Source organism: Passer domesticus, unplaced genomic scaffold (genome assembly GCF_036417665.1).
Source record: "Passer domesticus isolate bPasDom1 unplaced genomic scaffold, bPasDom1.hap1 HAP1_SCAFFOLD_51, whole genome shotgun sequence".
NCBI classification, from domain to species: Eukaryota; Metazoa; Chordata; class Aves; order Passeriformes; family Passeridae; genus Passer; species Passer domesticus.
In genome coordinates this window covers 434,861-498,995 of record NW_026990161.1, presented here as the reverse complement: position 1 = coordinate 498,995, position 64,135 = coordinate 434,861, and the positions used below count along the sequence as shown (strand labels likewise).

Genomic DNA, 64,135 nt, shown 5'->3' with positions numbered 1-64,135 from the left:
TTGACTGCAGTCCTTAGGACCTTCTCCACTTTCAAAGAACCTCTTCCTTTGATCACTGATTCGGCAGATGTCTATGACCTAGTGCAGCGGGCCGGAAATTCCATTTTCAAAGACATTTCTAACCCCAACTAGAGCATTTGCTTTCCCCTTTCATTTCTCTTCTGTCCCACAGACAACACCCACACTATATCATGCACACAAGGTCTCATACCACCCTTCCTGCATTTATAGTAGGCAATGCTAGAGCAGATGCCTCAGCAATGCTTCTCCAAACCTCCCTACGGAATCTTTCTGACCAGGCTAGGATCCGCCACCACTTCTACCATCAAAACATTCCTGCACCGCTCAGCATCTTTAAAATTACCCAAGATCAGGCAAGATTCATGGCAGCCACCTGCCCAAATTGTCAGCAACGTGCCTTTGCTTCTGTCAGAGCTGCACTCAATCCAAGAGGACTAAAGACTCTCCAGATCGGGCAATCACACATCACACACCAAGCCCCTTTTGGGAGACTAAAATACATCCCCGTCTCAATCCACACCGACAACGCTGCGATTTCTGCCCCTGCCCATGCTGCTGAAAAATCAAAAGATGCTATAAAACGTTCCTTTTTAGCCTTTTCCACCTCCCCTGTTCCACAGGAAATTAAACATGGTCCTGCTTATACCTCCCACTGATTCCAACCATTTTCTGACCAGTGGGCTACAAAACATGTCACAGCCATACCACACTCTGCCACAGGACAGTCCATCGTCCAGAGGGCCCACTCTTCCATCCAAAGGATCCTTGATCAACAGAGACAGGGAGTCCACATAGTATCTCCCATTGAGAGCCTGGCCAAGGCCCTTGATGTGCTCAACTTTTTCAACAACTCCCCCAGTCATCAGGCATTTTATATTTAATTGGCAGCCCAATAAAAAGAAAAGCCACCTGTGTTGATCAAAGACCCTGAATCCAAACAAATTATGGGCCTTTCCCATTCATTACTTGGGAGGGAGGATATGCTTGTGTCTCTACAGCAGCAGGCCCAAGACGCATCCCAGCAAAAAACATAAAACTCTTCTGCCAATGGCCAGGCAAACACCACAGCCACCATCAGAAAAACAGAACAAAAGCCTAAGAGAGACAGCAGCAGCCTGCAAAAGAAGAAGAAGGACAGAAGAAGATCTCCTAAGCAGTGTGGACCACACAGACCAACACCAAGAGAGCTCAGACACCACTAACTGCGATATCCCGCTTAACAATTGGAAAAACTGTATTCTAGCCTTGATATTTGATTCTTCTAATAAGCTGACTTCAAACCCTTGCCTTACAGAAGAGAAAGTTTAGTGGGACCAGAATTTCAGTTTCACATTGCAATCTCCCTATCTCTTTACTTTCAGGCCACCCAAGCCTCCACCCACTAGTAAATTAGCTAAAGTCAAAGGATGCTGTCTTTTGTTGCCACTGCAGCAGGAAGCTGGATGCTCCTAACTATGCCGCATGCCTTCGCATGGGTGGTTCCACAGCCAAGCCACAATTTCTTGCCCATGGCCACGCATGTCAACCTCTTCTCACATAGGGACTCAGTATACCAGAGCGGCCAGCTGCTCACAGATCAAATCAATAAGATCCAGACAAAAGGCAACAACGACTGGCTCACTGGACTGTTGAAAGACTGGGGCATGAAAGGCTGGCTTTCATCTTTACGTCCAACAATATGAAGTCTAATAAGTCTAAGTGCCGTGTTCTGCATTTTGGCCACAAAAATCCCCTACAGCGTTACAGGCTGGGGACGGTGTGGCTGGATAGTGTTCAGGCAGAAAGGGACCTGGGGGTGCTGGTTGACAGCCGATTGGATATGAGCCAGCAATGTGCCTTGGTGGCCAAGAAGGCCAACGGCATCCTGGCCTGCATTAGGACTTGTGTGAGCAGCAGGAGCAGGGAGGTCATTCTCCCCCTGTACTCGGCACTGGTGAGGCCACATCTTGAGTACTGTGTCCAGTTCTGGGCCCCTCAATTTAGGAAGGATATTGAGATACTTGAGCGTGTCCAGAGGAGAGCAACAAGGCTGGTGAGGGGCTTGGAAAACAAGCCCTACGAGGAACATTTGAGGGAGCTGGGGTTGTTTAGCCTGGAGAAGAGGAGGCTTAGAGGTGACCTTATTGCTCTCTACAACTTCCTGAAGGGAGGTTGTAGACAGGTGGGGGTCGGTCTCTTCCACCGGGCAGCAACTGACAGAACAAGGGGACACAGTCTCAAGCTACGTCAGGGAAGGTATAGGTTAGATATTAGGAAAAAAATTTTCACTGAAAGAATAATAAAGCACTGGAACTGTCTTCCCAGGGAGGTGGTGGAATCACCATCACTGGATGTGTTTAAAAAAAGACTGGACATGCCACTTGGTGCTATAGTCTAGTTGAGATGTTAGGGCATAGGTTGGACTTGATGATCTTAGGGGTCTCTTCCAAACTCATGATTCTGTGATTCTGTGATTTAGTCAAGACTGTTTTGTGGGCTTTGTTTCTTGTATTCATTGTCTTGGTTATTCTATCCAGTTTTGCTCAACGCTTGCAAAAGTCCATGGCAGAAGCCTTCATTCTTGAAAACAAAAAGGGGGCACTTGTGGAGGCCCAGGGGCCTCTCATTGCAACTGTAATACCTTAGGGCAAAGGGGACCAAGGTGAAACAGAGAAACCCCTCTGAATGCAAGGCTCTCACCCATGGCCACTTGCAGCCTCTTGCAATCCGCAGGTTTTGTTGCTATCACCCACTTCAACTGCCATTTTTTCCTTAGATCTACTCTCCAGACAATGTTCTCCTCTCTCTTCTCCCCTGCTGGTCCTGGCTTCACCCCTTCTCCCCCCCGAATGAAACCCTCAGACCCCAGCCTCATTTTCTCTCCGGCCCTGGACCCTCTTCATGGCAATGCACAGCGTTTGGAGTTCCACACAAAGACCCATCTCTGGCCTCATTCATCAGCACTTGAAGCAAGTGTGCTCCGGCCTCTGGGAGTGCAGCTCGCTCACACGGGCTCACTGTGGACACGCCGCAATCACACAGTCATTGAGTGCACCAGAGAACCTGGCCTCTAATAAAAGGCATGAATGCCACAGCCCACCCAACCCAATGCCTTGCATGACTCTACTTTTTCCTTCTCCTCTCATCTCTCATGTCACTTTCCCCATTTCCTCTCTCTGCCAGCTTGGCTTCTCTCTCTCCTGGCTGCAGCTTCAGCCACATGTGTGACACTGCAGGAACAGCCTGACCCACAGGGAAGTGGGAGAGGACTCTTTGTCAGCAACTGAAGTCACAGAACAAGGGGGAATGGGATGAAACTGCAAGAGCTGGAATCCATTCCATGATGGCAAGAAGTTCTTTCCTGTCAGGGTGCTTGTCCCTGACACAGGGACCAGCGCAGAGAGGCTGTGCATGCCCCATGCCCATCAACATCCAAGGCCAGCTTGGACAGGGGCCGCAGCAACCTGCTGTGCTGGGAGGCTGCTCAGCTTGCAACCAGATGATCCTTAGGGTCCCTTCCAGGCCAAACCATTCAAGGATTTCATCATTCCACCATGCCCATCTCCCAGTGTGGAGCGGCCCTGAAACTTCTGTGACATCACAGCTCCCACAGCGTTCCAGGTGGAACGTCCAGCACCTGGAAACCACCACAGCAGACACTCTGCCTGCTGCCAGCGCTCAGTTGGCGCTCGCTCTGCGCTCTGCCCGTCAGCACTCAGCTGTTGCTGCTGCTGCCTGGGCTTTTCCTGCTGCCTGCTCTGGAGCACCAACCCCAGCAGGATGAGCACTGCTGCGCCAGTGGAGGTACTGTGCCATTCCAGGGAGGAGGCAGCCTGCTTGAGCAGGATGCAGCCATGTGGGAATGGATGGTGTGGGACAGGAACCCCACTGTGAGATTGTGCTGTCTCTTGCAGACTAACAGAGACACTGTGGTGGCGATGGAAGTGGACATGGTGCTGAATGAGGAAGAAATGATGGAGGTGGACGTGGAAGACCAGGTTGAGGAGATGGAAGTTGATGAGGAGGATGACATCGAGGCGATGGAAGTGGATGAGAAGGATGAGGAGGAGCCCATGGTCCTTGGATGAAGATGGAGCCCCACAAGTAAGACAGGCAGATGCTCCCCATGCCCTGCCCACAGACACAGTGGCTGCCCTGGCGCCAGGCTGGGGCTGGGCTGGATGGCCCCGCTCAGGGACACGCTGCCCGCAGGGGGCCTGGATTGTGCTGCCACAAGCACCAGCCCTGGCCTGCCCTGCACTTGCCTGGGGCCACACCAGCCCTGCCAGCCCTGTCCCAGCTCCTGGGGCCCAGCTGGGCCCAGTGCTGGCAGCTGACTCCAGCTTTGCTTCTTTCTTCCTTCCAGGACTGATGCAGATGATGGCTGTAGATATTACGGCGGTGTAGATATGTTTGAAAAGTTAGGATATTTTTGTAAATATGTTCTTAGGTTAGTAGTTCTTTGTAAATATGTTTTGAAGATTGTTACTCCATAGGATCCCATGGAAATATGTGCAGTAGATTGTTGTTGTTGTTGTTATGAGGATTGTTGTAATGAAATGTGTTCTGTAAATCCTCGTGTTTGCCGATGTTCAGCAAATAAATAATGATTCTTTATAAAACTTCACTTCTCTTTCTCATTCCTTTGGGCACTGTCAGAACCCCGGACCTCCCCCTGACCATCCTAAATGATTCCAGCCCCAGCCAGGGGGCTTTAAATCCCTGGCAGGGGGTTCAGAGACCCTGGCATGTAGCCAAAGACCCCTGGGCCTTTGAATTTAACCCATAAAGCATGTTACCACCTTTATGTCAAGAATTAAAAGTCACAACAATTTAGATAGTCTAGTAATAGTAATCACAAAGTGAACGGAAAACATTTAGAGCACTGTAGACAGAGGTTTTGAACCTTGTACGAAAGAGTTTGGTATTATCTACATAGATAGAAAAATTTGGGTGTACCCAGTCCTTCCTCTTTCTTCTCGCTAGCATCCATATGAAAGACGATATTACCATTCACATATTGGTTTCAAGTAGAAAGTCACTATCTAACTTAAGTAATAGCTATTAAAACATTCTTGTAAACATAGTATAGTCAGGTTTTAATATAAAAGATAACACCAACCCAAGAGGCAAAAAGAGTACCTTAAGCTGACCTGCTGAACAAACCTCAGCAGGCCAGCAAAAAATGTTTTAGACAAAATATAAAAATCAACCTTAAGAGAGTGAAGCACATACTTCTCAACTCTTCCTTCGACAGCTAAGTTAGAGAAAAAGAGACTTCTAACGTACCTCGAAATCCCCTCAACCAAAGAAAACCCAAGAGGCACAGGCAGCGTTTGCACAGTTGGGATTTCCACTTGCTCCGGGATCCCGGGGCTGGAGCTCCCTGGGGCTGCTGCCACGGCCACCCCGCGGCTGGGGCTCCCTGTGCACAGGGGGTCCCACTGACACCACTGCTGCCGCTGGCCACTGCTGCTGCTCCTGGGCTGGGGCACAGCCGCGTCCCCAAGAGCTGAGCTCTCACCAGCACAGAGGGGGCTCTCACTGCACTGGCCCCTGCAGCCATGCCACCAAAGCAAGGCAGGAAACTTTCAGCCACCCTTCCTGCTGCAGCCACAGCCACTCCTGGCTCCAGAGCCGCCATCAGCCCACAGGGATGCAAAATCCACCTGCCCGCTCTCAAGGCCTTGACAGCCTTGGCAACTGTGGCACCTGCATCTGGGCTGCTGCAGGGGCTGATGTTTAAGGCTTGCAGCCTCCAAAGGCTCCGGGCTCTGCTTCCCACCCTGCTCTGCACTGCCCTGGGCCCGCATTGCTCAAGAGACAAAAGCCAAGCCAGGGGATCCACACCCTGCCCAAATTGCTGAATTGACTGCAGTCCTTAGGACCTTCTCCACTTTCAAAGAACCTCTTCCTTTGATCACTGATTCGGCAGATGTCTATGGCCTAGTGCAGCAGGCCGAAAATTCCATTTTCAAAGACATTTCTAACCCCAACTAGAGCATTTGCTTTCCCCTTTCATTTCTCTTCTGTCCCACAGACAACACCCACACTATATCATGCACACAAGGTCTCATACCACCCTTCCTGCATTTATAGTAGGCAATGCTAGAGCAGATGCCTCAGCAATGCTTCTCCAAACCTCCCTACGGAATCTTTCTGACCAGGCTAGGATCCGCCACCACTTCTACCATCAAAACATTCCTGCACCGCTCAGCATCTTTAAAATTACCCAAGATCAGGCAAGATTCATGGCAGCCACCTGCCCAAATTGTCAGCAACGTGCCTTTGCTTCTGTCAGAGCTGCACTCAATCCAAGAGGACTAAAGACTCTCCAGATCGGGCAATCACACATCACACACCAAGCCCCTTTTGGGAGACTAAAATACATCCCCGTCTCAATCCACACCGACAACGCTGCGATTTCTGCCCCTGCCCATGCTGCTGAAAAATCAAAAGATGCTATAAAACGTTACTTTTTAGCCTTTTCCACCTCCCCTGTTCCACAGGAAATTAAAACTGATCATGGTCCTGCTTATACCTCCCACTGATTCCAACCATTTTCTGACCAGCGGGCTACAAAACATGTCACAGCCATACCACACTCTGCCACAGGACAGTCCATCGTCCAGAGGGCCCACTCTTCCATCCAAAGGATCCTTGATCAACAGAGACAGGGAGTCCACATATTATCTCCCATTGAGAGCCTGGCCAAGGCCCTTGATGTGCTCAACTTTTTGAACAACTCCCCCAGTCATCAGGCATTTTATATTTAATTGGCAGCCCAATAAAAAGAAAAGCCACCTGTGTTGATCAAAGACCCTGAATCCAAACAAATTATGGGCCCTTTCCCATTCATTACTTGGGAGGGAGGATATGCTTGTGTCTCTACAGCAGCAGGCCCAAGACGCATCCCAGCAAAAAACATAAAACCCTTCTGCCAATGGCCAGGCAAACACCACAGCCACCATCAGAAAAACAGAACAAAAGCCTAAGAGAGACAGCAGCAGCCTGCAAAAGAAGAAGAAGGACAGAAGAAGATCTCCTAAGCAGTGTGGACCGCACACACCAACACCAAGAGAGCTCAGACACCACTAACTGCGATATCCCGCTTAACAATTGGAAAAACTGTATTCTAGCCTTGATATTTGATTCTTCTAATAAGCTGACTTCAAACCCTTGCCTTACCGAAGAGAAAGTTTAGTGGGACCAGAATTTCAGTTTCACATTGCAATCTCCCTATCTCTTTACTTTCAGGCCACCCAAGCCTCCACCCACTAGTAAATTAGCTAAAGTCAAAGGATGCTGTCTTTTGTTGCCACTGCAGCAGGAAGCTGGATGCTCCTAACTATGCCGCATGCCTTCGCATGGGTGGTTCCACAGCCAAGCCACAATTTCTTGCCCATGGCCACGCATGTCAACCTCTTCTCACATAGGGACTCAGTATACCAGAGCGGCCAGCTGCTCACAGATCAAATCAATAAGATCCAGACAAAAGGCAACAACGACTGGCTCACTGGACTGTTGAAAGACTGGGGCATGAAAGGCTGGCTTTCATCTTTACGTCCAACAATATGAAGTCTAATAAGTCTAAGTGCCGTGTTCTGCATTTTGGCCACAAAAATCCCCTACAGCGTTACAGGCTGGGGACGGTGTGGCTGGATAGTGTTCAGGCAGAAAGGGACCTGGGGGTGCTGGTTGACAGCCGATTGGATATGAGCCAGCAATGTGCCTTGGTGGCCAAGAAGGCCAACGGCATCCTGGCCTGCATTAGGACTTGTGTGAGCAGCAGGAGCAGGGAGGTCATTCTCCCCCTGTACTCGGCACTGGTGAGGCCACATCTTGAGTACTGTGTCCAGTTCTGGGCCCCTCAATTTAGGAAGGATATTGAGATACTTGAGCGTGTCCAGAGGAGAGCAACGAGGCTGGTGAGGGGCTTGGAAAACAAGCCCTACGAGGAACATTTGAGGGAGCTGGGGTTGTTTAGCCTGGAGAAGAGGAGGCTTAGAGGTGACCTTATTGCTCTCTACAGCTTCCTGAAGGGAGGTTGTAGACAGGTGGGGGTCGGTCTCTTTCACCGGGCAGCAACTGACAGAACAAGGGGACACAGTCTCAAGCTACGTCAGGGAAGGTATAGGTTAGATATTAGGAAAAAAATTTTCACTGAAAGAATAATAAAGCACTGGAACTGTCTTCCCAGGGAGGTGGTGGAATCACCATCACTGGATGTGTTTAAAAAAAGACTGGACATGCCACTTGGTGCTATAGTCTAGTTGAGATGTTAGGGCATAGGTTGGACTTGATGATCTTAGGGGTCTCTTCCAAACTCATGATTCTGTGATTCTGTGATTTAGTCAAGACTGTTTTGTGGGCTTTGTTTCTTGTATTCATTGTCTTGGTTATTCTATCCAGTTTTGCTCAACGCTTGCAAAAGTCCATGGCAGAAGCCTTCATTCTTGAAAACAAAAAGGGGGCACTTGTGGAGGCCCAGGGGCCTCTCATTGCAACTGTAATACCTTAGGGCAAAGGGGACCAAGGTGAAACAGAGAAACCCCTCTGAATGCAAGGCTCTCACCCATGGCCACTTGCAGCCTCTTGCAATCCGCAGGTTTTGTTGCTATCACCCACTTCAACTGCCATTTTTTCCTTAGATCTACTCTCCAGACAATGTTCTCCTCTCTCTTCTCCCCTGCTGGTCCTGGCTTCACCCCTTCTCCCCCCCGAATGAAACCCTCAGACCCCAGCCTCATTTTCTCTCTGGCCCTGGACCCTCTTCATGGCAATGCACAGCGTTTGGGGTTCCACACAAAGACCCATCTCTGGCCTCATTCATCAGCACTTGAAGCAAGTGTGCTCCGGCCTCTGCGAGTGCAGCTCGCTCACACGGGCTCACTGTGGACACGCCGCAATCACACAGTCATTGAGTGCACCAGAGAACCTGGCCTCTAATAAAAGGCATGAATGCCACAAATCACCCAACCCAATGCCTTGCATGTCTCTACTTTTTCCTTCTCCTCTCATCTCTCATGTCACTTTCCCCATTTCCTCTCTCTGCCAGCTTGGCTTCTCTCTCTCCTGGCTGCAGCTTCAGCCACATGTGTGACACTGCAGGAACAGCCTGACCCACAGGGAAGTGGGAGAGGACTCTTTGTCAGCAACTGAAGTCACAGAACAAGGGGGAATGGGATGAAACTGCAAGAGCTGGAATCCATTCCATGATGGCAAGAAGTTCTTTCCTGTCAGGGTGCTTGTCCCTGACACAGGGACCAGCGCAGAGAGGCTGTGCATACCCCATGCCCACCAACATCCAAGGCCAGCTTGGACAGGGGCCGCAGCAACCTGCTGTGCTGCGAGGCTGCTCAGCTTGCAACCAGATGATCCTTAGGGTCCCTTCCAGGCCAAACCATTCAAGGATTTCATCATTCCACCATGCCCACCTCCCAGTGTGGAGCGGCCCTGAAACTTCTGTGACATCACAGCTCCCACAGCGTTCCAGGTGGAACGTCCAGCACCTGGAAACCACCACAGCAGACACTCTGCCTGCTGCCAGCGCTCAGTTGGCGCTCGCTCTGCGCTCTGCCCGTCAGCACTCAGCTGTTGCTGCTGCTGCCTGGCCTTTTCCTGCTGCCTGCTCTGGAGCACCAACCCCAGCAGGATGAGCACTGCTGCGCCAGTGGAGGTACTGTGCCATTCCAGGGAGGAGGCAGCCTGCTTGAGCAGGCTGCAGCCATGTGGGAATGGATGGTGTGGGACAGGAACCCCACTGTGACATTGTGCTGTCTCTTGCAGACTAACAGAGACACTGTGGTGGTGATGGAAGTGGACATGGTGCTGAATGAGGAAGAAATGATGGAGGTGGACGTGGAAGACCAGGTTGAGGAGATGGAAGTTGATGAGGAGGATGACATCGAGGCGATGGAAGTGGATGAGAAGGATGAGGAGGAGCCCATGGTCCTTGGATGAAGATGGAGCCCCACAAGTAAGACAGGCAGATGCTCCCCATGCCCTGCCCACAGACACAGTGGCTGCCCTGGCGCCAGGCTGGGGCTGGGCTGGATGGCCCCGCTCAGGGACACGCTGCCCGCAGGGGGCCTGGATTGTGCTGCCACAAGCACCAGCCCTGGCCTGCCCTGCACTTGCCTGGGGCCACACCAGCCCTGCCAGCCCTGTCCCAGCTCCTGGGGCCCAGCTGGGCCCAGTGCTGGCAGCTGACTCCAGCTTTGCTTCTTTCTTCCTTCCAGGACTGATGCAGATGATGGCTGTAGATATTACGGCGGTGTAGATATGTTTGAAAAGTTAGGATATTTTTGTAAATATGTTCTTAGGTTAGTAGTTCTTTGTAAATATGTTTTGAAGATTGTTACTCCATAGGATCCCATGGAAATATGTGCAGTAGATTGTTGTTGTTGTTGTTATGAGGATTGTTGTAATGAAATGTGTTCTGTAAATCCTCGTGTTTGCCGATGTTCAGCAAATAAATAATGATTCTTTATAAAACTTCACTTCTCTTTCTCATTCCTTTGGGCACTGTCAGAACCCCGGACCTCCCCCTGACCATCCTAAATGATTCCAGCCCCAGCCAGGGGGCTTTAAATCCCTGGCAGGGGGTTCAGAGACCCTGGCATGTAGCCAAAGACCCCTGGGCCTTTGAATTTAACCCATAAAGCATGTTACCACCTTTATGTCAAGAATTAAAAGTCACAACAATTTAGATAGTCTAGTAATAGTAATCACAAAGTGAACGGAAAACATTTAGAGCACTGTAGACAGAGGTTTTGAACCTTGTACGAAAGAGTTTGGTATTATCTACATAGATAGAAAAATTTGGGTGTACCCAGTCCTTCCTCTTTCTTCTCGCTAGCATCCATATGAAAGACGATATTACCATTCACATATTGGTTTCAAGTAGAAAGTCACTATCTAACTTAAGTAATAGCTATTAAAACATTCTTGTAAACATAGTATAGTCAGGTTTTAATATAAAAGATAACACCAACCCAAGAGGCAAAAAGAGTACCTTAAGCTGACCTGCTGAACAAACCTCAGCAGGCCAGCAAAAAAATGTTTTAGACAAAATATAAAAATCAACCTTAAGAGAGTGAAGCACATACTTCTCAACTCTTCCTTCGACAGCTAAGTTAGAGAAAAAGAGACTTCTAACGTACCTCGAAATCCCCTCAACCAAAGAAAACCCAAGAGGCACAGGCAGCGTTTGCACAGTTGGGATTTCCACTTGTTCCGGGATCCCGGGGCTGGAGCTCCCTGGGGCTGCTGCCACGGCCACCCCGCGGCTGGGGCTCCCTGTGCACAGGGGGTCCCACTGACACCACTGCTGCCGCTGGCCACTGCTGCTGCTCCTGGGCTGGGGCACAGCCGCGTCCCCAAGAGCTGAGCTCTCACCAGCACAGAGGGGGCTCTCACTGCACTGGCCCCTGCAGCCATGCCACCAAAGCAAGGCAGGAAACTTTCAGCCACCCTTCCTGCTGCAGCCACAGCCACTCCTGGCTCCAGAGCCGCCATCAGCCCACAGGGATGCAAAATCCACCTGCCCGCTCTCAAGGCCTTGACAGCCTTGGCAACTGTGGCACCTGCATCTGGGCTGCTGCAGGGGCTGATGTTTAAGGCTTGCAGCCTCCAAAGGCTCCGGGCTCTGCTTCCCGGCCTGCTCTGCACTGCCCTGGCTCCGCATTGCTCAAGAGACAAAAGCCAAGCCAGGGCATCCTCACCCTGCCCAAATTGCTGAATTGACTGCAGTCCTTAGGACCTTCTCCACTTTCAAAGAACCTCTTCCTTTGATCACTGATTCGGCAGATGTCTATGGCCTAGTGCAGCAGGCCGAAAATTCCATTTTCAAAGACATTTCTAACCCCAACTAGAGCATTTGCTTTCCCCTTTCATTTCTCTTCTGTCCCACAGACAACACCCACACTATATCATGCACACAAGGTCTCATACCACCCTTCCTGCATTTATAGTAGGCAATGCTAGAGCAGATGCCTCAGCAATGCTTCTCCAAACCTCCCTACGGAATCTTTCTGACCAGGCTAGGATCCGCCACCACTTCTACCATCAAAACATTCCTGCACCGCTCAGCATCTTTAAAATTACCCAAGATCAGGCAAGATTCATGGCAGCCACCTGCCCAAATTGTCAGCAACGTGCCTTTGCTTCTGTCAGAGCTGCACTCAATCCAAGAGGACTAAAGACTCTCCAGATCGGGCAATCACACATCACACACCAAGCCCCTTTTGGGAGACTAAAATACATCCCCGTCTCAATCCACACCGACAACGCTGCGATTTCTGCCCCTGCCCATGCTGCTGAAAAATCAAAAGATGCTATAAAACGTTACTTTTTAGCCTTTTCCACCTCCCCTGTTCCACAGGAAATTAAAACTGATCATGGTCCTGCTTATACCTCCCACTGATTCCAACCATTTTCTGACCAGCGGGCTACAAAACATGTCACAGCCATACCACACTCTGCCACAGGACAGTCCATCGTCCAGAGGGCCCACTCTTCCATCCAAAGGATCCTTGATCAACAGAGACAGGGAGTCCACATATTATCTCCCATTGAGAGCCTGGCCAAGGCCCTTGATGTGCTCAACTTTTTCAACAACTCCCCCAGTCATCAGGCATTTTATATTTAATTGGCAGCCCAATAAAAAGAAAAGCCACCTGTGTTGATCAAAGACCCTGAATCCAAACAAATTATGGGCCCTTTCCCATTCATTACTTGGGAGGGAGGATATGCTTGTGTCTCTACAGCAGCAGGCCCAAGACGCATCCCAGCAAAAAACATAAAACTCTTCTGCCAATGGCCAGGCAAACACCACAGCCACCATCAGAAAAACAGAACAAAAGCCTAAGAGAGACAGCAGCAGCCTGCAAAAGAAGAAGAAGGACAGAAGAAGATCTCCTAAGCAGTGTGGACCGCACACACCAACACCAAGAGAGCTCAGACACCACTAACTGCGATATCCCGCTTAACAATTGGAAAAACTGTATTCTAGCCTTGATATTTGATTCTTCTAATAAGCTGACTTCAAACCCTTGCCTTACAGAAGAGAAAGTTTAGTGGGACCAGAATTTCAGTTTCACATTGCAATCTCCCTATCTCTTTACTTTCAGGCCACCCAAGCCTCCACCCACTAGTAAATTAGCTAAAGTCAAAGGATGCTGTCCTTTCTTGCCACTGCAGCAGGAAGCTGGATGCTCCTAACTATGCCGCATGCCTTCGCATGGGTGGTTCCACAGCCAAGCCACAATTTCTTGCCCATGGCCACGCATGTCAACCTCTTCTCACATAGGGACTCAGTATACCAGAGCGGCCAGCTGCTCACAGATCAAATCAATAAGATCCAGACAAAAGGCAACAACGACTGGCTCACTGGACTGTTGAAAGACTGGGGCATGAAAGGCTGGCTTTCATCTTTACGTCCAACAATATGAAGTCTAATAAGTCTAAGTGCCGTGTTCTGCATTTTGGCCACAAAAATCCCCTACAGCGTTACAGGCTGGGGACGGTGTGGCTGGATAGTGTTCAGGCAGAAAGGGACCTGGGGGTGCTGGTTGACAGCCGATTGGATATGAGCCAGCAATGTGCCTTGGTGGCCAAGAAGGCCAACGGCATCCTGGCCTGCATTAGGACTTGTGTGAGCAGCAGGAGCAGGGAGGTCATTCTCCCCCTGTACTCGGCACTGGTGAGGCCACATCTTGAGTACTGTGTCCAGTTCTGGGCCCCTCAATTTAGGAAGGATATTGAGATACTTGAGCGTGTCCAGAGGAGAGCAACGAGGCTGGTGAGGGGCTTGGAAAACAAGCCCTACGAGGAACATTTGAGGGAGCTGGGGTTGTTTAGCCTGGAGAAGAGGAGGCTTAGAGGTGACCTTATTGCTCTCTACAGCTTCCTGAAGGGAGGTTGTAGACAGGTGGGGGTCGGTCTCTTCCACCGGGCAGCAACTGACAGAACAAGGGGACACAGTCTCAAGCTACGTCAGGGAAGGTATAGGTTAGATATTAGGAAAAAAATTTTCACTGAAAGAATAATAAAGCACTGGAACTGTCTTCCCAGGGAGGTGGTGGAATCACCATCACTGGATGTGTTTAAAAAAAGACTGGACATGCCACTTGGTGCTATAGTCTAGTTGAGATGTTAGGGCATAGGTTGGACTTGATGATCTTAGGGGTCTCTTCCAAACTCATGATTCTGTGATTCTGTGATTTAGTCAAGACTGTTTTGTGGGCTTTGTTTCTTGTATTCATTGTCTTGGTTATTCTATCCAGTTTTGCTCAACGCTTGCAAAAGTCCATGGCAGAAGCCTTCATTCTTGAAAACAAAAAGGGGGCACTTGTGGAGGCCCAGGGGCCTCTCATTGCAACTGTAATACCTTAGGGCAAAGGGGACCAAGGTGAAACAGAGAAACCCCTCTGAATGCAAGGCTCTCACCCATGGCCACTTGCAGCCTCTTGCAATCCGCAGGTTTTGTTGCTATCACCCACTTCAACTGCCATTTTTTCCTTAGATCTACTCTCCAGACAATGTTCTCCTCTCTCTTCTCCCCTGCTGGTCCTGGCTTCACCCCTTCTCCCCCCCGAATGAAACCCTCAGACCCCAGCCTCATTTTCTCTCCGTCCCTGGACCCTCTTCATGGCAATGCACAGCGTTTGGAGTTCCACACAAAGACCCATCTCTGGCCTCATTCATCAGCACTTGAAGCAAGTGTGCTCCGGCCTCTGGGAGTGCAGCTCGCTCACACGGGCTCACTGTGGACACGCCGCAATCACACAGTCATTGAGTGCACCAGAGAACCTGGCCTCTAATAAAAGGCATGAATGCCACAAATCACCCAACCCAATGCCTTGCATGTCTCTACTTTTTCCTTCTCCTCTCATCTCTCATGTCACTTTCCCCATTTCCTCTCTCTGCCAGCTTGGCTTCTCTCTCTCCTGGCTGCAGCTTCAGCCACATGTGTGACACTGCAGGAACAGCCTGACCCACAGGGAAGTGGGAGAGGACTCTTTGTCAGCAACTGAAGTCACAGAACAAGGGGGAATGGGATGAAACTGCAAGAGCTGGAATCCATTCCATGATGGCAAGAAGTTCTTTCCTGTCAGGGTGCTTGTCCCTGACACAGGGACCAGCGCAGAGAGGCTGTGCATACCCCATGCCCACCAACATCCAAGGCCAGCTTGGACAGGGGCCGCAGCAACCTGCTGTGCTGCGAGGCTGCTCAGCTTGCAACCAGATGATCCTTAGGGTCCCTTCCAGGCCAAACCATTCAAGGATTTCATCATTCCACCATGCCCACCTCCCAGTGTGGAGCGGCCCTGAAACTTCTGTGACATCACAGCTCCCACAGCGTTCCAGGTGGAACGTCCAGCACCTGGAAACCACCACAGCAGACACTCTGCCTGCTGCCAGCGCTCAGTTGGCGCTCGCTCTGCGCTCTGCCCGTCAGCACTCAGCTGTTGCTGCTGCTGCCTGGCCTTTTCCTGCTGCCTGCTCTGGAGCACCAACCCCAGCAGGATGAGCACTGCTGCGCCAGTGGAGGTACTGTGCCATTCCAGGGAGGAGGCAGCCTGCTTGAGCAGGCTGCAGCCATGTGGGAATGGATGGTGTGGGACAGGAACCCCACTGTGAGATTGTGCTGTCTCTTGCAGACTAACAGAGACACTGTGGTGGCGATGGAAGTGGACATGGTGCTGAATGAGGAAGAAATGATGGAGGTGGACGTGGAAGACCAGGTTGAGGAGATGGAAGTTGATGAGGAGGATGACATCGAGGCGATGGAAGTGGATGAGAAGGATGAGGAGGAGCCCATGGTCCTTGGATGAAGATGGAGCCCCACAAGTAAGACAGGCAGATGCTCCCCATGCCCTGCCCACAGACACAGTGGCTGCCCTGGCGCCAGGCTGGGGCTGGGCTGGATGGCCCCGCTCAGGGACACGCTGCCCGCAGGGGGCCTGGATTGTGCTGCCACAAGCACCAGCCCTGGCCTGCCCTGCACTTGCCTGGGGCCACACCAGCCCTGCCAGCCCTGTCCCAGCTCCTGGGGCCCAGCTGGGCCCAGTGCTGGCAGCTGACTCCAGCTTTGCTTCTTTCTTCCTTCCAGGACTGATGCAGATGATGGCTGTAGATATTACGGCGGTGTAGATATGTTTGAAAAGTTAGGATATTTTTGTAAATATGTTCTTAGGTTAGTAGTTCTTTGTAAATATGTTTTGAAGATTGTTACTCCATAGGATCCCATGGAAATATGTGCAGTAGATTGTTGTTGTTGTTGTTATGAGGATTGTTGTAATGAAATGTGTTCTGTAAATCCTCGTGTTTGCCGATGTTCAGCAAATAAATAATGATTCTTTATAAAACTTCACTTCTCTTTCTCATTCCTTTGGGCACTGTCAGAACCCCGGACCTCCCCCTGACCATCCTAAATGATTCCAGCCCCAGCCAGGGGGCTTTAAATCCCTGGCAGGGGGTTCAGAGACCCTGGCATGTAGCCAAAGACCCCTGGGCCTTTGAATTTAACCCATAAAGCATGTTACCACCTTTATGTCAAGAATTAAAAGTCACAACAATTTAGATAGTCTAGTAATAGTAATCACAAAGTGAACGGAAAACATTTAGAGCACTGTAGACAGAGGTTTTGAACCTTGTACGAAAGAGTTTGGTATTATCTACATAGATAGAAAAATTTGGGTGTACCCAGTCCTTCCTCTTTCTTCTCGCTAGCATCCATATGAAAGACGATATTACCATTCACATATTGGTTTCAAGTAGAAAGTCACTATCTAACTTAAGTAATAGCTATTAAAACATTCTTGTAAACATAGTATAGTCAGGTTTTAATATAAAAGATAACACCAACCCAAGAGGCAAAAAGAGTACCTTAAGCTGACCTGCTGAACAAACCTCAGCAGGCCAGCAAAAAAATGTTTTAGACAAAATATAAAAATCAACCTTAAGAGAGTGAAGCACATACTTCTCAACTCTTCCTTCGACAGCTAAGTTAGAGAAAAAGAGACTTCTAATGTACCTCGAAATCCCCTCAACCAAAGAAAACCCAGGACGCACAGGCAGCGTTTGCACAGTTGGGATTTCCACTTGCTCCGGGATCCCGGGGCTGGAGCTCCCTGGGGCTGCTGCCACGGCCACCCCGCGGCTGGGGGTCCCTGTGCACAGGGGGTCCCACTGACACCACTGCTGCCGCTGGCCACTGCTGCTGCTCCTGGGCTGGGGCACAGCCGCGTCCCCAAGAGCTGAGCTCTCACCAGCACAGAGGGGGCTCTCACTGCACTGGCCCCTGCAGCCATGCCACCAAAGCAAGGCAGGAAACTTTCAGCCACCCTTCCTGCTGCAGCCACAGCCACTCCTGGCTCCAGAGCCGCCATCAGCCCACAGGGATGCAAAATCCACCTGCCCGCTCTCAAGGCCTTGACAGCCTTGGCAACTGTGGCACCTGCATCTGGGCTGCTGCAGGGGCTGATGTTTAAGGCTTGCAGCCTCCAAAGGCTCCGGGCTCTGCTTCCCGGCCTGCTCTGCACTGCCCTGGGCCCGCATTGCTCAAGAGACAAAAGCCAAGCCAGGGCATCCTCACCCTGCCCAAATTGCTGAATTGACTGCAGTCCTTAGGACCTTCTCCACTTTCAAAGAACCTCTTCCTTTGATCACTGATTCGGCAGATGTCTATGGCCTAGTGCAGCAGGCCGAAAATTCCATTTTCAAAGACATTTCTAACCCCAACTAGAGCATTTGCTTTCCCCTTTCATTTCTCTTCTGTCCCACAGACAACACCCACACTATATCATGCACACAAGGTCTCATACCACCCTTCCTGCATTTATAGTAGGCAATGCTAGAGCAGATGCCTCAGCAATGCTTCTCCAAACCTCCCTACGGAATCTTTCTGACCAGGCTAGGATCCGCCACCACTTCTACCATCAAAACATTCCTGCACCGCTCAGCATCTTTAAAATTACCCAAGATCAGGCAAGATTCATGGCAGCCACCTGCCCAAATTGTCAGCAACGTGCCTTTGCTTCTGTCAGAGCTGCACTCAATCCAAGAGGACTAAAGACTCTCCAGATCGGGCAATCACACATCACACACCAAGCCCCTTTTGGGAGACTAAAATACATCCCCGTCTCAATCCACACCGACAACGCTGCGATTTCTGCCCCTGCCCATGCTGCTGAAAAATCAAAAGATGCTATAAAACGTTACTTTTTAGCCTTTTCCACCTCCCCTGTTCCACAGGAAATTAAAACTGATCATGGTCCTGCTTATACCTCCCACTGATTCCAACCATTTTCTGACCAGCGGGCTACAAAACATGTCACAGCCATACCACACTCTGCCACAGGACAGTCCATCGTCCAGAGGGCCCACTCTTCCATCCAAAGGATCCTTGATCAACAGAGACAGGGAGTCCACATATTATCTCCCATTGAGAGCCTGGCCAAGGCCCTTGATGTGCTCAACTTTTTCAACAACTCCCCCAGTCATCAGGCATTTTATATTTAATTGGCAGCCCAATAAAAAGAAAAGCCACCTGTGTTGATCAAAGACCCTGAATCCAAACAAATTATGGGCCCTTTCCCATTCATTACTTGGGAGGGAGGATATGCTTGTGTCTCTACAGCAGCAGGCCCAAGACGCATCCCAGCAAAAAACATAAAACTCTTCTGCCAATGGCCAGGCAAACACCACAGCCACCATCAGAAAAACAGAACAAAAGCCTAAGAGAGACAGCAGCAGCCTGCAAAAGAAGAAGAAGGACAGAAGAAGATCTCCTAAGCAGTGTGGACCGCACACACCAACACCAAGAGAGCTCAGACACCACTAACTGCGATATCCCGCTTAACAATTGGAAAAACTGTATTCTAGCCTTGATATTTGATTCTTCTAATAAGCTGACTTCAAACCCTTGCCTTACAGAAGAGAAAGTTTAGTGGGACCAGAATTTCAGTTTCACATTGCAATCTCCCTATCTCTTTACTTTCAGGCCACCCAAGCCTCCACCCACTAGTAAATTAGCTAAAGTCAAAGGATGCTGTCCTTTCTTGCCACTGCAGCAGGAAGCTGGATGCTCCTAACTATGCCGCATGCCTTCGCATGGGTGGTTCCACAGCCAAGCCACAATTTCTTGCCCATGGCCACACATGTCAACCTCTTCTCACATAGGGACTCAGTATACCAGAGCGGCCAGCTGCTCACAGATCAAATCAATAAGATCCAGACAAAAGGCAACAACGACTGGCTCACTGGACTGTTGAAAGACTGGGGCATGAAAGGCTGGCTTTCATCTTTACGTCCAACAATATGAAGTCTAATAAGTCTAAGTGCCGTGTTCTGCATTTTGGCCACAAAAATCCCCTACAGCGTTACAGGCTGGGGACGGTGTGGCTGGATAGTGTTCAGGCAGAAAGGGACCTGGGGGTGCTGGTTGACAGCCGATTGGATATGAGCCAGCAATGTGCCTTGGTGGCCAAGAAGGCCAACGGCATCCTGGCCTGCATTAGGACTTGTGTGAGCAGCAGGAGCAGGGAGGTCATTCTCCCCCTGTACTCGGCACTGGTGAGGCCACATCTTGAGTACTGTGTCCAGTTCTGGGCCCCTCAATTTAGGAAGGATATTGAGATACTTGAGCGTGTCCAGAGGAGAGCAACGAGGCTGGTGAGGGGCTTGGAAAACAAGCCCTACGAGGAACATTTGAGGGAGCTGGGGTTGTTTAGCCTGGAGAAGAGGAGGCTTAGAGGTGACCTTATTGCTCTCTACAGCTTCCTGAAGGGAGGTTGTAGACAGGTGGGGGTCGGTCTCTTCCACCGGGCAGCAACTGACAGAACAAGGGGACACAGTCTCAAGCTACGTCAGGGAAGGTATAGGTTAGATATTAGGAAAAAAATTTTCACTGAAAGAATAATAAAGCACTGGAACTGTCTTCCCAGGGAGGTGGTGGAATCACCATCACTGGATGTGTTTAAAAAAAGACTGGACATGCCACTTGGTGCTATAGTCTAGTTGAGATGTTAGGGCATAGGTTGGACTTGATGATCTTAGGGGTCTCTTCCAAACTCATGATTCTGTGATTCTGTGATTTAGTCAAGACTGTTTTGTGGGCTTTGTTTCTTGTATTCATTGTCTTGGTTATTCTATCCAGTTTTGCTCAACGCTTGCAAAAGTCCATGGCAGAAGCCTTCATTCTTGAAAACAAAAAGGGGGCACTTGTGGAGGCCCAGGGGCCTCTCATTGCAACTGTAATACCTTAGGGCAAAGGGGACCAAGGTGAAACAGAGAAACCCCTCTGAATGCAAGGCTCTCACCCATGGCCACTTGCAGCCTCTTGCAATCCGCAGGTTTTGTTGCTATCACCCACTTCAACTGCCATTTTTTCCTTAGATCTACTCTCCAGACAATGTTCTCCTCTCTCTTCTCCCCTGCTGGTCCTGGCTTCACCCCTTCTCCCCCCCGAATGAAACCCTCAGACCCCAGCCTCATTTTCTCTCTGGCCCTGGACCCTCTTCATGGCAATGCACAGCGTTTGGAGTTCCACACAAAGACCCATCTCTGGCCTCATTCATCAGCACTTGAAGCAAGTGTGCTCCGGCCTCTGGGAGTGCAGCTCGCTCACACGGGCTCACTGTGGACACGCCGCAATCACACAGTCATTGAGTGCACCAGAGAACCTGGCCTCTAATAAAAGGCATGAATGCCACAGCCCACCCAACCCAATGCCTTGCATGTCTCTACTTTTTCCTTCTCCTCTCATCTCTCATGTCACTTTCCCCATTTCCTCTCTCTGCCAGCTTGGCTTCTCTCTCTCCTGGCTGCAGCTTCAGCCACATGTGTGACACTGCAGGAACAGCCTGACCCACAGGGAAGTGGGAGAGGACTCTTTGTCAGCAACTGAAGTCACAGAACAAGGGGGAATGGGATGAAACTGCAAGAGCTGGAATCCATTCCATGATGGCAAGAAGTTCTTTCCTGTCAGGGTGCTTGTCCCTGACACAGGGACCAGCGCAGAGAGGCTGTGCATACCCCATGCCCACCAACATCCAAGGCCAGCTTGGACAGGGGCCGCAGCAACCTGCTGTGCTGCGAGGCTGCTCAGCTTGCAACCAGATGATCCTTAGGGTCCCTTCCAGGCCAAACCATTCAAGGATTTCATCATTCCACCATGCCCACCTCCCAGTGTGGAGCGGCCCTGAAACTTCTGTGACATCACAGCTCCCACAGCGTTCCAGGTGGAACGTCCAGCACCTGGAAACCACCACAGCAGACACTCTGCCTGCTGCCAGCGCTCAGTTGGCGCTCGCTCTGCGCTCTGCCCGTCAGCACTCAGCTGTTGCTGCTGCTGCCTGGCCTTTTCCTGCTGCCTGCTCTGGAGCACCAACCCCAGCAGGATGAGCACTGCTGCGCCAGTGGAGGTACTGTGCCATTCCAGGGAGGAGGCAGCCTGCTTGAGCAGGCTGCAGCCATGTGGGAATGGATGGTGTGGGACAGGAACCCCACTGTGAGATTGTGCTGTCTCTTGCAGACTAACAGAGACACTGTGGTGGCGATGGAAGTGGACATGGTGCTGAATGAGGAAGAAATGATGGAGGTGGACGTGGAAGACCAGGTTGAGGAGATGGAAGTTGATGAGGAGGATGACATCGAGGCGATGGAAGTGGATGAGAAGGATGAGGAGGAGCCCATGGTCCTTGGATGAAGATGGAGCCCCACAAGTAAGACAGGCAGATGCTCCCCATGCCCTGCCCACAGACACAGTGGCTGCCCTGGCGCCAGGCTGGGGCTGGGCTGGATGGCCCCGCTCAGGGACACGCTGCCCGCAGGGGGCCTGGATTGTGCTGCCACAAGCACCAGCCCTGGCCTGCCCTGCACTTGCCTGGGGCCACACCAGCCCTGCCAGCCCTGTCCCAGCTCCTGGGGCCCAGCTGGGCCCAGTGCTGGCAGCTGACTCCAGCTTTGCTTCTTTCTTCCTTCCAGGACTGATGCAGATGATGGCTGTAGATATTACGGCGGTGTAGATATGTTTGAAAAGTTAGGATATTTTTGTAAATATGTTCTTAGGTTAGTAGTTCTTTGTAAATATGTTTTGAAGATTGTTACTCCATAGGATCCCATGGAAATATGTGCAGTAGATTGTTGTTGTTGTTGTTATGAGGATTGTTGTAATGAAATGTGTTCTGTAAATCCTCGTGTTTGCCGATGTTCAGCAAATAAATAATGATTCTTTATAAAACTTCACTTCTCTTTCTCATTCCTTTGGGCACTGTCAGAACCCCGGACCTCCCCCTGACCATCCTAAATGATTCCAGCCCCAGCCAGGGGGCTTTAAATCCCTGGCAGGGGGTTCAGAGACCCTGGCATGTAGCCAAAGACCCCTGGGCCTTTGAATTTAACCCATAAAGCATGTTACCACCTTTATGTCAAGAATTAAAAGTCACAACAATTTAGATAGTCTAGTAATAGTAATCACAAAGTGAACGGAAAACATTTAGAGCACTGTAGACAGAGGTTTTGAACCTTGTACGAAAGAGTTTGGTATTATCTACATAGATAGAAAAATTTGGGTGTACCCAGTCCTTCCTCTTTCTTCTCGCTAGCATCCATATGAAAGACGATATTACCATTCACATATTGGTTTCAAGTAGAAAGTCACTATCTAACTTAAGTAATAGCTATTAAAACATTCTTGTAAACATAGTATAGTCAGGTTTTAATATAAAAGATAACACCAACCCAAGAGGCAAAAAGAGTACCTTAAGCTGACCTGCTGAACAAACCTCAGCAGGCCAGCAAAAAAATGTTTTAGACAAAATATAAAAATCAACCTTAAGAGAGTGAAGCACATACTTCTCAACTCTTCCTTCGACAGCTAAGTTAGAGAAAAAGAGACTTCTAATGTACCTCGAAATCCCCTCAACCAAAGAAAACCCAGGACGCACAGGCAGCGTTTGCACAGTTGGGATTTCCACTTGCTCCGGGATCCCGGGGCTGGAGCTCCCTGGGGCTGCTGCCACGGCCACCCCGCGGCTGGGGGTCCCTGTGCACAGGGGGTCCCACTGACACCACTGCTGCCGCTGGCCACTGCTGCTGCTCCTGGGCTGGGGCACAGCCGCGTCCCCAAGAGCTGAGCTCTCACCAGCACAGAGGGGGCTCTCACTGCACTGGCCCCTGCAGCCATGCCACCAAAGCAAGGCAGGAAACTTTCAGCCACCCTTCCTGCTGCAGCCACAGCCACTCCTGGCTCCAGAGCCGCCATCAGCCCACAGGGATGCAAAATCCACCTGCCCGCTCTCAAGGCCTTGACAGCCTTGGCAACTGTGGCACCTGCATCTGGGCTGCTGCAGGGGCTGATGTTTAAGGCTTGCAGCCTCCAAAGGCTCCGGGCTCTGCTTCCCACCCTGCTCTGCACTGCCCTGGGCCCGCATTGCTCAAGAGACAAAAGCCAAGCCAGGGGATCCTCACCCTGCCCAAATTGCTGAATTGACTGCAGTCCTTAGGACCTTCTCCACTTTCAAAGAACCTCTTCCTTTGATCACTGATTCGGCACATGTCTATGACCTAGTGCAGCGGGCCGAAAATTCCATTTTCAAAGACATTTCTAACCCCAACTAGAGCATTTGCTTTCCCCTTTCATTTCTCTTCTGTCCCACAGACAACACCCACACTATATCATGCACACAAGGTCTCATACCACCCTTCCTGCATTTATAGTAGGCAATGCTAGAGCAGATGCCTCAGCAATGCTTCTCCAAACCTCCCTACGGAATCTTTCTGACCAGGCTAGGATCCGCCACCACTTCTACCATCAAAACATTCCTGCACCGCTCAGCATCTTTAAAATTACCCAAGATCAGGCAAGATTCATGGCAGCCACCTGCCCAAATTGTCAGCAACGTGCCTTTGCTTCTGTCAGAGCTGCACTCAATCCAAGAGGACTAAAGACTCTCCAGATCGGGCAATCACACATCACACACCAAGCCCCTTTTGGGAGACTAAAATACATCCCCGTCTCAATCCACACCGACAACGCTGCGATTTCTGCCCCTGCCCATGCTGCTGAAAAATCAAAAGATGCTATAAAACGTTACTTTTTAGCCTTTTCCACCTCCCCTGTTCCACAGGAAATTAAAACTGATCATGGTCCTGCTTATACCTCCCACTGATTCCAACCATTTTCTGACCAGCGGGCTACAAAACATGTCACAGCCATACCACACTCTGCCACAGGACAGTCCATCGTCCAGAGGGCCCACTCTTCCATCCAAAGGATCCTTGATCAACAGAGACAGGGAGTCCACATATTATCTCCCATTGAGAGCCTGGCCAAGGCCCTTGATGTGCTCAACTTTTTCAACAACTCCCCCAGTCATCAGGCATTTTATATTTAATTGGCAGCCCAATAAAAAGAAAAGCCACCTGTGTTGATCAAAGACCCTGAATCCAAACAAATTATGGGCCCTTTCCCATTCATTACTTGGGAGGGAGGATATGCTTGTGTCTCTACAGCAGCAGGCCCAAGACGCATCCCAGCAAAAAACATAAAACTCTTCTGCCAATGGCCAGGCAAACACCACAGCCACCATCAGAAAAACAGAACAAAAGCCTAAGAGAGACAGCAGCAGCCTGCAAAAGAAGAAGAAGGACAGAAGAAGATCTCCTAAGCAGTGTGGACCGCACACACCAACACCAAGAGAGCTCAGACACCACTAACTGCGATATCCCGCTTAACAATTGGAAAAACTGTATTCTAGCCTTGATATTTGATTCTTCTAATAAGCTGACTTCAAACCCTTGCCTTACAGAAGAGAAAGTTTAGTGGGACCAGAATTTCAGTTTCACATTGCAATCTCCCTATCTCTTTACTTTCAGGCCACCCAAGCCTCCACCCACTAGTAAATTAGCTAAAGTCAAAGGATGCTGTCCTTTCTTGCCACTGCAGCAGGAAGCTGGATGCTCCTAACTATGCCGCATGCCTTCGCATGGGTGGTTCCACAGCCAAGCCACAATTTCTTGCCCATGGCCACGCATGTCAACCTCTTCTCACATAGGGACTCAGTATACCAGAGCGGCCAGCTGCTCACAGATCAAATCAATAAGATCCAGACAAAAGGCAACAACGACTGGCTCACTGGACTGTTGAAAGACTGGGGCATGAAAGGCTGGCTTTCATCTTTACGTCCAACAATATGAAGTCTAATAAGTCTAAGTGCCGTGTTCTGCATTTTGGCCACAAAAATCCCCTACAGCGTTACAGGCTGGGGACGGTGTGGCTGGATAGTGTTCAGGCAGAAAGGGACCTGGGGGTGCTGGTTGACAGCCGATTGGATATGAGCCAGCAATGTGCCTTGGTGGCCAAGAAGGCCAACGGCATCCTGGCCTGCATTAGGACTTGTGTGAGCAGCAGGAGCAGGGAGGTCATTCTCCCCCTGTACTCGGCACTGGTGAGGCCACATCTTGAGTACTGTGTCCAGTTCTGGGCCCCTCAATTTAGGAAGGATATTGAGATACTTGAGCGTGTCCAGAGGAGAGCAACGAGGCTGGTGAGGGGCTTGGAAAACAAGCCCTACGAGGAACATTTGAGGGAGCTGGGGTTGTTTAGCCTGGAGAAGAGGAGGCTTAGAGGTGACCTTATTGCTCTCTACAGCTTCCTGAAGGGAGGTTGTAGACAGGTGGGGGTCGGTCTCTTCCACCGGGCAGCAACTGACAGAACAAGGGGACACAGTCTCAAGCTACGTCAGGGAAGGTATAGGTTAGATATTAGGAAAAAAATTTTCACTGAAAGAATAATAAAGCACTGGAACTGTCTTCCCAGGGAGGTGGTGGAATCACCATCACTGGATGTGTTTAAAAAAAGACTGGACATGCCACTTGGTGCTATAGTCTAGTTGAGATGTTAGGGCATAGGTTGGACTTGATGATCTTAGGGGTCTCTTCCAAACTCATGATTCTGTGATTCTGTGATTTAGTCAAGACTGTTTTGTGGGCTTTGTTTCTTGTATTCATTGTCTTGGTTATTCTATCCAGTTTTGCTCAACGCTTGCAAAAGTCCATGGCAGAAGCCTTCATTCTTGAAAACAAAAAGGGGGCACTTGTGGAGGCCCAGGGGCCTCTCATTGCAACTGTAATACCTTAGGGCAAAGGGGACCAAGGTGAAACAGAGAAACCCCTCTGAATGCAAGGCTCTCACCCATGGCCACTTGCAGCCTCTTGCAATCCGCAGGTTTTGTTGCTATCACCCACTTCAACTGCCATTTTTTCCTTAGATCTACTCTCCAGACAATGTTCTCCTCTCTCTTCTCCCCTGCTGGTCCTGGCTTCACCCCTTCTCCCCCCCGAATGAAACCCTCAGACCCCAGCCTCATTTTCTCTCCGTCCCTGGACCCTCTTCATGGCAATGCACAGCGTTTGGAGTTCCACACAAAGACCCATCTCTGGCCTCATTCATCAGCACTTGAAGCAAGTGTGCTCCGGCCTCTGGGAGTGCAGCTCGCTCACACGGGCTCACTGTGGACACGCCGCAATCACACAGTCATTGAGTGCACCAGAGAACCTGGCCTCTAATAAAAGGCATGAATGCCACAAATCACCCAACCCAATGCCTTGCATGTCTCTACTTTTTCCTTCTCCTCTCATCTCTCATGTCACTTTCCCCATTTCCTCTCTCTGCCAGCTTGGCTTCTCTCTCTCCTGGCTGCAGCTTCAGCCACATGTGTGACACTGCAGGAACAGCCTGACCCACAGGGAAGTGGGAGAGGACTCTTTGTCAGCAACTGAAGTCACAGAACAAGGGGGAATGGGATGAAACTGCAAGAGCTGGAATCCATTCCATGATGGCAAGAAGTTCTTTCCTGTCAGGGTGCTTGTCCCTGACACAGGGACCAGCGCAGAGAGGCTGTGCATACCCCATGCCCACCAACATCCAAGGCCAGCTTGGACAGGGGCCGCAGCAACCTGCTGTGCTGCGAGGCTGCTCAGCTTGCAACCAGATGATCCTTAGGGTCCCTTCCAGGCCAAACCATTCAAGGATTTCATCATTCCACCATGCCCACCTCCCAGTGTGGAGCGGCCCTGAAACTTCTGTGACATCACAGCTCCCACAGCGTTCCAGGTGGAACGTCCAGCACCTGGAAACCACCACAGCAGACACTCTGCCTGCTGCCAGCGCTCAGTTGGCGCTCGCTCTGCGCTCTGCCCGTCAGCACTCAGCTGTTGCTGCTGCTGCCTGGCCTTTTCCTGCTGCCTGCTCTGGAGCACCAACCCCAGCAGGATGAGCACTGCTGCGCCAGTGGAGGTACTGTGCCATTCCAGGGAGGAGGCAGCCTGCTTGAGCAGGCTGCAGCCATGTGGGAATGGATGGTGTGGGACAGGAACCCCACTGTGAGATTGTGCTGTCTCTTGCAGACTAACAGAGACACTGTGGTGGCGATGGAAGTGGACATGGTGCTGAATGAGGAAGAAATGATGGAGGTGGACGTGGAAGACCAGGTTGAGGAGATGGAAGTTGATGAGGAGGATGACATCGAGGCGATGGAAGTGGATGAGAAGGATGAGGAGGAGCCCATGGTCCTTGGATGAAGATGGAGCCCCACAAGTAAGACAGGCAGATGCTCCCCATGCCCTGCCCACAGACACAGTGGCTGCCCTGGCGCCAGGCTGGGGCTGGGCTGGATGGCCCCGCTCAGGGACACGCTGCCCGCAGGGGGCCTGGATTGTGCTGCCACAAGCACCAGCCCTGGCCTGCCCTGCACTTGCCTGGGGCCACACCAGCCCTGCCAGCCCTGTCCCAGCTCCTGGGGCCCAGCTGGGCCCAGTGCTGGCAGCTGACTCCAGCTTTGCTTCTTTCTTCCTTCCAGGACTGATGCAGATGATGGCTGTAGATATTACGGCGGTGTAGATATGTTTGAAAAGTTAGGATATTTTTGTAAATATGTTCTTAGGTTAGTAGTTCTTTGTAAATATGTTTTGAAGATTGTTACTCCATAGGATCCCATGGAAATATGTGCAGTAGATTGTTGTTGTTGTTGTTATGAGGATTGTTGTAATGAAATGTGTTCTGTAAATCCTCGTGTTTGCCGATGTTCAGCAAATAAATAATGATTCTTTATAAAACTTCACTTCTCTTTCTCATTCCTTTGGGCACTGTCAGAACCCCGGACCTCCCCCTGACCATCCTAAATGATTCCAGCCCCAGCCAGGGGGCTTTAAATCCCTGGCAGGGGGTTCAGAGACCCTGGCATGTAGCCAAAGACCCCTGGGCCTTTGAATTTAACCCATAAAGCATGTTACCACCTTTATGTCAAGAATTAAAAGTCACAACAATTTAGATAGTCTAGTAATAGTAATCACAAAGTGAACGGAAAACATTTAGAGCACTGTAGACAGAGGTTTTGAACCTTGTACGAAAGAGTTTGGTATTATCTACATAGATAGAAAAATTTGGGTGTACCCAGTCCTTCCTCTTTCTTCTCGCTAGCATCCATATGAAAGACGATATTACCATTCACATATTGGTTTCAAGTAGAAAGTCACTATCTAACTTAAGTAATAGCTATTAAAACATTCTTGTAAACATAGTATAGTCAGGTTTTAATATAAAAGATAACACCAACCCAAGAGGCAAAAAGAGTACCTTAAGCTGACCTGCTGAACAAACCTCAGCAGGCCAGCAAAAAAATGTTTTAGACAAAATATAAAAATCAACCTTAAGAGAGTGAAGCACATACTTCTCAACTCTTCCTTCGACAGCTAAGTTAGAGAAAAAGAGACTTCTAATGTACCTCGAAATCCCCTCAACCAAAGAAAACCCAGGACGCACAGGCAGCGTTTGCACAGTTGGGATTTCCACTTGCTCCGGGATCCCGGGGCTGGAGCTCCCTGGGGCTGCTGCCACGGCCACCCCGCGGCTGGGGGTCCCTGTGCACAGGGGGTCCCACTGACACCACTGCTGCCGCTGGCCACTGCTGCTGCTCCTGGGCTGGGGCACAGCCGCGTCCCCAAGAGCTGAGCTCTCACCAGCACAGAGGGGGCTCTCACTGCACTGGCCCCTGCAGCCATGCCACCAAAGCAAGGCAGGAAACTTTCAGCCACCCTTCCTGCTGCAGCCACAGCCACTCCTGGCTCCAGAGCCGCCATCAGCCCACAGGGATGCAAAATCCACCTGCCCGCTCTCAAGGCCTTGACAGCCTTGGCAACTGTGGCACCTGCATCTGGGCTGCTGCAGGGGCTGATGTTTAAGGCTTGCAGCCTCCAAAGGCTCCGGGCTCTGCTTCCCGGCCTGCTCTGCACTGCCCTGGGCCCGCATTGCTCAAGAGACAAAAGCCAAGCCAGGGCATCCTCACCCTGCCCAAATTGCTGAATTGACTGCAGTCCTTAGGACCTTCTCCACTTTCAAAGAACCTCTTCCTTTGATCACTGATTCGGCAGATGTCTATGGCCTAGTGCAGCAGGCCGAAAATTCCATTTTCAAAGACATTTCTAACCCCAACTAGAGCATTTGCTTTCCCCTTTCATTTCTCTTCTGTCCCACAGACAACACCCACACTATATCATGCACACAAGGTCTCATACCACCCTTCCTGCATTTATAGTAGGCAATGCTAGAGCAGATGCCTCAGCAATGCTTCTCCAAACCTCCCTACGGAATCTTTCTGACCAGGCTAGGATCCGCCACCACTTCTACCATCAAAACATTCCTGCACCGCTCAGCATCTTTAAAATTACCCAAGATCAGGCAAGATTCATGGCAGCCACCTGCCCAAATTGTCAGCAACGTGCCTTTGCTTCTGTCAGAGCTGCACTCAATCCAAGAGGACTAAAGACTCTCCAGATCGGGCAATCACACATCACACACCAAGCCCCTTTTGGGAGACTAAAATACATCCCCGTCTCAATCCACACCGACAACGCTGCGATTTCTGCCCCTGCCCATGCTGCTGAAAAATCAAAAGATGCTATAAAACGTTACTTTTTAGCCTTTTCCACCTCCCCTGTTCCACAGGAAATTAAAACTGATCATGGTCCTGCTTATACCTCCCACTGATTCCAACCATTTTCTGACCAGCGGGCTACAAAACATGTCACAGCCATACCACACTCTGCCACAGGACAGTCCATCGTCCAGAGGGCCCACTCTTCCATCCAAAGGATCCTTGATCAACAGAGACAGGGAGTCCACATATTATCTCCCATTGAGAGCCTGGCCAAGGCCCTTGATGTGCTCAACTTTTTGAACAACTCCCCCAGTCATCAGGCATTTTATATTTAATTGGCAGCCCAATAAAAAGAAAAGCCACCTGTGTTGATCAAAGACCCTGAATCCAAACAAATTATGGGCCCTTTCCCATTCATTACTTGGGAGGGAGGATATGCTTGTGTCTCTACAGCAGCAGGCCCAAGACGCATCCCAGCAAAAAACATAAAACTCTTCTGCCAATGGCCAGGCAAACACCACAGCCACCATCAGAAAAACAGAACAAAAGCCTAAGAGAGACAGCAGCAGCCTGCAAAAGAAGAAGAAGGACAGAAGAAGATCTCCTAAGCAGTGTGGACCGCACACACCAACACCAAGAGAGCTCAGACACCACTAACTGCGATATCCCGCTTAACAATTGGAAAAACTGTATTCTAGCCTTGATATTTGATTCTTCTAATAAGCTGACTTCAAACCCTTGCCTTACAGAAGAGAAAGTTTAGTGGGACCAGAATTTCAGTTTCACATTGCAATCTCCCTATCTCTTTACTTTCAGGCCACCCAAGCCTCCACCCACTAGTAAATTAGCTAAAGTCAAAGGATGCTGTCCTTTCTTGCCACTGCAGCAGGAAGCTGGATGCTCCTAACTATGCCGCATGCCTTCGCATGGGTGGTTCCACAGCCAAGCCACAATTTCTTGCCCATGGCCACACATGTCAACCTCTTCTCACATAGGGACTCAGTATACCAGAGCGGCCAGCTGCTCACAGATCAAATCAATAAGATCCAGACAAAAGGCAACAACGACTGGCTCACTGGACTGTTGAAAGACTGGGGCATGAAAGGCTGGCTTTCATCTTTACGTCCAACAATATGAAGTCTAATAAGTCTAAGTGCCGTGTTCTGCATTTTGGCCACAAAAATCCCCTACAGCGTTACAGGCTGGGGACGGTGTGGCTGGATAGTGTTCAGGCAGAAAGGGACCTGGGGGTGCTGGTTGACAGCCGATTGGATATGAGCCAGCAATGTGCCTTGGTGGCCAAGAAGGCCAACGGCATCCTGGCCTGCATTAGGACTTGTGTGAGCAGCAGGAGCAGGGAGGTCATTCTCCCCCTGTACTCGGCACTGGTGAGGCCACATCTTGAGTACTGTGTCCAGTTCTGGGCCCCTCAATTTAGGAAGGATATTGAGATACTTGAGCGTGTCCAGAGGAGAGCAACGAGGCTGGTGAGGGGCTTGGAAAACAAGCCCTACGAGGAACATTTGAGGGAGCTGGGGTTGTTTAGCCTGGAGAAGAGGAGGCTTAGAGGTGACCTTATTGCTCTCTACAGCTTCCTGAAGGGAGGTTGTAGACAGGTGGGGGTCGGTCTCTTCCACCGGGCAGCAACTGACAGAACAAGGGGACACAGTCTCAAGCTACGTCAGGGAAGGTATAGGTTAGATATTAGGAAAAAAATTTTCACTGAAAGAATAATAAAGCACTGGAACTGTCTTCCCAGGGAGGTGGTGGAATCACCATCACTGGATGTGTTTAAAAAAAGACTGGACATGCCACTTGGTGCTATAGTCTAGTTGAGATGTTAGGGCATAGGTTGGACTTGATGATCTTAGGGGTCTCTTCCAAACTCATGATTCTGTGATTCTGTGATTTAGTCAAGACTGTTTTGTGGGCTTTGTTTCTTGTATTCATTGTCTTGGTTATTCTATCCAGTTTTGCTCAACGCTTGCAAAAGTCCATGGCAGAAGCCTTCATTCTTGAAAACAAAAAGGGGGCACTTGTGGAGGCCCAGGGGCCTCTCATTGCAACTGTAATACCTTAGGGCAAAGGGGACCAAGGTGAAACAGAGAAACCCCTCTGAATGCAAGGCTCTCACCCATGGCCACTTGCAGCCTCTTGCAATCCGCAGGTTTTGTTGCTATCACCCACTTCAACTGCCATTTTTTCCTTAGATCTACTCTCCAGACAATGTTCTCCTCTCTCTTCTCCCCTGCTGGTCCTGGCTTCACCCCTTCTCCCCCCCGAATGAAACCCTCAGACCCCAGCCTCATTTTCTCTCTGGCCCTGGACCCTCTTCATGGCAATGCACAGCGTTTGGAGTTCCACACAAAGACCCATCTCTGGCCTCATTCATCAGCACTTGAAGCAAGTGTGCTCCGGCCTCTGGGAGTGCAGCTCGCTCACACGGGCTCACTGTGGACACGCCGCAATCACACAGTCATTGAGTGCACCAGAGAACCTGGCCTCTAATAAAAGGCATGAATGCCACAGCCCACCCAACCCAATGCCTTGCATGTCTCTACTTTTTCCTTCTCCTCTCATCTCTCATGTCACTTTCCCCATTTCCTCTCTCTGCCAGCTTGGCTTCTCTCTCTCCTGGCTGCAGCTTCAGCCACATGTGTGACACTGCAGGAACAGCCTGACCCACAGGGAAGTGGGAGAGGACTCTTTGTCAGCAACTGAAGTCACAGAACAAGGGGGAATGGGATGAAACTGCAAGAGCTGGAATCCATTCCATGATGGCAAGAAGTTCTTTCCTGTCAGGGTGCTTGTCCCTGACACAGGGACCAGCGCAGAGAGGCTGTGCATACCCCATGCCCACCAACATCCAAGGCCAGCTTGGACAGGGGCCGCAGCAACCTGCTGTGCTGCGAGGCTGCTCAGCTTGCAACCAGATGATCCTTAGGGTCCCTTCCAGGCCAAACCATTCAAGGATTTCATCATTCCACCATGCCCACCTCCCAGTGTGGAGCGGCCCTGAAACTTCTGTGACATCACAGCTCCCACAGCGTTCCAGGTGGAACGTCCAGCACCTGGAAACCACCACAGCAGACACTCTGCCTGCTGCCAGCGCTCAGTTGGCGCTCGCTCTGCGCTCTGCCCGTCAGCACTCAGCTGTTGCTGCTGCTGCCTGGCCTTTTCCTGCTGCCTGCTCTGGAGCACCAACCCCAGCAGGATGAGCACTGCTGCGCCAGTGGAGGTACTGTGCCATTCCAGGGAGGAGGCAGCCTGCTTGAGCAGGCTGCAGCCATGTGGGAATGGATGGTGTGGGACAGGAACCCCACTGTGAGATTGTGCTGTCTCTTGCAGACTAACAGAGACACTGTGGTGGCGATGGAAGTGGACATGGTGCTGAATGAGGAAGAAATGATGGAGGTGGACGTGGAAGACCAGGTTGAGGAGATGGAAGTTGATGAGGAGGATGACATCGAGGCGATGGAAGTGGATGAGAAGGATGAGGAGGAGCCCATGGTCCTTGGATGAAGATGGAGCCCCACAAGTAAGACAGGCAGATGCTCCCCATGCCCTGCCCACAGACACAGTGGCTGCCCTGGCGCCAGGCTGGGGCTGGGCTGGATGGCCCCGCTCAGGGACACGCTGCCCGCAGGGGGCCTGGATTGTGCTGCCACAAGCACCAGCCCTGGCCTGCCCTGCACTTGCCTGGGGCCACACCAGCCCTGCCAGCCCTGTCCCAGCTCCTGGGGCCCAGCTGGGCCCAGTGCTGGCAGCTGACTCCAGCTTTGCTTCTTTCTTCCTTCCAGGACTGATGCAGATGATGGCTGTAGATATTACGGCGGTGTAGATATGTTTGAAAAGTTAGGATATTTTTGTAAATATGTTCTTAGGTTAGTAGTTCTTTGTAAATATGTTTTGAAGATTGTTACTCCATAGGATCCCATGGAAATATGTGCAGTAGATTGTTGTTGTTGTTGTTATGAGGATTGTTGTAATGAAATGTGTTCTGTAAATCCTCGTGTTTGCCGATGTTCAGCAAATAAATAATGATTCTTTATAAAACTTCACTTCTCTTTCTCATTCCTTTGGGCACTGTCAGAACCCCGGACCTCCCCCTGACCATCCTAAATGATTCCAGCCCCAGCCAGGGGGCTTTAAATCCCTGGCAGGGGGTTCAGAGACCCTGGCATGTAGCCAAAGACCCCTGGGCCTTTGAATTTAACCCATAAAGCATGTTACCACCTTTATGTCAAGAATTAAAAGTCACAACAATTTAGATAGTCTAGTAATAGTAATCACAAAGTGAACGGAAAACATTTAGAGCACTGTAGACAGAGGTTTTGAACCTTGTACGAAAGAGTTTGGTATTATCTACATAGATAGAAAAATTTGGGTGTACCCAGTCCTTCCTCTTTCTTCTCGCTAGCATCCATATGAAAGACGATATTACCATTCACATATTGGTTTCAAGTAGAAAGTCACTATCTAACTTAAGTAATAGCTATTAAAACATTCTTGTAAACATAGTATAGTCAGGTTTTAATATAAAAGATAACACCAACCCAAGAGGCAAAAAGAGTACCTTAAGCTGACCTGCTGAACAAACCTCAGCAGGCCAGCAAAAAAATGTTTTAGACAAAATATAAAAATCAACCTTAAGAGAGTGAAGCACATACTTCTCAACTCTTCCTTCGACAGCTAAGTTAGAGAAAAAGAGACTTCTAACGTACCTCGAAATCCCCTCAACCAAAGAAAACCCAGGACGCACAGGCAGCGTTTGCACAGTTGGGATTTCCACTTGCTCCGGGATCCCGGGGCTGGAGCTCCCTGGGGCTGCTGCCACGGCCACCCCGCGGCTGGGGGTCCCTGTGCACAGGGGGTCCCACTGACACCACTGCTGCCGCTGGCCACTGCTGCTGCTCCTGGGCTGGGGCACAGCCGCGTCCCCAAGAGCTGAGCTCTCACCAGCACAGAGGGGGCTCTCACTGCACTGGCCCCTGCAGCCATGCCACCAAAGCAAGGCAGGAAACTTTCAGCCACCCTTCCTGCTGCAGCCACAGCCACTCCTGGCTCCAGAGCCGCCATCAGCCCACAGGGATGCAAAATCCACCTGCCCGCTCTCAAGGCCTTGACAGCCTTGGCAACTGTGGCACCTGCATCTGGGCTGCTGCAGGGGCTGATGTTTAAGGCTTGCAGCCTCCAAAGGCTCCGGGCTCTGCTTCCCACCCTGCTCTGCACTGCCCTGGGCCCGCATTGCTCAAGAGACAAAAGCCAAGCCAGGGGATCCTCACCCTGCCCAAATTGCTGAATTGACTGCAGTCCTTAGGACCTTCTCCACTTTCAAAGAACCTCTTCCTTTGATCACTGATTCGGCACATGTCTATGACCTAGTGCAGCGGGCCGAAAATTCCATTTTCAAAGACATTTCTAACCCCAACTAGAGCATTTGCTTTCCCCTTTCATTTCTCTTCTGTCCCACAGACAACACCCACACTATATCATGCACACAAGGTCTCATACCACCCTTCCTGCATTTATAGTAGGCAATGCTAGAGCAGATGCCTCAGCAATGCTTCTCCAAACCTCCCTACGGAATCTTTCTGACCAGGCTAGGATCCGCCACCACTTCTACCATCAAAACATTCCTGCACCGCTCAGCATCTTTAAAATTACCCAAGATCAGGCAAGATTCATGGCAGCCACCTGCCCAAATTGTCAGCAACGTGCCTTTGCTTCTGTCAGAGCTGCACTCAATCCAAGAGGACTAAAGACTCTCCAGATCGGGCAATCACACATCACACACCAAGCCCCTTTTGGGAGACTAAAATACATCCCCGTCTCAATCCACACCGACAACGCTGCGATTTCTGCCCCTGCCCATGCTGCTGAAAAATCAAAAGATGCTATAAAACGTTACTTTTTAGCCTTTTCCACCTCCCCTGTTCCACAGGAAATTAAAACTGATCATGGTCCTGCTTATACCTCCCACTGATTCCAACCATTTTCTGACCAGTGGGCTACAAAACATGTCACAGCCATACCACACTCTGCCACAGGACAGTCCATCGTCCAGAGGGCCCACTCTTCCATCCAAAGGATCCTTGATCAACAGAGACAGGGAGTCCACATAGTATCTCCCATTGAGAGCCTGGCCAAGGCCCTTGATGTGCTCAACTTTTTCAACAACTCCCCCAGTCATCAGGCATTTTATATTTAATTGGCAGCCCAATAAAAAGAAAAGCCACCTGTGTTGATCAAAGACCCTGAATCCAAAGAAATTATGGGCCCTTTCCCATTCATTACTTGGGAGAGAGGATATGCTTGTGTCTCTACAGCAGCAGGCCCAAGACGCATCCCAGCAAAAAACATAAAACTCTTCTGCCAATGGCCAGGCAAACACCACAGCCACCATCAGAAAAACAGAACAAAAGCCTAAGAGAGACAGCAGCAGCCTGCAAAAGAAGAAGAAGGACAGAAGAAGATCTCCTAAGCAGTGTGGACCACACAGACCAACACCAAGAGAGCTCAGACACCACTAACTGCGATATCCCGCTTAACAATTGGAAAAACTGTATTCTAGCCTTGATATTTGATTCTTCTAATAAGCTGACTTCAAACCCTTGCCTTACAGAAGAGAAAGTTTAGTGGGACCAGAATTTCAGTTTCACATTGCAATCTCCCTATCTCTTTACTTTCAGGCCACCCAAGCCTCCACCCACTAGTAAATTAGCTAAAGTCAAAGGATGCTGTCCTTTCTTGCCACTGCAGCAGGAAGCTGGATGCTCCTAACTATGCCGCATGCCTTCGCATGGGTGGTTCCACAGCCAAGCCACAATTTCTTGCCCATGGCCACACATGTCAACCTCTTCTCACATAGGGACTCAGTATACCAGAGCGGCCAGCTGCTCACAGATCAAATCAATAAGATCCAGACAAAAGGCAACAACGACTGGCTCACTGGACTGTTGAAAGACTGGGGCATGAAAGGCTGGCTTTCATCTTTACGTCCAACAATATGAAGTCTAATAAGTCTAAGTGCCGTGTTCTGCATTTTGGCCACAAAAATCCCCTACAGCGTTACAGGCTGGGGACGGTGTGGCTGGATAGTGTTCAGGCAGAAAGGGACCTGGGGGTGCTGGTTGACAGCCGATTGGATATGAGCCAGCAATGTGCCTTGGTGGCCAAGAAGGCCAACGGCATCCTGGCCTGCATTAGGACTTGTGTGAGCAGCAGGAGCAGGGAGGTCATTCTCCCCCTGTACTCGGCACTGGTGAGGCCACATCTTGAGTACTGTGTCCAGTTCTGGGCCCCTCAATTTAGGAAGGATATTGAGATACTTGAGCGTGTCCAGAGGAGAGCAACGAGGCTGGTGAGGGGCTTGGAAAACAAGCCCTACGAGGAACATTTGAGGGAGCTGGGGTTGTTTAGCCTGGAGAAGAGGAGGCTTAGAGGTGACCTTATTGCTCTCTACAGCTTCCTGAAGGGAGGTTGTAGACAGGTGGGGGTCGGTCTCTTCCACCGGGCAGCAACTGACAGAACAAGGGGACACAGTCTCAAGCTACGTCAGGGAAGGTATAGGTTAGATATTAGGAAAAAAATTTTCACTGAAAGAATAATAAAGCACTGGAACTGTCTTCCCAGGGAGGTGGTGGAATCACCATCACTGGATGTGTTTAAAAAAAGACTGGACATGCCACTTGGTGCTATAGTCTAGTTGAGATGTTAGGGCACAGGTTGGACTTGATGATCTTAGGGGTCTCTTCCAAACTCATGTTTCTGTGATTCTGTGATTTAGTCAAGACTGTTTTGTGGGCTTTGTTTCTTGTATTCATTGTCTTGGTTATTCTATCCAGTTTTGCTCAACGCTTGCAAAAGTCCATGGCAGAAGCCTTCATTCTTGAAAACAAAAAGGGGGCACTTGTGGAGGCCCAGGGGCCTCTCATTGCAACTGTAATACCTTAGGGCAAAGGGGACCAAGGTGAAACAGAGAAACCCCTCTGAATGCAAGGCTCTCACCCATGGCCACTTGCAGCCTCTTGCAATCCGCAGGTTTTGTTGCTATCACCCACTTCAACTGCCATTTTTTCCTTAGATCTACTCTCCAGAGAATGTTCTCCTCTCTCTTCTCCCCTGCTGGTCCTGGCTTCACCCCTTCTCCCCCCCGAATGAAACCCTCAGACCCCAGCCTCATTTTCTCTCTGGCCCTGGACCCTCTTCATGGCAATGCACAGCGTTTGGAGTTCCACACAAAGACCCATCTCTGGCCTCATTCATCAGCACTTGAAGCAAGTGTGCTCCGGCCTCTGGGAGTGCAGCTCGCTCACACGGGCTCACTGTGGACACGCCGCAATCACACAGTCATTGAGTGCACCAGAGAACCTGGCCTCTAATAAAAGGCATGAATGCCACAAATCACCCAACCCAATGCCTTGCATGTCTCTACTTTTTCCTTCTCCTCTCATCTCTCATGTCACTTTCCCCATTTCCTCTCTCTGCCAGCTTGGCTTCTCTCTCTCCTGGCTGCAGCTTCAGCCACATGTGTGACACTGCAGGAACAGCCTGACCCACAGGGAAGTGGGAGAGGACTCTTTGTCAGCAACTGAAGTCACAGAACAAGGGGGAATGGGATGAAACTGCAAGAGCTGGAATCCATTCCATGATGGCAAGAAGTTCTTTCCTGTCAGGGTGCTTGTCCCTGACACAGGGACCAGCGCAGAGAGGCTGTGCATACCCCATGCCCACCAACATCCAAGGCCAGCTTGGACAGGGGCCGCAGCAACCTGCTGTGCTGGGAGGCTGCTCAGCTTGCAACCAGATGATCCTTAGGGTCCCTTCCAGGCCAAACCATTCAAGGATTTCATCATTCCACCATGCCCACCTCCCAGTGTGGAGCGGCCCTGAAACTTCTGTGACATCACAGCTCCCACAGCGTTCCAGGTGGAACGTCCAGCACCTGGAAACCACCACAGCAGACACTCTGCCTGCTGCCAGCGCTCAGTTGGCGCTCGCTCTGCGCTCTGCCCGTCAGCACTCAGCTGTTGCTGCTGCTGCCTGGCCTTTTCCTGCTGCCTGCTCTGGAGCACCAACCCCAGCAGGATGAGCACTGCTGCGCCAGTGGAGGTACTGTGCCATTCCAGGGAGGAGGCAGCCTGCTTGAGCAGGATGCAGCCATGTGGGAATGGATGGTGTGGGACAGGAACCCCACTGTGAGATTGTGCTGTCTCTTGCAGACTAACAGAGACACTGTGGTGGCGATGGAAGTGGACATGGTGCTGAATGAGGAAGAAATGATGGAGGTGGACGTGGAAGACCAGGTTGAGGAGATGGAAGTTGATGAGGAGGATGACATCGAGGCGATGGAAGTGGATGAGAAGGATGAGGAGGAGCCCATGGTCCTTGGATGAAGATGGAGCCCCACAAGTAAGACAGGCAGATGCTCCCCATGCCCTGCCCACAGACACAGTGGCTGCCCTGGCGCCAGGCTGGGGCTGGGCTGGATGGCCCCGCTCAGGGACACGCTGCCCGCAGGGGGCCTGGATTGTGCTGCCACAAGCACCAGCCCTGGCCTGCCCTGCACTTGCCAGGGGCCACACCAGCCCTGCCAGCCCTGTCCCAGCTCCTGGGGCCCAGCTGGGCCCAGTGCTGGCAGCTGACTCCAGCTTTGCTTCTTTCTTCCTTCCAGGACTGATGCAGATGATGGCTGTAGATATTACGGCGGTGTATATATGTTTGAAAAGTTAGGATATTTTTGTAAATATGTTCTTAGGTTAGTAGTTCTTTGTAAATATGTTTTGAAGATTGTTACTCCATAGGATCCCATGGAAATATGTGCAGTAGATTGTTGTTGTTGTTGTTATGAGGATTGTTGTAATGAAATGTGTTCTGTAAATCCTCGTGTTTGCCGATGTTCAGCAAATAAATAATGATTCTTTATAAAACTTCACTTCTCTTTCTCATTCCTTTGGGCACTGTCAGAACCCCGGACCTCCCCCTGACCATCCTAAATGATTCCAGCCCCAGCCAGGGGGCTTTAAATCCCTGGCAGGGGGTTCAGAGACCCTGGCATGTAGCCAAAGACCCCTGGGCCTTTGAATTTAACCCATAAAGCATGTTACCACCTTTATGTCAAGAATTAAAAGTCACAACAATTTAGATAGTCTAGTAATAGTAATCACAAAGTGAACGGAAAACATTTAGAGCACTGTAGACAGAGGTTTTGAACCTTGTACGAAAGAGTTTGGTATTATCTACATAGATAGAAAAATTTGGGTGTACCCAGTCCTTCCTCTTTCTTCTCGCTAGCATCCATATGAAAGACGATATTACCATTCACATATTGGTTTCAAGTAGAAAGTCACTATCTAACTTAAGTAATAGCTATTAAAACATTCTTGTAAACATAGTATAGTCAGGTTTTAATATAAAAGATAACACCAACCCAAGAGGCAAAAAGAGTACCTTAAGCTGACCTGCTGAACAAACCTCAGCAGGCCAGCAAAAAAATGTTTTAGACAAAATATAAAAATCAACCTTAAGAGAGTGAAGCACATACTTCTCAACTCTTCCTTCGACAGCTAAGTTAGAGAAAAAGAGACTTCTAACGTACCTCGAAATCCCCTCAACCAAAGAAAACCCAAGAGGCACAGGCAGCGTTTGCACAGTTGGGATTTCCACTTGCTCCGGGATCCCGGGGCTGGAGCTCCCTGGGGCTGCTGCCACGGCCACCCCACGGCTGGGGGTCCCTGTGCACAGGGGGTCCCACTGACACCACTGCTGCCGCTGGCCACTGCTGCTGCTCCTGGGCTGGGGCACAGCCGCGTCCCCAAGAGCTGAGCTCTCACCAGCACAGAGGGGGCTCTCACTGCACTGGCCCCTGCAGCCATGCCACCAAAGCAAGGCAGGAAACTTTCAGCCACCCTTCCTGCTGCAGCCACAGCCACTCCTGGCTCCAGAGCCGCCATCAGCCCACAGGGATGCAAAATCCACCTGCCCGCTCTCAAGGCCTTGACAGCCTTGGCAACTGTGGCACCTGCATCTGGGCTGCTGCAGGGGCTGATGTTTAAGGCTTGCAGCCTCCAAAGGCTCCGGGCTCTGCTTCCCACCCTGCTCTGCACTGCCCTGGGCCCGCATTGCTCAAGAGACAAAAGCCAAGCCAGGGGATCCTCACCCTGCCCAAATTGCTGAATTGACTGCAGTCCTTAGGACCTTCTCCACTTTCAAAGAACCTCTTCCTTTGATCACTGATTCGGCACATGTCTATGACCTAGTGCAGCGGGCCGAAAATTCCATTTTCAAAGACATTTCTAACCCCAACTAGAGCATTTGCTTTCCCCTTTCATTTCTCTTCTGTCCCACAGACAACACCCACACTATATCATGCACACAAGGTCTCATACCACCCTTCCTGCATTTATAGTAGGCAATGCTAGAGCAGATGCCTCAGCAATGCTTCTCCAAACCTCCCTACGGAATCTTTCTGACCAGGCTAGGATCCGCCACCACTTCTACCATCAAAACATTCCTGCACCGCTCAGCATCTTTAAAATTACCCAAGATCAGGCAAGATTCATGGCAGCCACCTGCCCAAATTGTCAGCAACGTGCCTTTGCTTCTGTCAGAGCTGCACTCAATCCAAGAGGACTAAAGACTCTCCAGATCGGGCAATCACACATCACACACCAAGCCCCTTTTGGGAGACTAAAATACATCCCCGTCTCAATCCACACCGACAACGCTGCGATTTCTGCCCCTGCCCATGCTGCTGAAAAATCAAAAGATGCTATAAAACGTTACTTTTTAGCCTTTTCCACCTCCCCTGTTCCACAGGAAATTAAAACTGATCATGGTCCTGCTTATACCTCCCACTGATTCCAACCATTTTCTGACCAGTGGGCTACAAAACATGTCACAGCCATACCACACTCTGCCACAGGACAGTCCATCGTCCAGAGGGCCCACTCTTCCATCCAAAGGATCCTTGATCAACAGAGACAGGGAGTCCACATAGTATCTCCCATTGAGAGCCTGGCCAAGGCCCTTGATGTGCTCAACTTTTTCAACAACTCCCCCAGTCATCAGGCATTTTATATTTAATTGGCAGCCCAATAAAAAGAAAAGCCACCTGTGTTGATCAAAGACCCTGAATCCAAAGAAATTATGGGCCCTTTCCCATTCATTACTTGGGAGGGAGGATATGCTTGTGTCTCTACAGCAGCAGGCCCAAGACGCATCCCAGCAAAAAACATAAAACTCTTCTGCCAATGGCCAGGCAAACACCACAGCCACCATCAGAAAAACAGAACAAAAGCCTAAGAGAGACAGCAGCAGCCTGCAAAAGAAGAAGAAGGACAGAAGAAGATCTCCTAAGCAGTGTGGACCACACAGACCAACACCAAGAGAGCTCAGACACCACTAACTGCGATATCCCGCTTAACAATTGGAAAAACTGTATTCTAGCCTTGATATTTGATTCTTCTAATAAGCTGACTTCAAACCCTTGCCTTACAGAAGAGAAAGTTTAGTGGGACCAGAATTTCAGTTTCACATTGCAATCTCCCTATCTCTTTACTTTCAGGCCACCCAAGCCTCCACCCACTAGTAAATTAGCTAAAGTCAAAGGATGCTGTCCTTTCTTGCCACTGCAGCAGGAAGCTGGATGCTCCTAACTATGCCGCATGCCTTCACATGGGTGGTTCCACAGCCAAGCCACAATTTCTTGCCCATGGCCACACATGTCAACCTCTTCTCACATAGGGACTCAGTATACCAGAGCGGCCAGCTGCTCACAGATCAAATCAATAAGATCCAGACAAAAGGCAACAACGACTGGCTCACTGGACTGTTGAAAGACTGGGGCATGAAAGGCTGGCTTTCATCTTTACGTCCAACAATATGAAGTCTAATAAGTCTAAGTGCCGTGTTCTGCATTTTGGCCACAAAAATCCCCTACAGCGTTACAGGCTGGGGACGGTGTGGCTGGATAGTGTTCAGGCAGAAAGGGACCTGGGGGTGCTGGTTGACAGCCGATTGGATATGAGCCAGCAATGTGCCTTGGTGGCCAAGAAGGCCAACGGCATCCTGGCCTGCATTAGAACTTGTGTGAGCAGCAGGAGCAGGGAGGTCATTCTCCCCCTGTACTCGGCACTGGTGAGGCCACATCTTGAGTACTGTGTCCAGTTCTGGGCCCCTCAATTTAGGAAGGATATTGAGATACTTGAGCGTGTCCAGAGGAGAGCAACGAGGCTGGTGAGGGGCTTGGAAAACAAGCCCTACGAGGAACATTTGAGGGAGCTGGGGTTGTTTAGCCTGGAGAAGAGGAGGCTTAGAGGTGACCTTATTGCTCTCTACAACTTCCTGAAGGGAGGTTGTAGACAGGTGGGGGTCGGTCTCTTCCACCGGGCAGCAACTGACAGAACAAGGGGACACAGTCTCAAGCTACGTCAGGGAAGGTATAGGTTAGATATTAGGAAAAAAATTTTCACTGAAAGAATAATAAAGCACTGGAACTGTCTTCCCAGGGAGGTGGTGGAATCACCATCACTGGATGTGTTTAAAAAAAGACTGGACATGCCACTTGGTGCTATAGTCTAGTTGAGATGTTAGGGCATAGGTTGGACTTGATGATCTTAGGGGTCTCTTCCAAACTCATGTTTCTGTGATTCTGTGATTTAGTCAAGACTGTTTTGTGGGCTTTGTTTCTTGTATTCATTGTCTTGGTTATTCTATCCAGTTTTGCTCAACGCTTGCAAAAGTCCATGGCAGAAGTCTTCATTCTTGAAAACAAAAAGGGGGCACTTGTGGAGGCCCAGGGGCCTCTCATTGCAACTGTAATACCTTAGGGCAAAGGGGACCAAGGTGAAACAGAGAAACCCCTCTGAATGCAAGGCTCTCACCCATGGCCACTTGCAGCCTCTTGCAATCCGCAGGTTTTGTTGCTAACACCCACTTCAACTGCCATTTTTTCCTTAGATCTACTCTCCAGAGAATGTTCTCCTCTCTCTTCTCCCCTGCTGGTCCTGGCTTCACCCCTTCTCCCCCCCGAATGAAACCCTCAGACCCCAGCCTCATTTTCTCTCTGGCCCTGGACCCTCTTCATGGCAATGCACAGCGTTTGGAGTTCCACACAAAGACCCATCTCTGGCCTCATTCATCAGCACTTAAGCAAGTGTGCTCCGGCCTCTGGGAGTGCAGCTCGCTCACACGGGCTCACTTTGGACACGCCGCAATCACACAGTCATTGAGTGCACCAGAGAACCTGGCCTCTAATAAAAGGCATGAATGCCACAAATCACCCAACCCAATGCCTTGCATGTCTCTACTTTTTCCTTCTCCTCTCATCTCTCATGTCACTTTCCCCATTTCCTCTCTCTGCCAGCTTGGCTTCTCTCTCTCCTGGCTGCAGCTTCAGCCACATGTGTGACACTGCAGGAACAGCCTGACCCACAGGGAAGTGGGAGAGGACTCTTTGTCAGCAACTGAAGTCACAGAACAAGGGCGAATGGGATGAAACTGCAAGAGCTGGAATCCATTCCATGATGGCAAGAAGTTCTTTCCTGTCAGGGTGCTTGTCCCTGACACAGGGACCAGCGCAGAGAGGCTGTGCATACCCCATGCCCACCAACATCCAAGGCCAGCTTGGACAGGGGCCGCAGCAACCTGCTGTGCTGCGAGGCTGCTCAGCTTGCAACCAGATGATCCTTAGGGTCCCTTCCAGGCCAAACCATTCAAGGATTTCATCATTCCACCATGCCCATCTCCCAGTGTGGAGCGGCCCTGAAACTTCTGTGACATCACAGCTCCCACAGCGTTCCAGGTGGAACGTCCAGCACCTGGAAACCACCACAGCAGACACTCTGCCTGCTGCCAGCGCTCAGTTGGCGCTCGCTCTGCGCTCTGCCCGTCAGCACTCAGCTGTTGCTGCTGCTGCCTGGGCTTTTCCTGCTGCCTGCTCTGGAGCACCAACCCTAGCAGGATGAGCACTGCTGCGCCAGTGGAGGTACTGTGCCATTCCAGGGAGGAGGCAGCCTGCTTGAGCAGGCTGCAGCCATGTGGCAATGGATGGTGTGGGACAGGAACCCCACTGTGAGATTGTGCTGTCTCTTGCAGACTAACAGAGACACTGTGGTGGCGATGGAAGTGGACATGGTGCTGAATGAGGAAGAGATGATGGAGGTGGACGTGGAAGACCAGGTTGAGGAGATGGAAGTTGATGAGGAGGATGACATCGAGGCGATGGAAGTGGATGAGAAGGATGAGGAGGAGCCCATGGTCCTTGGATGAAGATGGAGCCCCACAAGTAAGACAGGCAGATGCTCTCCATGCCCTGCCCACAGACACAGTGGCTGCCCTGGCGCCAGGCTGGGGCTGGGCTGGATGGCCCCGCTCAGGGACACGCTGCCCGCAGGGGGCCTGGATTGTGCTGCCACAAGCACCAGCCCTGGCCTGCCCTGCACTTGCCTGGGGCCACACCAGCCCTGCCAGCCCTGTCCCAGCTCCTGGGGCCCAGCTGGGCCCAGTGCTGGCAGCTGACTCCAGCTTTGCTTCTTTCTTCCTTCCAGGACTGATGCAGATGATGGCTGTAGATATTACGGCGGTGTATATATGTTTGAAAAGTTAGGATATTTTTGTAAATATGTTCTTAGGTTAGTAGTTCTTTGTAAATATGTTTTGAAGATTGTTACTCCATAGGATCCCATGGAAATATGTACAGTAGATTGTTGTTGTTGTTGTTATGAGGATTGTTGTAATGAAATGTGTTCTGTAAATCCTCGTGTTTGCCGATGTTCAGCAAATAAATAATGATTCTTTATAAAACTTCACTTCTCTTTCTCATTCCTTTGGGCACTGTCAGAACCCCGGACCTCCCCCTGACCATCCTAAATGATTCCAGCCCCAGCCAGGGGGCTTTAAATCCCTGGCAGGGGGTTCAGAGACCCTGGCATGTAGCCAAAGACCCCTGGGCCTTTGAATTTAACCCATAAAGCATGTTACCACCTTTATGTCAAGAATTAAAAGTCACAACAATTTAGATAGTCTAGTAATAGTAATCACAAAGTGAACGGAAAACATTTAGAGCACTGTAGACAGAGGTTTTGAACCTTGTACGAAAGAGTTTGGTATTATCTACATAGATAGAAAAATTTGGGTGTACCCAGTCCTTCCTCTTTCTTCTCGCTAGCATCCATATGAAAGACGATATTACCATTCACATATTGGTTTCAAGTAGAAAGTCACTATCTAACTTAAGTAATAGCTATTAAAACATTCTTGTAAACATAGTATAGTCAGGTTTTAATATAAAAGATAACACCAACCCAAGAGGCAAAAAGAGTACCTTAAGCTGACCTGCTGAACAAACCTCAGCAGGCCAGCAAAAAAATGTTTTAGACAAAATATAAAAATCAACCTTAAGAGAGTGAAGCACATACTTCTCAACTCTTCCTTCGACAGCTAAGTTAGAGAAAAAGAGACTTCTAACGTACCTCGAAATCCCCTCAACCAAAGAAAACCCAAGAGGCACAGGCAGCGTTTGCACAGTTGGGATTTCCACTTGTTCCGGGATCCCGGGGCTGGAGCTCCCTGGGGCTGCTGCCACGGCCACCCCGCGGCTGGGGCTCCCTGTGCACAGGGGGTCCCACTGACACCACTGCTGCCGCTGGCCACTGCTGCTGCTCCTGGGCTGGGGCACAGCCGCGTCCCCAAGAGCTGAGCTCTCACCAGCACAGAGGGGGCTCTCACTGCACTGGCCCCTGCAGCCATGCCACCAAAGCAAGGCAGGAAACTTTCAGCCACCCTTCCTGCTGCAGCCACAGCCACTCCTGGCTCCAGAGCCGCCATCAGCCCACAGGGATGCAAAATCCACCTGCCCGCTCTCAAGGCCTTGACAGCCTTGGCAACTGTGGCACCTGCATCTGGGCTGCTGCAGGGGCTGATGTTTAAGGCTTGCAGCCTCCAAAGGCTCCGGGCTCTGCTTCCCACCCTGCTCTGCACTGCCCTGGGCCCGCATTGCTCAAGAGACAAAAGCCAAGCCAGGGGATCCTCACCCTGCCCAAATTGCTGAATTGACTGCAGTCCTTAGGACCTTCTCCACTTTCAAAGAACCTCTTCCTTTGATCACTGATTCGGCACATGTCTATGACCTAGTGCAGCGGGCCGAAAATTCCATTTTCAAAGACATTTCTAACCCCAACTAGAGCATTTGCTTTCCCCTTTCATTTCTCTTCTGTCCCACAGACAACACCCACACTATATCATGCACACAAGGTCTCATACCACCCTTCCTGCATTTATAGTAGGCAATGCTAGAGCAGATGCCTCAGCAATGCTTCTCCAAACCTCCCTACGGAATCTTTCTGACCAGGCTAGGATCCGCCACCACTTCTACCATCAAAACATTCCTGCACCGCTCAGCATCTTTAAAATTACCCAAGATCAGGCAAGATTCATGGCAGCCACCTGCCCAAATTGTCAGCAACGTGCCTTTGCTTCTGTCCGAGCTGCACTCAATCCAAGAGGACTAAAGACTCTCCAGATCGGGCAATCACACATCACACACCAAGCCCCTTTTGGGAGACTAAAATACATCCCCGTCTCAATCCACACCGACAACGCTGCGATTTCTGCCCCTGCCCATGCTGCTGAAAAATCAAAAGATGCTATAAAACGTTACTTTTTAGCCTTTTCCACCTCCCCTGTTCCACAGGAAATTAAAACTGATCATGGTCCTGCTTATACCTCCCACTGATTCCAACCATTTTCTGACCAGTGGGCTACAAAACATGTCACAGCCATACCACACTCTGCCACAGGACAGTCCATCGTCCAGAGGGCCCACTCTTCCATCCAAAGGATCCTTGATCAACAGAGACAGGGAGTCCACATATTATCTCCCATTGAGAGCCTGGCCAAGGCCCTTGATGTGCTCAACTTTTTGAACAACTCCCCCAGTCATCAGGCATTTTATATTTAATTGGCAGCCCAATAAAAAGAAAAGCCACCTGTCTTGATCAAAGACCCTGAATCCAAAGAAATTATGGGCCCTTTACCATTCATTACTTGGGAGGGAGGATATGCTTGTGTCTCTACAGCAGCAGGCCCAAGACGCATCCCAGCAAAAAACATAAAACTCTTCTGCCAATGGCCAGGCAAACACCACAGCCACCATCAGAAAAACAGAACAAAAGCCTAAGAGAGACAGCAGCAGCCTGCAAAAGAAGAAGAAGGACAGAAGAAGATCTCCTAAGCAGTGTGGACCACACAGACCAACACCAAGAGAGCTCAGACACCACTAACTGCGATATCCCGCTTAACAATTGGAAAAACTGTATTCTAGCCTTGATATTTGATTCTTCTAATAAGCTGACTTCAAACCCTTGCCTTACAGAAGAGAAAGTTTAGTGGGACCAGAATTTAAGTTTCACATTGCAATCTCCCTATCTCTTTACTTTCAGGCCACCCAAGCCTCCACCCACTACTAAATTAGCTAAAGTCAAAGGATGCTGTCTTTTGTTGCCACTGCAGCAGGAAGCTGGATGCTCCTAACTATGCCGCATGCCTTCGCATGGGTGGTTCCACAGCCAAGCCACAATTTCTTGCCCATGGCCACGCATGTCAACCTCTTCTCACATAGGGACTCAGTATACCAGAGCGGCCAGCTGCTCACAGATCAAATCAATAAGATCCAGACAAAAGGCAACAACGACTGGCTCACTGGACTGTTGAAAGACTGGGGCATGAAAGGCTGGCTTTCATCTTTACGTCCAACAATATGAAGTCTAAGAAGTCTAAGTGCCGTGTTCTGCATTTTGGCCACAAAAATCCCCTACAGCGTTACAGGCTGGGGACGGTTTGGCTGGATAGTGTTCAGGCAGAAAGGGACCTGGGGGTGCTGGTTGACAGCCGATTGGATATGAGCCAGCAATGTGCCTTGGTGGCCAAGAAGGCCAACGACATCCTGGCCTGCATTAGGACTTGTGTGAGCAGCAGGAGCAGGGAGGTCATTCTCCCCCTGTACTCGGCACTGGTGAGGCCACATCTTGAGTACTGTGTCCAGTTCTGGGCCCCTCAATTTAGGAAGGATATTGAGATACTTGAGCGTGTCCAGAGGAGAGCAACAAGGCTGGTGAGGGGCTTGGAAAACAAGCCCTACGAGGAACATTTGAGGGAGCTGGGGTTGTTTAGCCTGGAGAAGAGGAGGCTTAGAGGTGACCTTATTGCTCTCTACAACTTCCTGAAGGGAGGTTGTAGACAGGTGGGGGTCGGTCTCTTCCACCGGGCAGCAACTGACAGAACAAGGGGACACAGTCTCAAGCTACGTCAGGGAAGGTATAGGTTAGATATTAGGAAAAAAATTTTCACTGAAAGAATAATAAAGCACTGGAACTGTCTTCCCAGGGAGGTGGTGGAATCACCATCACTGGATGTGTTTAAAAAAAGACTGGACATGCCACTTGGTGCTATAGTCTAGTTGAGATGTTAGGGCATAGGTTGGACTTGATGATCTTAGGGGTCTCTTCCAAACTCATGTTTCTGTGATTCTGTGATTTAGTCAAGACTGTTTTGTGGGCTTTGTTTCTTGTATTCATTGTCTTGGTTATTCTATCCAGTTTTGCTCAACGCTTGCAAAAGTCCATGGCAGAAGCCTTCATTCTTGAAAACAAAAAGGGGGCACTTGTGGAGGCCCAGGGGCCTCTCATTGCAACTGTAATACCTTAGGGCAAAGGGGACCAAGGTGAAACAGAGAAACCCCTCTGAATGCAAGGCTCTCACCCATGGCCACTTGCAGCCTCTTGCAATCTGCAGGTTTTGTTGCTATCACCCACTTCAACTGCCATTTTTTCCTTATATCTACTCTCCAGAGAATGTTCTCCTCTCTCTTCTCCCCTGCTGGTCCTGGCTTCACCCCTTCTCCCCCCCGAATGAAACCCTCAGTCCCCAGCCTCATTTTCTCTCTGGCCCTGGACCCTCTTCATGGCAATGCACAGCGTTTGGAGTTCCACACAAAGACCCATCTCTGGCCTCATTCATCAGCACTTGAAGCAAGTGTGCTCCGGCCTCTGGGAGTGCAGCTCGCTCACACGGGCTCACTGTGGACACGCCGCAATCACACAGTCATTGAGTGCACCAGAGAACCTGGCCTCTAATAAAAGGCATGAATGCCACAGCCCACCCAACCCAATGCCTTGCATGTCTCTACTTTTTCCTTCTCCTCTCATCTCTCATGTCACTTTCCCCATTTCCTCTCTCTGCCAGCTTGGCTTCTCTCTCTCCTGGCTGCCGCTTCAGCCACATGTGTGACACTGCAGGAACAGCCTGACCCACAGGGAAGTGGGAGAGGACTCTTTGTCAGCAACTGAAGTCACAGAACAAGGGGGAATGGGATGAAACTGCAAGAGCTGGAATCCATTCCATGATGGGAAGAAGTTCTTTCCTGTCAGGGTGCTTGTCCCTGGCACAGGGACCAGCGCAGAGAGGCTGTGCATACCCCATGCCCACCAACATCCAAGGCCAGCTTGGACAGGGGCCGCAGCAACCTGCTGTGCTGGGAGGCTGCTCAGCTTGCAACCAGATGGTCCTTAGGGTCCCTTCCAAGCCAAACCATTCAAGGATTTCATCATTCCACCACGCCCACCTCCCAGTGTGGAGCGGCCCTGAAACTTCTGTGACATCACAGCTCCCACAGCGTTCCAGGTGGAACGTCCAGCACCTGGAAACCACCACAGCAGACACTCTGCCTGCTGCCAGCGCTCAGTTGGCGCTCGCTCTGCGCTCTGCCCGTCAGCACTCAGCTGTTGCTGCTGCTGCCTGGGCTTTTCCTGCTGCCTGCTCTGGAGCACCAACCCTAGCAGGATGAGCACTGCTGCGCCAGTGGAGGTACAGTGCCATTCTAGGGAGGGGGCAGCCTGCTTGAGCAGGCTGCAGCCACGTGGCAATGGATGGTGTGGGACAGGAACCCCACTGTGACATTGTGCTGTCTCTTGCAGACTAACAGAGACACTGTGGAGGAGATGGAAGTGGACATGGTGCTGAATGAGGAAGAAATGATGGAGGTGGACGTGGAAGAGCAGGTTGAGGACATGGAAGTAGATGTGGAGGATGACATCAAGGAGATGGAAGTGACACCAGGAGGAATTTCCCCAGGGAAAGGCTGCTCAGGCCTTGGCAGGGGCTGCCCAGGGAGCTTTGCAGTGCCCATCCCTGCAGCTGTCCCAGGAAGGCCTGCAGGTGGCACTCAGGGCTCTGGGCTGGGGACAAGCTGGGCATCGAGCACTGCTGGGACTCCATGGTCTCACAGACCTTTCCCAACCTTAGTGATTCCATGAGTCTATGATTCTATGAAGACATGATTCAGAACAGAGTTAACTCAAATCTATCATACACAAACATTACAGAGGTCAAAATTCACGTGAATGAAATTTAAGATTATTCTTTAAGACTGAAAGAATCGTATGTCAATGTTGCATATAGGGAAAGCCCTATAAAAGAAGAGCCTTGTTACCCTTGTAAGATGATGCCTCGGGCCTCCTGCTTCGGCTAAGTACAGCTAACAGGCAGGGGTGAGGGGCTCCCAGCAGGGCAGGGAGAGCCGAGCTCAGGATCCCAGGCATCCGAGCAGAAGGGGATTGGTGTCTCCTTTATTGAGGTGGGTGTTAATAAGGTCCCAGTTCAGTGGCTGTTGTCACCAGCAGAGGCTCACCCCACGGCAGAGGAAGCAGCTCTGGGCTGGGCTCCTGCAGCAGCAGTGGAATTCCTTTCCCCAAGAGCAGTGGCTCCCACAGTGCTCCTCCAAAGCCAAGACAGGGCTAGGAGCTGCACCCAGCCCCTTCCCCCAGCCCAAATCCCACCGTAGCTCTGGCCCTCCTCCTGCTTCCCCAGGGAAAACTCCCAAAGAAACAGAGCTCTCCCTTTGTCTGAAGCACCCAGCAATCACCTGCCATTAGCAACTCACTGGCAAGAAATTCTACAGGTGAAAAGGAAGAACAGAAAAGAAAACCCTTCCCCAAACAAGGAGGTGGCCAGATGCTGAAGGAGCACACACACATCCCCAGCTGGTGAGAAACCCTCCCCCTGCCTCAAAGAGGAAGAGTCTGACCGTGCAGGAGTGAAACCCACAGACATTACAACCAGCCAGGTTCCAGCTGAACTGCAAGGGCAGCCACAGCCAGCAGCAGTCGCCCCTGTAGAACCAAGGAGATCTAAGATGAAATCAGAGCACCCAAATGCTGTGGAGTCTGGCAAATCTGGGGCCATCTCAATACACCACCTTCACTGCAACCATTAATGCCCATACCAACCCAGAGACAGTGGGCTCTGCCACCAACAAGCTTAGAAATAATGAGAGTGTGATCAATGGCCCCATGCAGGCCTGATGCAGTCTGTGCTGTGGTTAAGGACCTCAGAAAAGAATTTAAAGAGGAAATGAGGGAGATGAGGCAGGAGGTAAGATAAATGCAGCACTAGTGCAAGTCACAGGCCCCAAAGTCAGAGCCCAACGTCCCCCAGCTACTGTGAGAGTACATCCCATGAGCTGACCTGTGCTTCTTCCTGAGTGACCATGGGGAAGGCATGGGAACGTGGGATGGGAAACCCACTTCTGTCTTAGCAGCACAAGGAGGGAAAACTCAACTCAAGGAAGGAAACACTAATCGAGGGAGTTCCAGTAAGGTGAAGGTAGCCTCCTGCCATGACCAAGCTGCTGGGTATGATCTGTCAGATCCCCTTAAAAGGTACCTCTAGTATGAATGCCCAGGAAAGAAAGAATAACCACGGCTAAAGGGGCCCTGCCTCTAGCCAGGGAGAGGCACGGGAAAACCAGGTCTTTTGGATGGTGTGGCTCCAATGGCCTTTCCACATCTTCTGTGGAAAGGAAGGTGCCCACAGCACAGCTCGTACAGCAGGATGCCCAGGGACCAGATGGTGGCTGGCTGGCCATGGGAGCAGCCAAAGAGGATCCACTCCGCTGGGCTGTACTCCGGCATTCCTATGGGACACGGGCGCAGCTCATCAGGCCCATGCTGCTCCCTCCCTCCCTCCCAGCCAGCTCCCGTTCCACAACAGCCAGCCCCTGCCCTGCCAAAAAGCAACTGGGCTGCAGCTGGCTGAAGAAGGATTCTCCCTCCCTCCCTCCCTGTTTCCCCTCTGCCAGCAAAGGGGGGAACCTCCGCTGCCCGGCTGGGCCCAGCTTTGGGCTCACCTGACATCCGGGTGTAGAACATGTCCTGGAGGATCGTGCCGCACCCGAAGTCGATGAGCTTCACCTCGCCCGTGCCCAGGTCCACGAGGATGTTCTCGGCCTTGATGTCGCGGTGCAGACGCCGCGGCTGCTGCGGTGCCGCACGGCCTCCAGCACCGGGCGGAGCAGCCCCCGCGCCACGGGCTCCGTCAGGAAGCCCCGCTCCTCCAGCAAGTGCCAGAGCTCCTGACTGCGCTCCGCACGCTCCATGACCAGCGCCAAGCCGTCGGGCACCTCGAACCAGCCCAGGAGCCGCACCACGCCATGGAAGCCGGGCCGCCACACCTTCCACAGCAGCGCCAGCTCCAGGGCCACAAGGGCACCCTTGTGCTGCGGGGGGACCGCGATGCCGACAGCGGGGCCGATGCTGCGCCGCGCCTTGGGCCCCCTGCCCGGCCCCGCCGCGGCTCGCCACTGCCCGGCCCGGCACGCTGCGCGGGCCCCGCTCTCTCCACGCTCGCTCCCCTCCGCCTGCCGCCCTGCCGGGCCTCGCCTCAGCCCCGCCCGGCTCGCCCCGCCGGCTCCTCCGCGGGCCCCGCTCCCTCACCGGCCGCGCCCACTCCCAGACGCGCTCCCGGCACGCTCGCTTGATGGCCGCCTGCGAGCCAAGGCCAGCGGCGGGCTCAGCTCGCCGCCCGCCGCCCCGCTCCGTCTCTTACCGGGTCCCGGAGTAAACGCTGCCGCAGCCGCCGCTGCCCAGCAGCGGCCCTCCCGGCAGAGCTGCTCTGGGCGAGGCTTCTCCGCCCGTGCGGGCGGCACCGCGCTCTCGCTCTTGTGCCCGGGGCAGCCGAGCGCCCAGCGCGCTGCTGCTTGCCGAGCCGCCCCGGGCTGCGGCGGCTCGGGGCCGGCGGCCGAGCTGGCGAGCGGCGGAGCTCGGAGCGGGGAAGCTGCCGGCAGCGCTGTCGGCGACGGGCCGGGAGCCAGGCGGCAGCGGGGCGGCTGCGGGCGGAACCGCGGCAGGGGCTTCCTTCGGGGCCGGGGCCTCGGCCGGGGCCGGGCCAGAGCCCGCGCCGGGCGGAGCCGAAAGACCGTGCTGCTCCGCCGGCAGCAGAGCGAGCGGCACCTCCAGCGGCGCCACGGGCGGGACGGAGAGAGCCCGGCGGAGGCGGAAGCACGGCGGGCCGGGCAGCGGCGGGCACGGGGCGGCCCCGCCGAGGGGCGCCGTGCGGGACGCGGCGTGAGCCGGGCGGGAGAGGCGGGACACGGACGGGACGGGACGGGAGCAGAGCGAGTGTGAGAGCGAGAAGGGGATGGGGAGCCAGTGGAAAGTCGAACGGAAAACCCATCGAGAGAAGCGCTGCTGCTGCTGCTGTGCCCCGCGGAACGAAAGAGAGAAAGAAACAAATCACACCCCAAAGTCATTCCTATTAGAGAAATAACCAAAGAAAACAATGGAGCAATAAAGGAGAGTGCTGGCTTGTGGCTTCTTTCTTCTTTGGGTGAGACGAAGCATTTCATGGGGAAGAATTGCCTCTTCTGACAGTTTTGCCAGAGTGGACAGGAGTGCAGCATTGAATTTTGAAGTCGAAAAGGGAAATCGTGTCAGTAATGTCATCTCTTTTCATCCTCTCTTGAGACAGTTGCAGGCTGCCAAAAGACATGGGCTGCAGTGTGGAACTTGGGGCCAAGTTTCTTTTTCTGCCAGAGGATGAGAAGGGGAAGCATCCCAGAATCATGGAGTCGTGGCATGGCTGGGCTTGGAAGGGATCTGAAGAATCCCATGGCTGCAGCCCCGCTGCTGTGGCTGGGGAGCCCTTGCACTAGACCGGCTTGTCTGGAGCTCCGTGCAGCCCGGCCTTGACCACTGTCAGGGACGGGACATGCACGCCTTCTCTGGGCAACCTGTTCCAGCAGAGTCTTTTTTTCTGAATCCCTTAGCTAAACCTAATCTGTCTCCATTTGGATCCATTCTCCCTTGTCCTGTCCTTGCCTGCCCTTGTACAAAGTGGCGGGGGGGGGGATTGGTTGTGGAAGAGATTAAGAAAAGTGCCCAATGAACAGACAATCAGTGCCCCACCTCTAACAGATAGGAATAGAATTCCCCTATTTGCAACCTAAGACAACTGGGATCCTGGATCCATTTTTCCTGTGGCTGCGGGTCCCAGCCCCAGCGGAGCAGAACTGGGAGCTGGGACTGCGATCCCTGATTGTCGATCCCCTTGTCTCTCTCTCTCCTGTTCCCTCCCTTTCCTCTGGGGGATCACAAATCCCAGAGCAGCTGCAGAGCCCCGTGCCCAGCCCGGGTTTCCCAGCAAAGGGAGGCCTGGGGGTGAGGTGCCCCGGGCTAGCCAGGAATGGGGGTCCGGGGGTCCCTGGGCTCATGGAAACAGGGAATCCAGGGGCTGGCAGAGGGGGATACCCGGGAAAGGGGGTGCAGGGGGTGTTGGTGCAGGACAAGGGAGTGCAGGGGGTCCTGGAACTGGGGAAGGAGATGCAGGGGGGTCCCAGTGCCCCAAAATGGGGATTCAAGGGGGTCCCCGGGGGAGTCCCCAAAGCCCCTCCCAGGGGGAGCAGGAGCTGGGTCGGGAGCTCTGGGCAGAGAAAAGGGGGTGACCCCGGCATGGGGGGACATGGGGGAGTCAGACGCGCTCTGAGGGGGGACACGACCCCCGGGGACCCCCCTCACCTTCTCCCGCAGGGGAGGCCGAGCCCCAGCCCAGCAGACGAAGCCCAACACGAAGCCCCCGAGCCCCGGCAGCACCTTGGGGGGCGTCCGGCGGCAGCTCCGGGGGCGGGAGGGGCAGGATCCGGGAAACGGCGGCTGGGAAGGGACCGGCACGGACTGGGACAGGCTGGGATGGACTGGGACAGGCACGGACTGGGACAGGCTGGGATGGACTGGGACAGGCATGGACTGGGACAGGCACGGACTGGGACAGGCTGGGATGGACTGGGACAGGCATGGACTGGGACAGGGATGGACTGGGACAGGCACGGACTGGGACAGGCACGGACTGGGACAGGCATGGACTGGGATAGGGATGGACTGGGACAGGCATGGACTGGGACAGGCTGGGATGGACTGGGACAGGGATGGACTGGGACAGGGATGGACTGGGACAGGCTGGGATGGACTGGGACAGGCACGGACTGGGACAGGCACGGACTGGGACAGGCACGGACTGGGACAGGCTGGGATGGACTGGGACAGGCATGGACTGGGACAGGGATGGACTGGTACAGGGATGGACTGGGACAGGGATGGACTGGGACAGGCTGGGATGGACTGGGACAGGGATGGACTGGGACAGGGATGGACTGGGACAGGGATGGACTGGGACAGGCTGGGATGGACTGGGACAGGGATGGACTGGGACAGGGATGGATTGGGACAGGGATGGACTGGGACAGGGATGGACTGGGACAAGCACGGACTGGGACAGGGATGGACTGGGACAGGCTAGGATGGACTGGGACAGGCATGGACTGGGACAGGCTGGGATGGACTGGGACAGGCATGGACTGGGACAGGGATGGATTGGGACAGGCTGGGATGGACTGGGACACTGGGACACACCAGGGTACACTGAGATACCCCAGGACACACCAGAATACACTGGGACACACCACACCCAGGACTGGGACCCACTGGGAGCAGGATCAGAGCACACTGGGACCTAGCAGGACCAGAAGTGGGGCAGTAGGGATCATAGTGGCAGCAACTGGGATATACTGGGAGTGACTGGGATCATACTGGTGGAAACTGGAACTATATTGGGTTAGCTGGATGTGACTGGAAAGGACCATGAGTATGCTGAGGGCAACTGGGATATACTGGGAGTGTCTGTAACCATACTGGGGGTGACTGGTTTGACTGGGACCATGCTGAGGGAGAATGGGATCACACTTGGAATGACTGGGCCAGTGCTAGGGGCAACTGAGAGCAACTGGGATCATACTGGAGCAACTGGGACCACAGTGAGGGTGACTGGGGTCATACTGGGATCATATTGGAAGTCACTAGGAGCAAGCTGAGAACAGCTGGGACTATGTTGGGGCAACTGGGATATACAGGGAGTAACTGGAATCATGCTGGAGTTGACTGGGAGTCGCTATGAGCAACTGGAATCATGGTGGAAGCTACTGGGAGCAACTGGGAGTGCGTGGAAGCACGCTGCAGGCAACTGGGATATACTGGGAGAGGCCAGGAGTGAGTGGAATCACAGAGCAATCATAAAGGAAGCTACTGGAATAATATACTGGGAGTGACTGGGATGGTACTGGGAGTAACTGGAACCATACTGGGATGATAGTGGGGGAAAAGGGCATTGTACTGAGAGTACTGGGAGTGACTGAGATGATACTGGGGGTGAGTGGAACCATACTGGGAGAGGCTGGAACCATCCTAGGGGTGAATGGTAACACCTGGGACCATTCTGGGATCATTCTGGGAGTGACTGGGATCATACTGGGATTGTAATGAATGCAACTGAAAGTTACTGGGATCATACTGGGTGTGACTGGGAGCCGCAGAGCCCATGCTGGGAGTGACCTGGGCACCCCTGGGGGAACTGGGGCAACTGGCCCAGCTGGGGCTCAGGGTTGTTCTCCCCCAGGGCTGCCCCGGGTCCTGCTGCCACCTCCGACCCCACAGAGCCAAGGGACAGGGGACAGGGACAGGGGAGAGCTGAGGGACAAGGACAGGAGACAGGGACAGGGACAGGAGAGGGACAGGGGACAGGGCAGAGCCAGGGAACACGGCCTGGCCGAGGGACACTGAGCTCCAGCACTTGGGGCTGTTGCCCTTGGGCTCCCAGCACAGCCCAGGGGCAGAATCCCCTCCAGAAACTGTTGTTTGCTTTCAGCTTTGCTCTGGAACATTCCCCAGGAGCCCCTGCAGCGGCTGCAGCCCGGCCGGGTGCCCGGGGCCACCAAAGCTGCTCTGGCAGTGCCCTCCTGCCCTGGGCAGGGCACAGAACAGCCAAGGAAAGGCTCCTGCTGGGCTCAGGGCAGGCACAGGGCACTCCCCTGGCGCTGCCACAGGCACAGCAGAGCCGGCCTGGGCACAGCATTGGCACCCATGTCCCATGCCATCCCAGCAGGGATTATGTCTCATTGTGTTATAAATGAGAAGCTTGACTAGACCAATGTTCAGGCAGCAATCAATATATTAATTAATATGGTAAAGTATGAGCAATACAGCACTTGGTAACAGTGGGGGAAATTTTTCCTGCAACTGCACACTGATAGCTGAGGCTTACAGGCATTGATAGGGGTACTCATAAGTTTTCTCAGCAGTTTCCATTCCCAATTTTTATGTCACAATTCTATACACTATTATGATTTAGTTTTTCTCAGGATGTATCCCAGAAAGGAGTATCCCCAGATGGTGGTGTCTGTCTTCTGAAAGAAGGAAGAAATCTCTCAGCTGGTGAGGTCCAGATTCCAGATGGGTTCACCTTTTAATTGCAAATCTCATAACAGTGATATCCAGCTTCCCTTGGTGGAAACTATCAATCCTTGGGTAGATGTTCATCTTCCTTTGTTAAGCTGCTTTTCACTGTTTTGTTAATGCGTCGAGATAAGCATGTTTCCTTTTGATATCTTCTAAAGCTATAGTTTCAAAGATCCTTACTACAAACAATATTCTAAAATGATACTTCAAAAGGTTATTATTGCAAAACTCTTTTTAGCTCAAAGCAGAAAATTCCTGTCAAACAGCAACATCCTTAAAGCTTTAATTCAAATGCTCCTAAATCAAGATTTATAAAGATTAATTGTGAACAAAGGAGAGGTTCAAAGGCCTTCTTCCATGCTTTCCTTCCTCAGTTATTTATTAGAATTGTCTTTATAACTGTCCCACAGTCAGTTTCTACACATATCACAATCACAGATATACACGTTGCCTGTATGTACCTGACATGAAACACAGCTTTGTATTTCACATTACTCCCTTTTTTCTTTTTGTTACTTTTATTAACACTTTCTTTATAACCTTTTAAAATTTTAAGCCTGCTTTACTTTTCTCCTAATCCTATCTCACAACAAAATAAATATATAAATATTCAAGTGACAATAAAACCCACCACACTCATGAATACATTAATTAAGAAATCTCAAAATTAGAAAAATCTTAAATTAACAAACTATAACACTACAATGTCACAATAAACCTTTTGCCAAAATTTCTCTAATTTTCTAAAGTTCCCAGTAAAGGCTGTTTTGAGCCTCTGAGAATCTCTTGTTGGTATTTCTCCAGGGAGGCCAACTCAAAGGACAAAATAATAATAAGTCCTTCTAAAGGTCTTCTTGAGAGAGTTGTTTGGAGGAAACAGCTGCAAGAGGAAATCTGGGAGCAAGGGGAAGGGCATAGATCCAGCTGCTCCAATTGAAGAGATGTCCTTAGACATGGCCATTTAACCAGGAGAGCTGGAAACACCTGAAGGAGGGGGTCATGAAATATTAGACTGAATGTTGGTGGCTCAAATAGAGGGGAAGATCAGTATTTCTTCTCCTGACATCAGTAGAAGAATCCATGAGATCCAGGAAATAATTTCCTGTTCCCGATGGGATAACTTTGCCATTTCTTAAATGTACTCAAGTGACCCAGGTAATAAAGGTTTGCTTGTATATGATGAAATATGCAAGTATTAAAACCTGTGCCCCTTTCCAGGCAGCCATCAGCTGTGTGCCCATGAACAGGCAGTGCCACTTGTGCCCTGAGGTGCCCAGCTGGGATTGGATCTCTCCGAGAGCACCTGAGGGAGAGCAGAGCACCTTGCAAGCTGCAGGTCCCTGACTGCCCCGCAGGGCTCCTGTCCCATCAACATCTGCTCTGCTCCAGTCTGAAACAGGGCCCAGCATGGTGCTGGGATCATCAGAGAGCTGAGGTGTGTGCTGGAATTCAATGCCCTCCCCATCCCGCAGCAGCCCTGCATTTCCCTGCTCCAGCCTTGGTCTCAGCACAGCCATGGAGGCTCTTTGGGCTCCTGACTGTTCCTGCAGCCCCCAAGGGCAGCTGAGCTCTGCCTGTGGCAGTGGGGTTTTTTGAGGTTGTTTGGTCTCCTGTTGCACTGGGTTTGAGTATGTTTGGTCTTTCCCCGTCTGGTTGGGATAGCAATTTGAAGATGTTTAGTCTATGTTTGCCTCCTGTCTAGCCAGGGCGCTTGCAGCGGTATTTTCCCCTAGCCTGGTAAGTTTCCAGTCACTTAAGGTTTTCTGTCTTTGCTACGGGTTTATGCCTTCCCCATCTTAGCTGCTGACCTAACCCCCACCCCGATTTCCCGCTCTCTCTTACGCAAAAGCCGCTGTTTTCTCTGCCTCCCGGCTCTGTGCCACTGTCTGCCCTTCCAGCTGCACGGCTCCCGCGCTCTGCCGGATCCCGTGCCCCGCCGGCTCCCCCTCCGCAGCCGGCACCCCTCTCCGCCCGGGAAAGGAGGTCACCCCGCGGGGCATCGGCCGCCTGGCTCCTGCCCGCGCCGCCGGCACCGCTGAGCCTCCCGTGAGCCACGGCTCCTGGCGAGAGGGGATCGCCCACACGAGCACCGCTGCTGCCAGCGCCGTGAGGAGAGAGACTGTCCCCGCCGTGAGGAGAGAGACTGTCCCTGCCGTGAGGAGAGAGACTGTCCCCGCCGTGAGGAGAGAGACTGTCCCCGCCGTGAGGAGAGAGACTGTCACCGCCGTGAGGACAGAGACTGTCCCCGCCGTGAGGAGAGAGACTGTCCCCGCCGTGAGGAGAGAGACTGTCCCCGCCGCCAGGACAGAGACTGTCCCCGCCGTGAGGAGAGAGACTGTCCCCGCCGTGAGGAGAGAGACTGTCCCCGCCGTGAGGAGAGAGACTGTCCCCGCCGCGCTGCCGCTGCCTGCGAGTGCTGCGCCATCTTCTCACGCCGGCGCTGCTGCCACCGCGGCAAAGAACAGCTTCTGTGCCACGCTGCCGATTCCAAGCAGCGCCATCCTGGCGCGGGACAGAAATAAAGCGGCTCGGAGAAGCCAGCACGGGGTCGTTCCTTATTTCCTTTACAATGAATCTCAGAGGCTGAGCCCGCGTTTCAGCAGCCGAAGCGTGACCCTGCCGGCCGGCGGCAGAGGTCGGGCACGGCCGCTCCTGGGCCTGCCCCGATCGCCTGCAGGGATTGGGGCACGCTGGTGCACACCTCAGCTGTCTGCAGGGTGCACGGACGCTGCTGCCAAGTGAAGTTCGTGCTCCGTCAAGCGCTGCCGGTGAATTCGCACACTTTCTGCTTGCTGCAGCTCCCGGGAAAGTCAACCCCCTCCGTTCCAGACGTGAGAGGAGTTTTCTCCTGGTTCAAGGACTACCTCCGAGATTTTCGTTTCAAGAATCTTGGGTTTCGTGAGTATTCCGGTGGCTGGGACGGACCGGACTGGGGCACCTTAAAATTGGGTGGGGGTGACTCCCGGGGATTAGGGGAGGCACAGTGCACAACATTAAAAACTCCTATGGCTGGTGATTCCTGGGTGTTTTTGTTTGACCTGGGAGATGGATGGAAAAGAACCTAGCAAATAGTCTCAGTCTGAGTTTTCTAGTGGCCAGGACGGACCCGACCGGGGTGCAATGGGGTACAGGGAGACTGTCTGCTTAGGAGAAGGAAGTTTATAAGCAAATTGTGGATTCCTTGGTGGGGGAGGGTTTTGTTTATCACAGGTGTTATAAATGATAAGCTTGACTACGCCAATATTCAAGCAGCAATCAATTTATTTATTAATGAATATGGTAAAGTATGAGCAATACAGCGCTGAGTAGAGTGGGGGAAATTTTCCCTCCAACTGCACACTGATAGTTGGGGCTTACAGGTATTTAGAGGGGTACTCATAAGCTTTCTCAGCAGTTTCTATTCTCAATTTTTACATCACAATTCCAGCTATCAGTAGCAAGGGATTTTTATTTTAGTTTTTTCAGGGAGAATGGGAAATTAAAAATACTTTTTCTTCCTTAGATGCTAATGTATCTTTTACTAGTTTTTCTAGGCTGTAGGATAATGATAAGTGCAGAACAATGTTCTTTTATGGAACCTTATCTCCTTGTAACATTTCAGTTAAATGCCAGTTGATGTTTGGCTTCTCCTTCTTCAACTTTTTGGCTAAACGTTTCCTAAACCTCCAGTGGCTGTCTCAGCACCACACTGCCTGTATATCTGTAAAACCAGCTCATAAAGAGGAGGAGCATCCCAAAAGAGATTGTTTGGCTCATTTTAGTCTGTTTATGTTTGGAATATGGAAAGTTCAGTTGTGTAATTCACAGTGATTCAAAAATGAATGAGGGAAATATCATTTGCACTTTCCCCATGTGCATGTCCAGTAGAAAGCAGCCTTTGCAAAAAACACAATACTGCTTTTATTCATCCACAATGTATCAAAACAAAATTGGTTAAAAGGGGAGATGTGAAAAATTTAATGTTGGCAATGTGCTATTGGTACCTAGTTTGGGTTTTACTTTTTGGTAATTTAAATCCTGATCCTTCACATTCCTACTGGAGACCTTTAAGTTCTAGGCATGGATTAAGTGCTTCTGAAAACCAAAATTTTGATGAAATGTTCACAGCCAGTGAATTGGGTTTTGTCATTGTATTTTCAAAACATGAATATAGAAATAAGCCTGCAAACACCAGCAAAATTAAAAACTACTTGGTTTGGCCAATGAAGCACAAGCAACCAAATGTGTTCAAACTTGTAGAGAATTCTTTGTTTTCATTTTCACAAGTTTCACTTGATTTCATGGAGGATCAAAGTGAACTAACAAAAAATAACTGCTCCACAATAAACAGGAACAAAAGAAGAACAAATCCTTCCTCAACATAAAACACAGCTCCCCCTCCTCTGTCTATTGACTCTGACACACCTCAATATTTTGTTTCAACCAGTGCATAAAACGCCTTCTGAGTATGTTTATTGTACTTATATAGAGTGTCTGTGTGTGAAATTATATTTATACAAACACGTATTATTAGTTGTAAGTGTAGGCATGAGAATGTAGATAAATCTAATAATTTAGCATTACTAGCAACCTGACTGGGTGTTAGTTTCAGTAGTAGGCAGCTTAATAGCTGAGAGTGTTGAGAGGTAACATTTTTCACTTTTTTTCCCTGTTATTATTTTGCCCTGATTTACTGGGCAGGTTGCAAGAGTGGTGAAGTAGGTCATGGGGATTTATTGTTTGAAAATAGAAGTTCAAGGGTCAGAGATTGGATTGAGGCATGGATTGAACCCAAAACATCCTGAAAGGTGATGATTCATAATTCTGTCCCTGTCTTGATTCCTTCTGTCTGAAACTCAGGAGACAAGTCTGCCTGACCTCTGGCAGCTTCAGTCTCACACATATTCCTCATAACTGTGTTTGTAATGGACCAAAAACTCCTGCGTGGCAAGGGAAAGCTTCCAAAATCCCAGAACAAACAAAACTGTTACTGCAGTGTATCCCATAGGATTTTCCACAGGGTCCTCCTGTATTCACAAGCAACCATATGATGATGTTTTGGAAAAAACCAGACTGGAAAGTCTCCTTTGTGAAGAGAGGAAGGTGTGAATATCAGCAGGGCAATGGGGTGGGAGGAGACTGGAACAGCTGCACTGGCCTTTCCTTTTCCTCTCAGCACTTTGCTGGAGGAGGAATCACAGTGCCTCAGAAATTCAGATAATAATGAGGACACTGTGGAAAAACCCAGACTTGTAGAAGGTTGAGAAGCAGGTGAACAGCAGCTTTGGAGAATAGCTGTTTGACAGTGAACACTTAATGCAGTTCTAAGAAATAGTATCTGGCATGCACTGTTTGGGACTTGAAAATTGGGAGAAAATTTGAGATTTTCGTATAAAAATTGGTTGGGTGGGGTTTTTTGGTTGGTTTTTTTGGGTTTTTTTGTTTGTTTGTTGGGGTTTTTTTGGGGGGGGTTGTTTTTTTTTGTTTTGTTTTGTTGTTGTTGTTGTTGTTGTTGTTGTTGTTGTTGTTTAATAAGGAAGCTTAAAAAGGAAAAATAAAAATAATTGAGAAAATTCTCCTGGGCCCATCTGG

General features: G+C 51.1%; 8 long non-coding RNA genes across 8 annotated transcripts; all 8 read left to right on the top strand.

Moving 5' to 3' along the window:
* The first annotated feature begins 3,689 nt into the window (after window positions 1–3,689).
* On the top strand, window positions 3,690–4,616 carry LOC135292850 (uncharacterized). Its single transcript, XR_010355016.1, has 3 exons — window positions 3,690–3,804; window positions 3,915–4,104; window positions 4,367–4,616. It is a non-coding gene; the product is annotated as an uncharacterized LOC135292850 (long non-coding RNA).
* A 4,949-nt stretch (window positions 4,617–9,565) lies between these two features.
* Window positions 9,566–10,490, top strand: LOC135292849 (uncharacterized). Its single transcript, XR_010355015.1, has 3 exons — window positions 9,566–9,679; window positions 9,790–9,979; window positions 10,242–10,490. It is a non-coding gene; the product is annotated as an uncharacterized LOC135292849 (long non-coding RNA).
* Window positions 10,491–15,427: 4,937 nt separating this feature from the next.
* On the top strand, window positions 15,428–16,365 carry LOC135292797 (uncharacterized). Its single transcript, XR_010354962.1, has 3 exons — window positions 15,428–15,555; window positions 15,666–15,855; window positions 16,118–16,365. It is a non-coding gene; the product is annotated as an uncharacterized LOC135292797 (long non-coding RNA).
* Window positions 16,366–21,303: 4,938 nt separating this feature from the next.
* On the top strand, window positions 21,304–22,241 carry LOC135292798 (uncharacterized). The gene is made up of 3 exons (XR_010354963.1): window positions 21,304–21,431; window positions 21,542–21,731; window positions 21,994–22,241. It is a non-coding gene; the product is annotated as an uncharacterized LOC135292798 (long non-coding RNA).
* A 4,938-nt stretch (window positions 22,242–27,179) lies between these two features.
* Window positions 27,180–28,117, top strand: LOC135292799 (uncharacterized). Its single transcript, XR_010354964.1, has 3 exons — window positions 27,180–27,307; window positions 27,418–27,607; window positions 27,870–28,117. It is a non-coding gene; the product is annotated as an uncharacterized LOC135292799 (long non-coding RNA).
* Window positions 28,118–33,055: 4,938 nt separating this feature from the next.
* On the top strand, window positions 33,056–33,993 carry LOC135292796 (uncharacterized). The gene is made up of 3 exons (XR_010354961.1): window positions 33,056–33,183; window positions 33,294–33,483; window positions 33,746–33,993. It is a non-coding gene; the product is annotated as an uncharacterized LOC135292796 (long non-coding RNA).
* A 4,938-nt stretch (window positions 33,994–38,931) lies between these two features.
* LOC135292842 (uncharacterized) lies at window positions 38,932–39,877 on the top strand. The gene is made up of 3 exons (XR_010355010.1): window positions 38,932–39,059; window positions 39,170–39,359; window positions 39,622–39,877. It is a non-coding gene; the product is annotated as an uncharacterized LOC135292842 (long non-coding RNA).
* Window positions 39,878–44,822: 4,945 nt separating this feature from the next.
* Window positions 44,823–45,721, top strand: LOC135292839 (uncharacterized). The gene is made up of 3 exons (XR_010355007.1): window positions 44,823–44,934; window positions 45,045–45,234; window positions 45,497–45,721. It is a non-coding gene; the product is annotated as an uncharacterized LOC135292839 (long non-coding RNA).
* The last annotated feature ends 18,414 nt before the right edge of the window (window positions 45,722–64,135 follow it).